General features: G+C 46.0%; 1 protein-coding gene across 2 annotated transcripts; it reads left to right on the top strand.

Moving 5' to 3' along the window:
- Positions 1-29,917: 29,917 nt before the first annotated feature.
- On the top strand, positions 29,918-57,958 carry SLC1A4 (solute carrier family 1 member 4; the record flags this gene model as incomplete). 2 transcript variants are annotated; one of them, XM_082481010.1, is made up of 8 exons in its annotated part: positions 29,918-30,438; positions 40,658-40,700; positions 42,231-42,293; positions 48,471-48,637; positions 52,032-52,265; positions 53,398-53,592; positions 55,075-55,209; positions 57,586-57,958. In XM_082481010.1, the coding sequence occupies 8 exons, from the start codon at positions 29,918-29,920 to the stop codon at positions 57,818-57,820; spliced, it is 1,593 nt and encodes a 530-aa protein (XP_082337136.1). In that variant the 3' UTR covers positions 57,821-57,958. The 2 variants fall into 2 exon arrangements, with proteins under 2 accessions (XP_082337136.1, XP_082337137.1); XM_082481011.1 differs by lacking the exons at positions 29,918-30,438; positions 40,658-40,700; positions 42,231-42,293; positions 52,032-52,265 and having other exon boundaries at positions 48,498-48,637.
- Between the last annotated feature and the right edge of the window lie 13,414 nt (positions 57,959-71,372).

Genomic DNA, 71,372 nt, shown 5'->3' with positions numbered 1-71,372 from the left:
CAGTTTTTGCTTAGGTCAAGACGTGCTCATCTACCATTTTCTGGTGATTCACAAGCCAGAAAAAGATCCTGGCTGCTTCAGAGGAGGGATGCACGAAGCCCTCAGTCACCGTGAGTCACTTCTCTGCCAAACGCTAATTTTGCAACAGAAGCATGTTTTACTTGGATTTTGAGAGGATCTTTTTTTTTTTTCTTTTTTTTTTTTTCTTCTCAGTTCTGTCATTTGAGGATGCACCTTGCCTGGGAGGTGCTGAGCACCCAAAAATCCTGTGAAACTTGTGGGTGCCAGAGCCTCTTATGGTGTGTTAACCTCATCTGGGGTGTTAATTAGTGTAGACCTCCTGATTTTAGAGGAGCAACTTAATCACGTTCGTAATCACAGTGGTCTAAGCAGAAAATAATCAGAAAAGCGAAGCTTCACATAGGCTGCTGCAAGGAGGAGGATTTCTTAGGGCGTCATTGAAACATCTTTTTTTTTTTTCCCTACTTTGGTCTATTTGCTGCCATTGTACTTAAAAATCCTCTTCCCCAGTGGCAGCAATAAGGAAGTCTGATAGGTTTTATGGCATTTTCAGGACTTTTCCTCTCTGGCAATCTGTATGCTTGATCTTGATCTTTAGCTGTGTTCTTCTTCCTTTCTCTTCCTCAATTTTATGAAGCAAAACTGTGTGATTACTAGCTTCCAGAATAAATAAATGTTGAGGATCCTGAGTTAAGAGGAAATGGAGCAGTTGGTACCATTGCAAGCTTCCCTTCTCTTTGTAGATAAAATTTGGTAGGTCTTGTTGGGTCCACACAGGCTGTCATGTTTGAAGGATTAAACATTGGCCCTCAGTGGCCAAAGCCACCAGCGAAAATGAAGCTTGCCAGAGGACGTCCCTCCTTAGTAACGAAGTCACGAAATCAGTGAGGATGCCAGAGATTTAAGTTCCTGTTCCCCAGCAAACATGGTACAGGCTGCACCACAAGCAACCGCATGGAAGTTTCTCTTCTTCCTTTTCCATCCAGTTGAAGGTTAGAGGTTTCCACCTAATTGAATGTTAGGGTGGAGGTTACAGAGGGATGACAGCCCGCAGAGCCATACTGTGAGATGGTCTTGTTTGGCAGGGTAGCTCTGCTGGGAAACTGAGGTCAAGGTGGGAAAGGAGGCAGACAAGGAAAAGAAGAAAGAGAGGAAGCAGAAGCTGGAAAATTTCTATTCACCCCCTTCCGTGCATGATCGCTGTACGCTCACAGGAACACTAAGTGCCAGTGAAACAGCCTGGAACACCACACAAAACACAGGCTGTAGTCCCAGGGGTGGTAGATAGAATGAAGGGAACCAAATGTTATCCCTCCTCCAGGAGATGCGAGACATAACCTGGCACAAGGAAACCTGCTCTGCTTCTTGCGTGAAATATGCCCGAGCAACACCGTCAGTGCTTGGTCCCTGAATGAGGGTTTAAAATTATTTATTTATATCTGCGATTGGCTCCGCTTGGTGCTCACATATCTTGTGTGTACTCTTGGAGCTCGCTCGAGGGATGGGAAAGCCCTATTAAATCATTAAGCCTCTCCCCTGAAGTGCAGGCTGCGTGCTCTCAATCTGATAGAAACCGATGCCGCAGTTTATCTCTGTCAGAAGCGCTGTGAACACTTAGCATCTGTCTCTTAATCTCATTGTTTTCTTAAAATATCACATCCTTGGGCTCTGCTGTTCCTTCAGCGGAAAAAGGGAAATGCAAAGGGGAGATTGTGCTTAACCAACCTGATCGCCTTCTGCAGTGAGGTAACTGGGTGGATGCAGGGGGAGCGGTGGGTCTTGTTTACCTCGACTTTAGTAAGGTTTTTGACTCTGTCTCACATAAGATCTTCATAGACCAGGTGGCAGAGTACAGGCTAGATGCGTGGATGGTGGGGTGGGTTGAAAACCAGCTGAACGGTTGGGTCCAGATGCCTGTGGTTAGTGGCGCGAAGTCCACTTGGGGGCAAGTGGTGCATCCCAGGGGTTGACACTGGGGCCAAAGCATCTTTGTTACTGACCTCAATGATGGAACAGTGTGCATCCACAGTGAATTAACAGACAATACAAAACTAGGAGGAGTGGCTGATACACCAGATGGTTGTGCTGCTATCCAGAAGGACCACAACAGGCTCAAGAACTGAGCTGTTGTAAAGTTCAACAAGGGGAAATGCAAAGTGCTGCCCCTGGGGAGGAATAACCCCAGGCACCAGTACTCACTGGGGGCTTGCTGGCTGGAAGGCATCTCTGTAGAGAAGAACCTGGGGGTCCTGGTGGACACCAGGTTGCACGTGAGACAGCAGTGTGTCTTTGTGCCAAAGGCGGCCAATAGATTGGGCTGGAGGAGGTGATCCTGCATCAGGAGGGGTGTTGCCAGCAGGTGGAGGGAGGCGATCCTTCCCTGCTGCTCAGCACTGGTGAGGCCACACTTGGAGTGCTGAGTCCAGCTGTGGAGTCCTCAGTATGAGAGAGACATGGACATATAGGATAGAGTCCAGCAAAGGGCCAATAAGATGATGAAGGGTCTGGAGTATCTTTTGCATGAGGAAGGGCTGAGAGAGCTGACTGTGCAGCCTGGAGAAAAGAACGCTCAGGAGGGATCTCATCGATGTGTATAAATACCTGAAGGGAGGGTGTAAAGAAGACAGAGCCAGGCTCTCCTCAGTGGTGCCCTGTGACAGGACCAGAGGCATTGGGCATAAACTGAAATATGGGAGGTCCTTCCTGAACGTCAGGAAATGCTTTTTCACTGTGAGGGTGACCAAGCACCGGCACAGGTTGCCCAGGGAGGTTGTGGAGTCTCCATTCTTGGGGATATTCAAAAGCTGACTCGTCATGGTCCTGGGCAACTGGCTCTAGGTGGCCCTGCTTGAGCAGAGGGGCTGGACCAGATGACCTCCAGAGGTCCCTTCCAACCTCAAACCCTCCGTGACTCTCCCATTCCCCTTTCTGCCTTTTTTTTTTTTCCAACGGAGAAAGCGTTCTCTGCCTTACATTGCCTATATTTTTCTAGGCATCATCAGCCAAGATATTTGGCATCATCACCCAAGATTTCCAGTGTGGGGAAACTGAGCCCTATTCTTGGAGCTTCAAAGACAGATATCCAGCAACAAGCGCTACCTTTCATCAGGTATTTCACCACTTTTCTCCAAAGGGATGGGATCGTAATCATAATCTTCAGTGGGTATCAGCAACTGGGGGATTTTTTTTAATCCAGTAAACCAGAGCTGTGTTACAGCACCATGATATTAGCAAGATCTTCCTCTCTTAGATCTTGCCTGTAAGTTATATTTCAATAGGGGAAACCATTTGTACCCTGCCATCTCCTGAGTTGGCCAAACATCCACAAGCCTATTGCTAATCTGCTTTCTCTAATGAAAGCATCAATTCCTAGCAGCGATAGTTGTCATTAAATCAATAAGACACATAACCCATTCTTCTGCTGCCTCACACGAACACTTGAGCAGCTTGTTAACAAGATTTGCTAACGCTGAAGTCCCACAGTCCAGAAGTTTCCCACTAATGCTACAAAACATAACAGTATTTGGCTTATGGAAGAACTTCCCTGGTTTGCTTTGTTCTCCTAAATATTTTAACTCTATTATCCCTCGGATTTTTCAGTGTTTGAAACTTGTGGAGCATCTTTGCTTGGGTGGAGGCAGTTCAGACTTGAACGAAGCACTGACAGCAAATGTCAGGCATCGTTTTCTGCAGGGGATCAAACACAGCCCCAGAGACAGTCAGTTCTTGGTTTGTCCAGCAATTAATTTTCCCCTCAGGTAAGCACTAAACTAACTCCTAGGCATCCCTATGGGGTTTCCTTCTTTCCATGGGATCTATTCCTGATGCTTTTTTAATCACTTGAAAGTAAAACTGTGGCCTCTTATAGTCCTCCAACACACTTCTGGCTGGTAAAAACCCTGTTCCTGGAAATCTGGAAGCCGGCTAATGTCTTAAGGGTGAGGAGATGACCCAAGGTTGGCAGCTTTGCCTCCAGAATATTTCTTGATGTTAAAGTGCAGCTGGTGTGGCTTTTTTCTCGAGCACCAAGAGCAGCCTGTGCTGACAAGGGAGTGCTCCTATGGTGTGAACCAGCCTTTTTTACTGGTTTTACAGGTTTTTGGTGGCTGGGTCTGACCATCTCCCTGAAAAACCTTCATAATTTTTCTGTGTGTGTTTGTGTGTACATTGACGTAGTGGGATCAAGGGCTGCAAAAATAAGGATCATACTGTTGACCTGCTGGCTTGTAGACCGTAATTAGTTTATGCCTGAAAAGCACGGCAATGGCGAAATGTCTCATGTGTGTCTGTTCAGAGCGACAAGCAGGGAGGAAGGAGGGTGACGATACTGCAGGAAGAAGAGAAATATAAAAGGAGTGAACAAACTGGCTAAGAGAAGGTGGCCAGAGGTGCTCAAGGACGGACACACAAGAAGTCAAAGTGATTATGGAGAAGAAGAGGCTGTGCTTCAAAACATAAATGTGAGCAGCACAGAGAGACGTGAAAGAGCAGCAATGACAGGGAGATGGATCGGATGGGCAAGCCGCGGATTGAAGGCGAAGGCACAAAAGGGCAAGGACAGATACATACAGCTTTGCAATTAGTGGCTGTGATTTATGCTTGCCTCTTTGTCGTATCATCCTTCCCTGGCAGATGTCCTGCAAGCAGCAGCAGTCAGGATTGTATTTGAGGAGGGGAGAGAGGGGATTTTAAATAGCCAGACTAACTCTGAGGTATGGAAGGGACTTTCTAGTAGTCTGTACAACCTACCCAGGCAATTCTTGTCAGAAATATATTCTACATTAAGTAGTAGCTTACGTTTTTTGATAATTTTGAGATCCTTTCTCCCTTTACCCCAACATTTGCACTTCTCCCAGCAAGTTTCTGTTCCCTTGGACAGAGCCTGAGCCCTCAAAGCTGTTGGTTTCAGCTTGTGGCTGGTGCAGGGCTGGGAGGAGGGAAGCAGGAATGAAGGTGGTGCAGAGGGAACAACTAACTTTGTTGGGACAAGTCTGCTGTGCTGCTCCCTGATCCTTTCTCCTCATCCTGACCATCCCCTTTCCTCTATGCATACACAGACACAAAAAAAGTTTCTATCCCATCTGTTGTGCCAAAGCTCGAAGCAACGTGATTGCATGGCCATCACTTGATTAGCCGGCAAGGCTGTGGGGTTAACGGGGAAGCTCGAAACTGGGGACTGCACTTAGATATTTAACTTTGATTGATTTTCAATGCATTTTTCCACCTCTGCTCCCATGCAAGATTAACACCATAAGTGGGGAGCCAGGGGCTTAACCCAGGGGCTGTCCTGGAAGGAGCTGCATCACCCCCAATTCCTGCCACGGAGGAAGGGGCACCCAAAGGAGGAACTGGGGCTGGGCAGGAGGAGAAGAAGGAGGCAAACAGGGTGAATTTGGGAAAGGAGGGGTGCGCTCCCTTGGGAGCAGAGGTCAGGGAGGCTCGGCTGTTCGGAGGGGACCAGCTGCAGCCACAGCAAAGGCGAGCGGTGGGGCAGGAGGCTTGTGCGGGTGACCGCGAGCTTCTCTGCTGGGTGTCCCTTGGGGAGTGAGTCAGGACTTGTGGGCTTGCCCTTTCCTATAATAGTTGGGGCCGAGGGTGTTTACCCTGTCTGCTCGGGCAGCCTGAGCACAGGCACCCTTTTGTGGTCCTTCAGCCCCTGCAGGAACCCACCCACAGCTCCAGGCTGACGGGCTTCGTGCCCGGGGCACCTCAGAACTCGTGTCCCTCTCAGGGCAATCAAGAAATAAAGGTCCTGGGATTGACTATGTTAATAATGACACTACAGACCCACATATAAATGCAACTACATGAATATATTGACTTTGCTTTGCTGTTCAATAGCTCCCGGAAAGCTTATGTTTGGAGTGAGCGCACCTCAGTAAATCACTCCCAAACACCTCATTTGTTGGCCCTGCACGCAAATGAGACCCTAAGTGCATTTTTTTCCCCTTCCTTGTTCTTGTTTTGGAATTTCTTTTGCTGTTTTTCTCTTATCCGCAGATGGTTTGGGTGAGCATCTAGTACCTGGTTGCACATCTTGGCTGCTTTTTCTTGATATCTTCCATGGAGGCTGTAGCAGCTCCCCTGCCCTTAGCAGAGCTCAGGAGGATCCTTGCTTGGGAAATGGGGTTGTGCTGCCTTTTCGGCCAAACAAGAGCACACGCTCGTGGTAGTAAAGCATTAAATCACCCCTGGTGTTACATGTAAGAGACGCAAACTCCTGGTTTTCCCTCTGGCCTGGGAAACGGGCATCCCTGGTTTTCCTCTAAGGGAATCTGTGAACAGCGATTGAGAAACACAGGCCAGCTAAAATACTGGGGTCTCCGTTTCCACTGGCAGCTTTTAAGGGAGTCTGTATACCCTAAAAAGGCTGAAAACAGCTGCAGGGAACAGTGTCCCCAGCTTGCTGCTGACCTGAGCACATCCCTGTGCTTGGAGATAACTTCTCCTCCCAGCTGTCTCCTGCTTCCCCCTGGAGCCAAGAGCCTGCAGCAGGCTCTTGTGAAAGATGTCTTGTTAAAGGTGGCTCAGACAAGCATCTGTGGATCCCAAATTATGAAATAAAGGGGAAAATTGAATGCTTGAAGAAGTAAATCCATTTTTATTCTGGAAAGCAAAGGTTATTGGCCCAGCTTGACTTGGTAGGGTGCTTCAGGTTCTCCAGAGGAGAACAGGAGGGTTCCCCCTTCCTTGGTCGGAGCAGCTTTGACAAGTTTGGGAGGGAGGGAAGTGGTGGGAAGGGATGGGAATGAATAAAATAAAGCCAGGGGAGAGAGAATTTCCTGATATTAATATTCACTGCCCAGTCGCAGATAGGGTAAAAAAAAAATACTTGGATGTTTGTTGCCCTTCCAAAACCACATTGAAACACATTGAAACAGAAGTTTATAAACTGTTTAAAAAAAAGTGTGTTAAATAATATTTACCTGCCAAAGCTCAAGCAAAAAAAAAAAAAAAGCAGAAGACATTAATTGGAGGGGGAATGGAAGGTATTTTGATTGAAAAATGTCAACAAGCTCTCCTAGAAGCAACAACAAGCAGCAGTGATTGTGCTTGCAGAAAACAAGGCCTTCTGCCCTATGTAGAAGATTGGTTTTATTTTTCCAGTTTCAGATCACCTACCTTTCCCGCAAGAAAGCCAAATAACCCACCTCCCCAGACATCCAGACTCCCCCCATTGAACTCTCCAGAAAGCTTTGGGTAACAGAGAGGAGGAAAGAAGAAAAAAACTCAGAAACAAGCTACAACAGCAAGGTCCAGATCCTCAAAGACCTAAAAATAGCTCTGCAGACTGGGCTCTGCGTTGCCACTGACATTTCAGTGAAGAAGCTCTTCCTGCACATCCTGGCTCCTAGCTCAAATCCAGGCATGGAAGGGGATTTTCTAGGTGTTTAGGTTGTTGCAGGTTTAGTGGCTCGCTGATGACTTCTAGGTTTTTTTATTCCCTAATCCTATGCGAGCGTTGTAGGCTGAGAGAGACATAATCCAGGCTCCTTGAGTGAATCTCGCCGAGTTTTGTTCTTAGACAGAAAATGAATTAGGTTAAGCGGGGATTAGAGGAGACACACCACATGCCCGCTTGGCCCCATGTAATAGCAATTGTTTGTGTGTGAGCTGGGAAAAAAAACCTGTTTGGGAAAAAACAGTCATCAAAATTAATGGGTTTTCCAAAGTGAACAAAAATAATAATAAAAAAGAACCTGAGAGGCTGGGGAGACTTTGTCAAAATGGCAATTCCACGGCACTAGACAGCTATGGTGGTCTGGGGGAAAATATATCTAGGGTGGAGCCAGCATCCATGGAAAGATGGAGGTTCAATGGCTGTAGATGGGTCTGAGAATAATGAAGCAATGCTTTGCTGAGCAAAGAATGGCTGACACAGAGAGGATACCTTAGACAGCAAAGACCACGAAGATTCGGGTGATGTTTTAAAAACTGCAGTTGTGGCAGGTGGGCGGTGATGGCCCACAGGTCATCCTCCTTAGCCCCAGTGTTTCTCTGGTCCCGAGAGGCCAGATCCTGCCCTGCCTGCTGTGCTGGAGCCGGGCTCGCTGAGCATGGAGCGCCATGCCCGCTTTCTGGATTTTCTATTTTAAGCAGCTTCCGTCAGAGGTGAGGAGTTGAAAGTTGCCATGCCAACAGGGAAATTTCAGGCCCTAAAATAGTCAAAACTTGCTCCTGCATCATGCGAGCGTGCATATGCTTCCTGCGAGGGAGGTGAGGACCAAGCTAGGAGGGCGCAGGGAGGCTGTAAGGATCCTTCCTATGCAGAGGGGGAAATGTCCCCCTCGAGAAAACATCTATAGGATGCTTTCAGACTCCTTCCCTATAGGTATCTGGGTAAATTGAGCAGAAGTGAGCAACAGACAGCAGCAGCAATGAGGGGATACTAATGATCACAGCATTAAAAAAACCCTGATTATTCCTTTTTTTACTATTATTGTCACTGCTAGATATCTTAGCCTGATCTAACCCTGATAAGGAATCCAGTCCTCAGTGTGAGACATGGAGGGCAGAGGAAAAGAAACCAGGTGGTTTAGGAAGGAATATGCATTTTTCGAGGAGGTCTTGCACTATGCTCGTGGGGCAGCAGTGGTCCATCACACTGTAGAAGATCCACAGCTGCATGCTGGAAATACCCAAGGGCTGCACCAAGCACCTGGCTGTGTTCTGCCGATCATGGACCTGAAGCCTCCTGCCACGCAAGGACTAAATGAGCTTGGCTTCGCATATTTCCCCGCTGTTGAATCCAATTTGACCAAAGATCCCAAAATGTGGATTTGTTTTTTTGTTTTTTGGTTTTTTTTTTTTTTATTCTTTAAAACTGGGGTAGCCCCTGCACGGATGCCTAAACCACTCAAGCCAGTGACACAGATCTGCCCGTGGTTAGGGGATGGTTTTGCCTCTTGTGTGTGCTTGGGTGAGGTTATTCTCCAGCCTCACAGAAGCATGAATGCAAATGCTGTTTAGCCATCCCTGAGCAAGGAGAAAATCAATTCACTTCATATGCTCAGAGCCAGCCATGCTCCCAAATCTAACGGGTGCTGGAGCATCTCTGTGGCCACCAGAAACCAACCCTGGCAGAGCCTCGTAGGCTCCTCGCCATGATTTAGACTCAATGTGCATTTTGGCAGGGGAAATCACAGCTCACCTTTCGTTTCCCGCGTTCTGCCTTTTTTTTCCTCTCTCCCTTGCTCCTACTGTTTTTTCCTGCTCACCCCTCCAGCCAGTTGTCTCTCTGCAGTCCACGCTTATAAATGTAATTTCTTCTGATGTATGAATATTTCACAAGCGCTCCCTCCCTGGGGACGGTGCCTGCCGAGGAGGAGGCAGCCTCTGCGGGGATGGAAATGGTAGCAAATGACAATCTTAATGAAAGATCTCTTCTCTGAGGGTGTTTCTGCAGAAAAGCACTCCATCCTGAAGGACCTCCCAGCTCATCAGAGTATTCCCTGTGCTCTGGCTGCTTGAGTTGCCTTTGGCCACAGGTGGTGGGTGTATAGAGAAATACAAGTTGGTCTTTTCCCAGGATACACTGTTTTGTAGGTTTGACGATGTGTTGGGATGCTCTGGACTGAGCTCCTCATAAGACTGATGGAAATATCTTCCCTTCCATAGATGTGAAATGGCATAACCCAGAGAGTGGCATGATGCTTCATGTGAATTTTTTTCCACCTGATGTCTGAACAGAGGAAATTCATCCCATAATTCCCTCCATCCTGATACATATAAGTAGCTGATAATCAAAGTGCATATTAAATCCAAACAACAAACTAAGCCTCTTCACCAAAGAAACGTGCACATGGGTCCATGTATCCCCATACCTCCATATCTCCATCCCTTCCCTATCTCCTTGCCCATCTCTTCTACATCTGCAGGCCACCAAGATGGGCTGGTGCACAAGTGACAAGTTTTCCCAGGTGCTTGTGACCCCCAGATCCACCCAGAGTTTTTCCAGTGAGGCCTCTGCCCTGCTGGATCTCCCTCACTGTGCAGGACCTCTCATTTCACATGGGCTTACCCTGCCCCATCTAGACTCAGGATGGTCATGTGCATAAATATTCACATCTGCCTGACCCCAGCAGTATGTACAGTCCAGTCTACTTGGACTTGTGCAAAGCATTTGACACTGTCCCACACCAAATCCTTGTCTCTAAATTGGAGAGAGATGGATTTGACAGATGGACCACTCGGTGGATAAGGAATTGACTGGATCAAAGACTTGTGGTCAATGGCTCCATGTCCAAGTGGCAACCAGTGATGAGTGGTGTTCCTCAGGGGTTGATACTGGGACCGATGCACTTTAACAGCTTTGTTGGTGACACGGACAGTGGGATCAAGTGCACCCTCAGCAAGTTTGCCAACGACACCAAGCTGTGTGGAGTGGTTGACACGCTGGAGGGAGGGGATGTCATCCAGAGAGACCTGGACAGGATTGAGAGGTGGGCCTGTGTGAACCTCGTGAAGTTGCAACAAGGCCAAGTTCAAGGTCCTGCATATGGGCCAGGGCAAACCCAAGCACAAATACAGGCTGGGTGGAGAATGGATGGAGAGCAGGATTTGGGGGTGTTGGTTGATGAGAAGCTTGACATGAGCCAGTAATGTGCGCTGGCAGTCCAGAAAGCCACCGACATCCTGGGCTGCAACTCCAGCAGTGTGGCCAGCCGGGGGAGGGAGGGGATTCTGCCCCTCTGCTCCGCTCTTGTGAGATTCCACCTGCAGTGCTGCCTCCAGCTTGGGGGGTCCCAACAGCAGAAGGACATGGAGCTGGTGGAGTGGGTCCAGAGGAGGCCACAAAGATGACCCGAGGACTGGAGCCCCTCTGCTGTGAGGACAGGCTGAGAGAGTTGGGGTTTTTCAACTTGGAGAAGAGAATACTCTGGGGAGACCTTAGAGCCCCTTCCAGTCCCTAAAGGGGCTCCAGAAAAGCTGGGGAGGGACTCTTGATCGGGGAGGGGAGCCATAGGATGAGGGGGAACAGTTTTAAATGGAAAGAGGGGAGACTTAGATGAGATATCAGGAAGACATTGTTTGCTGTGAGGGTGGTGAGGCACTGTCCCAGGTTGCCCAGCGAAGCTGTGGCTGCCCCATCCCTGGAGGTGTTCAAGGCCAGGTTGGACAGGGCTTGGAGCAACCTGATCTGGTGGGAGGTGTCCCTGCCCATGGCAGGGGGCTAAGAACTAGATGATCTTTAAGGTCCCTTCCAACTCTAACAGTTCTGTGATTCTATGATTCTGTGATATCCCACAGTATGTATAGAGCTGCCTTGTTTATATCCTAGCTGTCTTAGATATCTGAATGATATACCTTAGCTATATCTTAGTTGTTTATCCAAGCAGCAAATGCAGCCCATGCTGGAGCAGCGGCCACGGTGCTGTCTGTCTCTCCGACAGTGGGTGGCACTATGTAATCAAAATACCTTTGCTTCTCCTTTATTCCACTATCTTCATTTTTCAGCCTGGTGGGGTTCGAGCCATGGGGTTTCAGAGGGGCAGGGAGCATGGGTTTCACACCGACAGCATCTCCAAGCCGAGGCTGGTTGGAGGGGAACTGGTGCAGCAAACTGTGGGCTGCCTGGAGGATGCTTCCCTGGGGAAATCAGAAGTCACAAAGTTACTCTGAAGGCTGAGCCTGGTTTGAGTTGTGCACTTCATCACTTTATTTTTATTTATTTAAGGAGCAAGAAGTGTCTATTAGGAAAAATTGAATATGGTTGTTACTTTGTCACCCTTTTTTCTTGTAAAACATAAACAATAATTGCCAGTCCACTTTTTCAGGATGGTGTTAATTTGTGATGCTCTCTCGTACAAGTAACTTTAGAATATTGGGACTCAGTGTTGTGCTCACTCTTGATAACAAGAGATGTGGAACTTGATTTGCATCTGTTGCAATAATTTTTCTTTGCGTTGCTCTTCTGTTAGAGGTGCAAGGGAGATATTCAGGTCTGGCTTTCAGCTGCCCTAGGACTTTCTCATCACCAGGGTCTCCCTAATTAGCTCCCATTGCAAACCTTCTGCTAAATTGAACTGACCGCAAACAAACGACAGTGAGATGGTGCGGTCCATGTGTACAAGTGTTGTTTTCATACATGTGATGGTTCATCACTAGGGGAAGGGGCACAGAAACTTTTGCCCAGATTGTGAGGCTTGGCAGGACCACAGAGCGCTCGAACCTGTGTGAAAACCATGTTCAAAAGAAACTAATAATTTTTCTGTGATATTAGCAAACACTGAGCCGCATGGCAAACTGTATTTAAAAGCCGAATGGTATTTTTTACCTAAGGCACACCCTTGAAAGGGAAACAATGGGATGGTAAAGAAATAATGAAAAAAAAAACCAACCATATATTCATGATAAAAATGCAGAGTCTCCTGACATCTCAAAGGATGACCCAGTTTCACAGTGGTCCACGCACCAGAGCCAAAATCCAGTGTGTTGTGCTGGGTATATCCCAAACCAGAGTTTCTCAGGTGACGGCTGGTGGACCATTTCCAAGTGACAGGTTGTACCGGGAGGTGTCAGTGTCTCCTGCCTCTGCTCTGTGTGCTTGTGCGGGCTCTGAGGCAGGAGCTGCTCAGAGTTTGCATCTGGGACTTGCACTGATGCAAAGGATCTACTCGATGGAAAGTTGCTGCTGCTTTAAGCAGAGGAATGGGACCAGCTTTCGGCAGCAGCACGATCCGTGGAGCAAAGCAGCAGTGTTTAAAGAGGTCGGCAGGGGAATTACAACTCTGGCTCTTCAAATAGGACAGGGGTATATCCACATCCGTACAAGTACTGGTTTCATCCCAAATGAAAATGACCCCTAAATAGGATGCTAGGAGCAAAACACTGCGCTCACACTTAACTCAGGCAGCCCAAGTAATGTGGTAGGTACACTGCTGAAGTCAGGGTGATGGAAGGTTAGTAAAACAACAATACGTCGTCTCCCTGGAGGGCATTTTATCCAAGGGTCCTCCACTCCCTGTCACATCTTGGCCAGTTCCACTTTCCCTGAGGCAAATGAAGACCCAAGTGAGGAAACTGAAACACAAACGTCTTCAGAGCCAAAAGCGCTGTGTGACCCTGGGAGCTGCTGGTTGTGCCTGCAGCACCTCAGGCTCAGTTTAGAGGACAGGCTGTGCCCGGCCTGGGACACTGGCAACGTGGACATATCCATCAGCGAGGATACAAGTCATGCCTGGGAAATGAAACGCAAACAAAGCGAGTCTGGAAATGCTCAATGTCACAGCATGGGGTTTGTGCTGGCGCTGGCAACCAGGAGGGCTTGGGGTGGCCCTGCCTATGGTGGTGACGTGGGACCAAGCTTCCCTCCACAGAGACAGCATCCCCAGGACCTTGGAGTCATGCAGGAGCTAATTCTTCATTCTCTTAGAAGATGTTTTGAGGAGGTTTCTGGGAGAATAACTGTGCTTCTTTTGTGGGTCAGGACTAGAGAAAAAGAGACTTTCACAGCACTCAGAAACCTGGTGCCTACATGCAGGGAGAGCAGTGATGGACACCAAATCCCTCTGATGCGCAGTGAGAGGCTGGGCAAGCATAAAGAGGGTTCATGCAGCCTGGTGGACGCTCATTGCAGACCCCAAAAGAACACTACACCAGCAAAGGACATGAATGTGCAAACAGGAGTACTGCTTTTTCCTCTTCCACAGGAGATCTCCTTGACAATTACAAAGCACACTCCACTTCTGCAGACCAGAGCTGGTGTCTCCAAGTATCACTGTGTCCAGCTCAAGGGACAATGGCTCCTGCGACGCCAGTCCATGACTGATCCCAACCATCTTGTGCTAACAATGTGTGTCTGTGTGTGTGTCTTTCCATAGCACAATCCGCTCTTCTTTATTTTAAAGCAAATGATTCTGTGGACTTTATGCCAGCACTTTATATTCTCTAGTGTCTATACATCAGCCTAGCTTCAGTGACCGGTGGGTTTACATTAGCTCAGGCTAGCTAAGGACTGACTCCACCTGTTTGTTGACAGCAATGCCATATATTTTCATGTAGCTCCAGCAAGGTTCATCTTACTGGGACCAGATGGGAAAACAAGGGGCTCCTGTCCCAGGGGAGATGTCTGGGTGTGAGAAAACACCAGTTTCCCAGAGGCACGTTGCCATTGCGCACCTCGGCATCCAAACCAGCAAGACCTCAACACAATGTCAGCCTCCCTGCTACCTTTTGCAGAAGCCCTGAGGCTCAGATTACAAACAACATGGGCCAGACCTTCACCTAGACAGGCTCTGCTCCGATGGACGGCGCTCAATAGCAGAGGAGCACTGAGGGACAACATCCACCACTGCGGGAGTTGCTGTCGGTGTGTTGGGAGTTTTTCTGTTTGCTGGTGGAAAAGCCAAACTCTGCCCTCGCAGTGAAATCTGTGAGGTTTTATGGAAAATCAGGCAAGGCGTCCATGGTGCTGTCACCAATTCCAGAGCCTGGGGGGCCAGTTTCTCCTAAGATCAGCCCCACCAGTCCCCCATCTTTCTTCCTCCAACAGGAGCAGAAGCTCATGGCCCGAGGGCTGTCCCCACCATTCCCTTCCCATACAGCGTATTGCCCCAGTTCCTTGTCCTTTGGGTGGCAAAATTAAATTCTGCCTACGCAGCTAGGAAATGTCAAGCTTCGCCCAGGCTTGTGCCTCTCCAGTGCTCACGCAGGCTGCAACACTCAGAAAGCCCCAAGGTTGAAGCCCTTGGCTCAGACCTGCCCACCCAGCTTTGCTCTCCATCACTCCTCTTCACACCGAGTGTGGATATTATGGGCAATGTGGAGGGTTCACAGCCCTGGCCTGACGGACTTACCATCAACAAGATGCCCTTTATAAAACAGTTCATTTACAGGGTCATTTAATGAGAAACGTTTTACCATGTTTTATCTCGGTTGGATGCCCCAGCAGAACCAGTGGGAGGTTTGCTCCAGTGGGGCAGTGGGGATAGAGTCTCGCCCATAAGCCAGAGGTTCTCAGAAGTGGCTTTGGCTCTCCTCAGATTAGGCTGCTTGTGACTCACAAACTTGTGTCTTGCTTTCAGATGAGAGAGAGAGATAGAGGAAAGATGGGTAAAGAGGCAGACTGCTGCAGGTTTCATCCCAGGCTCTGCAAATTGCTTTAGCTAAATCAGAGATGTTGCTACCAGGCTTTTGACACGCAACTCCTTCCTGCTCCTCAATTAACCCTTCCCCGGGAGTAGAAAATGAGGGGATTTTATTTCCTCGCCAGGACCAAAGCATGGTGTGAGGAAAATGAAATGACCCCTCTCCTGCTTGTGTGCCGTGGGGACATGACCATGCGATGTGTACCAGGCTCCAACACGACTCTACAAGTGGCTGGGGGACCTTCAGCTTTGCCTAGAAACCCTTCACCCAAATCTGTAACCTTTCCCACTAGCCTTCCCATCTGCCTGAGATCTGGAGGTGGAAACTCTGTGTACAGTAACCAGCAACAGGGAGGGCTAAGGAAGAAGCCAGAAAAGAGAGTTTGGGTAAAACTGCCATGTCCCCTTCATGCTGGATACCTGCGTCACAAATGGTGGGCTATAAGTTCCCAGGAAATTATTTTTGAATATGCACAAGGCTAAAGGGGAATTACTGTATTCCTGCTGGCTACAAGAGAGCCAAGAGTACAGTTACATACCTGGTTGCAACAGTTTAGTTATTAGAAACTCAAATTTCACCAATTGTATTCAGAAATAAAAGCTGTATTTGCCAGTGAGGCTTCTGTTACAATTACAAGAGAAGCTCCTAAGATATTTGTGGGTTTTTCACTTTTGGAATCGGTTTATCTGGTGTTAATGAAAATCTAGGCGTACATTTAGGAGTTCTCCCATTACCACTCAGAATTGCTTTCCATAGACCTTAGGTCCTGGGAAAGGGCTCGGGGTTCTGAGTACAATATTTCCCTGTTTCAGAGTCGAAGCTGTGTACCCTAAGTCTGTGCATGTACCCTCACACAAACCAACACATCCCTTCTTATTTATCCAGTTCGGCCTCTTGTGAAATGCTTCTGCCAGTTTCTGTGCATTTTCAGCCCAATTGCTCTGAATGTAATTACCCAATCTTGCTAAAACTGTTTAAATTCGATTAGCCAATGCAATTATCCAATAATAGAGTTGGTCCAAAAATTAAAAGCAGCAGAAAGAAAAAAGAGGGGAGGAAAAAAGGAAAATAGAGACATTTGCATCAGATTTTTTTAGATTACTTTTCCTATTTGACAGTACAGAGGGAACAACATTCTGAAGCTAAAAAAAGATTGATTTCAAAGTGGAAAAAACCCAGTCCTGCCTTATCATCAGAATTCATTCCTTGAAAACACTTTTCTGTCTGAAAACGCTGACCCAGGGAAGATTATTTGCTGTCTTCCCTGTGGACCTCTTTCGTTGCTTGGAGGCACACAAGAGATGGTGTTGCCTCGTTCCACATGAGCAGGATCAACAGTGGTCAATATCCCGCAAAGAAAAATGCATCCAGAACCTGCTGGAGCCGGCTGGTGATGCTCTCCCGTGAAAGATGCTAAGCCTTGGTGATTTCCTTGTGTTGCTGGGGGAATCATTTGGGGATGAAGTGGGAACCTTGCTCCAGGTCTACTGGCAAGTGCTGTGTTGTGCACAGCAGCATCTCAAAGATTTGCATCCTTCTTCACCCAAAATAGTCCTTCCAAGAACATCATATGGCCACTGCCTCAGTCTTAGCTGAGAGGCCCTGAGTTTGAGGGCTATTGAATTGCTCAGCCCCTTTCTTTGCCGATTCTTCACCATTTTCTTCACCATGTGAGCAGGCACGTTAAACCTGCAGGCGCCAAATGAACACAACCTCCCAGCTCAGTAATGGAGGTTATAAGCCAGCTGAACAAGTTGAGGCTTACTTCTGTGCATTCATTTTTCATTCTTCATTTGACTAATTAAGCAAGAAACGTGGGTCATAAATTAATACAATTAAAACAAATGAAGCAGTGTAGAGTACACCCTTAACTGTGCAGATCATAGGTCACTCCATCTGTACTTGTTTGCTAGCCCACTCCGGGCAAAGTCCTAGCAGATTTTGAGCATTTAATTGTCAACTCTTCATTTTTCATGGTTCACTGCTTGCAAGCCCATGGATTGTGCAGACACGGAGAAACAAAAGGCCAAATCCTGCCCCATCCTGCCCCACTGGGAATGAACTGAACCAACAAGATGGGCGAGGGTGCCACCGAGGGTGGGACACGGGACCGCTTGCACTGCACTTTGGATTGAGCAGAAGTCAGAGGCAGCAATGTTTTGTCACAGAGGAATTTCCTACCTTGCAAGACCCATGGTACTGACCTACTGTCCCCATCAGCTTCATGTTTTCAGCTCAAGCTGGATCTCGCAATGTGCCCTGAACCCTTTCGCTGGCTGTTTCCAGCTGGGGACAAGGGGCAGCTGGTCTCCGGTCATGGGGCTCATGGACGTAGCTCACCCTTGCGCAGGTCCTGGGATACCCTGGCTGCTCCCCTTCCTTTCTGTTCAGCACCAAATCATTAGGGGACTGAGTACCACCCGGCCACCACTTGCATAAATGTGGCAGCACACGTGCTCCCCTGAAGGAGTATTGATAAGAACCCAATCACTTAAATTTAGGGAGGGAAAACAGGGAGATCAAAGGGACCTGCACTCCCGTCCCAGTGACGTGTCTCCTGGCCATGCTGGGATGAAAATGCCACAAAGCTTTTGCAGGCAGATCTCAGACTTCTTTGTTAGCTGGGCCCAGGTGAACATCTCCTTTCCTGCTTCATTTGGAGCTGTGGCCCCTGCACAGGTAAGTCAGGGTTGGGGATGGATGCAGGGAAGGGCAAACTCCAAACACCAGTATTTTTCTATGCCCCAAGGGTGTAGGTGAGACGGTGCATCTGTTGGCTCGAAGTGGATATTGTTACTGGAATTTGGGATTCCTTTCGGATTAAGCATCATGCAGTGCTCACAAGGCTCCACTTAGCCTACATGTCTGAGCTCTGCCTGAAAATCTGATTTCCCTGTCATTACTTCTAAAGCTGCGTTTGCCTCTCCTGCTCTCTTTTTTGATTCTTTTCATCCCGGCCAGTTGTAACATGCACCTCTCCCTGTTATGTTCTTCAGGTGTCCTACTCTGTTTTTACTTGAACTAAATTCTCTGTGCTCTTTTCTCCCCCTTTCCCAGTATTGGCCCTTTCCCCAAATTCCTGGTGCAGGCAGTTTGTTTTCTATGGTTTTGCTTCAGCTGAGCTTGGTTATTGAATGCACTTGCTTCTTTCCAGAGAGACTCCTGGTCCAGCCTTTGGGCTATTTTTCCAACACATTAAGTGTTTCCACGTCTTTCCTCTCCTCCACTCTGAGAAGATCTAGTTTTATCCTTTAAAAAAGCAGCAGTAGCCTTTTACATCTCTACTTCTGGCCCATTTTCCAAGGACACAAGGTGTATTTAATGGTGCTATGCATGGGTATGTATCTGTCTACCTGTTGATTCCCTCATAACTCGAACCCGTTGGCCAAACTTAATGAAGGTGGACAGAGAGTTTAGGGGGCTCAAAGACTTCAGGTTCTGAAAAGCCTCCTGAATATGTGTGAGTGAGTAGACAAGGAAGATGCTCTGTGTTCCCTAACCAAAGAGCAGAATACATACTTTAGGGGGAAAAGCTCAAAAATATGACCCAGGGGCTCCAGATCCAAGAGCAAATGAAGAACATGCACTTATTTTTCTTTTAAGCCCCATGTTTTTTAAACCGTAAAGTCTTTTGATTTTGGAGGGACCAGACTCATGACTTTTAAACCCTTGGGCATGAAAGCAGTGATGTTCGAGTCTCCTTGCAGCCAAAAGTGGTCAATAGACCATCACAACCCCATGAGGGTACTGCCTCACCTCCTCCTTCCTGCTGGTTCCCTGCCAAGCTGTTCCTAGAGGCAGGAAAGCAATGCTTCCAGCCTGGAGATACGCTATTGCCTCCAAATATGTGGTCCAGGTCCAGGGAGGGGACACCGTGGGACAAAGCAGATCAAAGAGATGGATGTACTGGGTAACCTTAGGCAAGTTGCTTTACTTCCCTGTGCCTCCACTTCACCTTGCAGAAACCATTGATGGTAGGACTTTTCCCTGCCATGTCTGTACAGCACCTACCACTACAGGGTTCCCATCAGGTTGTGCCCTACAGGGAGGGACTGCATTGGGTCCTAAAAAGTAATAGTTATGGGCACAGAAATCTCATTCAAGAGCCACAGGATCAGCATCACCATAGAGAGCAAAGGGCCTGGCTTGTAGGAGGCATTTCTTGGGGGTTTTGTTCCTTGGACAGGTGCCCCTTGGCTAGGGTTTGTCTCGCAGGCACTCTTCCCAAACAGCTCCAAGGAGATAAAAAGCTGAGGTGGGGAAAAGGAAAGAAATGGAAGAGTAGGAGGGAAAGGAAGGCAGAAATTGGGAGACAGAAAGCAGGAGACAGCTCACTTGTCTGTCAGAACAGGTAACTGCTGACTTGCAGCTAAATATTCCCATCTGAAGACTGAAAAGTTTCCCTATCCCCAGCCTCCTGAGTGCACAGACCCTACAAAAGCAGCCAGCGTGGAGAAGGTTGGCATTGCTCCCCGCTGAGGAGCATGGCTGAAAACAGCCACATTTGCTTCCTTTAGGAGTTCAAGTCACTCCCTGTAAGGTCCAATAATTCAAGGAGAACTTCTCCAGGGTGTGCCTTCGCCTTCCTTACCAACTGTATTTTGTCGCAATATGGGTGTTTTACCTACAGTTCCCACATGAAGAAACCCCCTTGGCTGTATCCCAGCTTCTCCCTCCCTGCAGACAGCTATTTACAGGATTTCAATGGGTAGGTCTGAAACGACTCCATGTCCAGAATCGCCACGGCCAAAGGAAGGAGACGGGGGTCTTTGCAAAGGGCTTTAATAATCTTCCTGTCACTCTGGCTGGCAGCTTTCGGCATGCATCCCACATTCTTCAGCAGCCCTTTCCTTAGCAATGAATAGGCTTTTAGCACGCTCCCATAATGGTTTCTTTTCCTGTGGCACTCAGAAAAAGCTTTCAGCCTGCTCCAGCTGCCGCCTCTGCTGCCTCTCCTTACCCACCAGAAGGATGCAGCGGCTCTGCTCAGCATATCCTCTGCTGCTAATAGAGCCACTCTTTCACCTCTGAAAAGAGGTGGCGTGTGAGCAAGGGGTGGAGGGTGGCTTGGCCTCTGTTTATTTTTCTTAAAGCTCCTTTGCAAAGCTGGGGGTTACGAGGCTGAGTGAGGACCTCTTCACACCCACCCCCTCCCCAAAGAAGCACAACGTGCCCTGTGGGTCAGCAGCCCCAATGCAGGATCAGGGGGGGGCTTCAGCCTGGGGCTGCCACACTGCTTCGGTGGCTGCACCGAGCTGGAGACTGAACTCGCCCTCCCTGATGCAGGAGGTCTTGGTGCTGATTTAAGGCAGGTGGAAAGTGCACGCTCCTCCTGCCTTGTTTTCCTCGTCTTAATTCCCAGCAGGGCTGTTACTCCAAATCCTGCGGTGACAGGACTTTTACACAGCCGTGGCGATGCGTAATCTACTCTGCGCCAGTATGTTGTTGTTTGGGTTTTGTTGTGTTTTTTTTTCCTCCTGGATTTGATAATGATGCTACTTCATTAGGGAGCCAAAATCACTTTAGTTCAGGCTAATAAAAGGGCCTTTGGAGCTCCCAGCAGTTTTCTTAGATACCTACATTAGCAGGTACCCTAGACAGCTTTGAAAATTGTACGATAGATAACGCAAACTCAGATTCTCAAAGGCTTTGAGATCAATGAGAATTACAACCCCCAGAAAAACATTATGTACCTATGTACTTTCCTAGGTCTGGCTGAGAAACGCATTTGAAACTGTGAACTTCAGCAGCAAAAGCTCATTTTCCATGATGCAAACATGATGGGAGGAAAGGAAGAGAGTGGCAATGCAACATGCTGACTTCTCAAGAATTTGAGGTTATTTTCATACTAACCTGCCGTCTCATTACACGTGATTCTGTGTTTCCCCTTTCTCTTAACTTTGTTTGGTTTTTTGTTTGGTTGGTTGTTTTTTTTTTTATTTTGCTGCCCAGGAAAGCGGAGTACGTGTTTACCATTTTCCTTATGTATATGTGTCTCCCCCCCATTTCCACATATTTCTATGTATCTTTTCAGGATTAAAGAGAAAATTTACATCCCCCCTTTCTCCAATATTGGGACAACTACGTTGTGTTTCACACAGAGACTTGGGACAACAGTAGGCACAAGATAAGTTTTACCCTGGTTCCCAAAGAAATTGTACATTGGCATGTGCACTGGGAGATGTGTCTCTATGCGACTCCATCCCTCATTAATAGTTCTTGATTGCATGCAATTTCACCGAAATGTCACCAAAGGGTGGAGATCTCACAGGAAGTGTATTTCTGCAAGTTTTATGAAAATAGGCAGGTTGGCTGAAGAGAAACCTCCACTGGGGAGCTGTCTGAGATTACCTCTGAGCAGAAATCTGAGGATTCACAGACTCGGAAACCCACAGCCTCGTTAGACAGGTTGGTCTTGGGCATCTCCTGGGCCTGAATGCCAAATTCCCTTCATCACAGAGGAGGGAATTGCACTTGGTGGCTGAACGGCAGCCTCGGAGGACAGAAGCAAAGAAGCTGTAACACTTTCCTAGATCTGTATTTCACCAATGTAGCAAACACAGCAAGTTTTCAGTGGTTTTACGTTATGCAGGTGGTTAATACACCCAATCAACCAAGTTAAAACACATCGCTGGCCAGACGCCAATCTTCTGCAGTAGGTCAGATGTAGTCCTGGTAGCTACCTGCCTCTCACTGCCCTAAAAGAGATTTATACGGTCCCGGGGTCTTGGCATCAATGACCAAGTACTTCTTTTCTTCAGCAGTCTCCACTTATACCAATCAGGTATAAATTAAATTTTTCAAGGAGGAGTGGAGGGCTCTACACTCACCCCTGACATAAATATTATTTCAGATACCCCTGATGGTGAAGTATAGCTGTTATAGTAATGCCACATCTGACAATCTCAGGCAAAGTGATGGGGTGCCAAAATAGCAGGCTGAAAATGGAAGTACCCGCTTTCTCCTCAGCACTTTTACTCCTGTTACAGCATCACAGACACATGCACGGAGGCACACGGAGCTATTGGTCTTTGCTCCAGGCTGGTTGCTTTTCTGCCTAATCCATGCACAAGCTGTCAGGGGCCTTGTAACTACTGGCCGGGCTTGAATCTGTGGGCATGGACCTTGGCAGCAGTGTTACTGCTGAAGGGCAGCGTCAAGTAAGGGGACAACTTCTCTGCTCGTAACACGCTGCCTTCATCAGCTGCTGCCGTCTGTCTCTGCCACCTTGGCTGTAGCTGGGAGGGGAGAGGGAAGTTTCCACCTATCATCAATCCATGCCACGCTCTCGTGCTCTGATCTCAAGGGGTATGGAAGAACTGGAAATGGCGCAGAGGGTGATAAAAGCATGCAGTGAGCTCTGGACGGGACTAATAACATCTCTGGGAAAGGGACGATGGGGTTCAAAAAACTAGTGGACCTATTTGCAGGAGGAAAACTCACAGAAGGCTTTTAAATCCAAAGGACTGTCCCTGGAAACATCTGAGCTACCAATTGTTGGACACTTGGAAATTATTCTCAGAAAATACCACATGTTCTTGCTTTGCTTATTCTTATGTTCTTCCTTTCCAGTGTGACTGTTCGTATGACATGTTGCTGCTCTTTTTTGCACAGCCCGGGGGATCTCTAAAGCTGCAGTTACTTCTGAGAGACCTGTTAGGTCCACGCATTTGCTCCTGCAGCCCCTTGGTGTAGGCACTGTCACACCCCTGCAGCGAGCTGGGGGCACAGGAAGATATCCTCACGGGCCAGCGGGCAAAGGGCACGGTTCCCTACATCCCCTGGCAGAAGCTTCACCACTCCTGTTTGCTGTCATCCCGGTTTACTGTCACCCATAATCAGGGATACAGCACTCATTGTCATACCGTAATCAGGGATAAAGTGGGTAAGGATAGAGATTCCCCTTGCTGCTTCTAGCCGCTGAATCACAACCAATGTTCAGAAATTGCTCATGCTTTTTTTTCTCTTCCCTAACGGAGCTTTTTACAGCGTATTCCATACAGCTGATGTAAATCAAGGCATGCTCTGCTTGTGTATTAATCCTTGAACACTGGGAAAATCCTCAGCTGTCTAATTTACCCACCTCCTGCCACCGGTGAAGGGCTTTATCAACCCACGACCACGGGGGAAATGAGCAGGCACTTCTCTTGGGAGCACTCGCAAGTTCTTCATTCAAGCGTGTTTCCCATAGTTGAAACCCTCCGGTCGTTTCCTTTGCTTCTTCGGTAGCAAAGCTTCACCGCAAGAGGAGATCACACAGCTTTGTTTTCAGATCAGCCCAGCTTGTTTTGAAAAGCCTGACCCTGCTTTTCCCCTGCCAGCTAGAGGCAACGTTCCCCGCTAGGACAGGATGTCACACATCCAAGATCTTGAACATCTGTGCTCATTCTTGCCCTTTATTCCTGCTTTTCCCCACTTTACCCTCAAACAAAAATCTCAAGGAGACCCTATGAAGGAGAAAATGCCATTATTCTTGGGAGGCGGGTCGGGGCCCTTATTTTCCAGCAGGCACCGATTTGTTTTTCTTCGTGTTTGTGCATTATTATGGTTTTGAAAAAGGGGACAACACACCCAGTTTTAAATTTACTTCCTGTCTCAATTTGACTTTGTTTCCAGAGCTGTTCAAAGGAGCTTAGAGTAAACAAGGTATGTGTGTGGGGGGGGGGGTATTATTCTATATTTTTCATCTTCTTGCTGGTAAAACTGCATGTGCCTTTGGAAGTTAAAGTTAAATATTTACCCTAGGTCAACCATCCCTGTCTGCAGAGTTTATATTTTGTTGGAGTTTGGGCAAGCAAGTGGTATTTGCAAAATTCCTTGCCTGCCTCTGCTATTAGAAAATGTACTCACAAAGGCCCTTTCTTTTTTTTTTTTTCATCCTCAGAATATTTTCAAGCAGGCGTGAGAACTTATTTAGCCTGGAGAGACGGTGAATCCGTGTGTGAAACTGTGGTAGGATTATGTTTGGGACTGGGTTATTTCAGTTGCTAGCCGGGAACCTCCGTGCAGAAGGACCTGAGGAATATTCTTGGCATCTGGCATCATGGAGGGCCTGGGGTTTTTTCTTTTCGTGGTTTCGGATGTCTTGAAATCAGGCTTGTTCCTGTAAGTCCAGGTGGCTGCAAGTGGGTGGGCTGGTCCTGCATCCAGCTTGCGATGGGGTGAGCAGGTCGGTGGCACTGAGAGGAGCCGAGGAGCATGCTTCATGTTCCTCCCAGAGGCAGGAGGAGAGGCTTTCTGCGATGGGGCTGGGATCTGTCCAAATCACTTGGCATCCCGGGCCCCAACAAAGTCTCCTTGCCAAGCTAAAGTCTGCATACCAAGGAAGTGCTCTAGGCCTTCCTGCCTCAGCCAGCATGTGGTGGCTCTTCTGAGGACTTCATTTTGCCTGGTGGAGAACAAGCTGTCTTCCCACATGCTTTTCATGTATTCTCCTCAGAAAAAAGGCCACTCTGTAATACAGCCCCTTGGGACACTGCAGGCTGCCCAGAACATCTCCGTTGGGATGTTTGGGAGCACCTTTATTCAAGCTTCTCTTGAGAAAAACACAAATATCAAACCCAAACCCTTCCTGCCCTCTTCCTTTTCATCTTGCGCCCTCCTCCTCCCACTGTGACTTTTAGGCGTCAGTCTCCAAACTACTTCAAATCAAAGCAGTCACAGGAGATGGGTTGATTAATGATATCTTTCTAAGCCTACAGAGGTTTCTCTTAGGTCTCCCAAGAGCAGAGGGTAAACAGCAGCCAGACCCAAGGAAACTCCTGGAAGCTGCAGATGACCTTGCTGGCCTTAGGAAGAGGGCGATAGTGGCAGGAGGACAGAGGGAAGTGGAGGTGGCAGGATGAGTGTTCAGTGCAACCACTGGTATGCAATTTTGTAGGAAACGTGGCCCAAGGGCTACTCCAACCTGTGCCAAGAGGGCATGTGTCAGGTATGAGACCCAAAGAGCTGCAAACAGCTCTTTCAAAGCCTTCCTCTCCTCCCCTAGCAAGGAAACTCCAGTCTGATTTCTTTCAGATGTTGTGTTGACCTTCCTCAGGTGTGGAAAACCTTCCCCTCTGTTTCTTAGGGGCTTTTCCACCCTCCGAAACCAATGTCAGTGGAGCACTTTCATGCCAGCAACTTAATATGTGTTGATGTGACCCTATGAGTGACACAGAAAACACCCGGCAGGTGGTTTATTATCATCATAGAGGATCAAAAGCTAAGCGTGTAGCCATCGCTACTTTATTTCATGGGCTTTGCTCTTTCAGAAGTATTTGTTCCCTATAGTCTATGACACTTGTGCTTTGTGATAGTACATAATAATACGCAACATATGCAGTAGGACAGATGTAAGACAGATAGCAGTAGGACAGATAGATACTATGTAGTAATGCAGAGTGGATTCCACTTTTTTCCTTCCCCAAAACCAAAAATCACAAGGCAGAAGCTGTCTTTAATACTTTCATTTCTGTCTGAGATGAGCAGCGCTGTGCAGTTAACGGTCAAATCTGACTTTCTCCAGAGATCACAGCTGTTGCTATCCAGAGGTTTGGTTTTATTACAGAGGCCACTGTGAAGTTCAGAGTTCTAGCTCCAGATGTGGATGTCCTCAGGGCCAGGGTACATTTATATTTTGGAGGTCAGGGCAGAAAAAAAGTAGGACACAGCTCAGATGCCAGGTTAAATCTCTTCTGAGGAACAAAAAATCATCTTGCGTCTGTAACGTTGGGTGAGTATAACATACACAGAAGTCACAGAGGGAGGAAAATAATGATTTTCTACGATATTGAGGCACAGTCTGGTTTTGGTGAAACCTGCATTGTAAGGGAGTCACATGACAGAAATTATGTGAAACCTTGGTATCCTAAACCAATTGTCTGGGTCTCCTCCATACTCAGAGGAGCACAGTAGATACCCCCATGGGAATTTCATCTCATCTGCTTCAGAAACATCTTTTAGAAGGGGGTGACCTTCCCTGTATCTCTACTGACTATGGAAAAAGCAAGAATCGGACAGTAAATTTCTAGATGGCAACTGCTAGATTACATAGATCCCATCCTAAGTGTCCATCGCACTGAACTGCAGCAAGATTGTGGTAAAGGTTAACGATGGGGATGGATGAGCAGTAGGAAACAGGCATTGTAAGCCTTTCCTCAGAGAGGTCTTGATATCAACTTCCCTCAACAAAGCATGACCTTTTCAGAGGGAAACGACTCAAAATTAATTCTGTACTCTGCTTGCTTGGTGCTGGAACATAGAGGGTTAGGACCTGGTTCCCTTACAGCCGTCGAGATTTTTCCGTTCCTTTCACTGAGGCTCAGATTTCAAATACCCACCATCAAAAAATTATATCAAGCAGAATTTGACTGGGAATAAGCAGGACCTCTTCCTTCCTGGGCCAGTGGTGAAAAGCATGTTGGCTGCCACCTCAATGAAAGCAAAAGGATTTTTTTTTTATTTTATATTAATGGAACTTGATTTTTTTTCTGGGGTTTTGTTTGTTTATTGTTGCCTGTTTATGATCCCTCTGCTGATTTCTGGATGAAGCATTCTAGCCCTGTGCAGGTGAAAGCCATCTAGGGCAAAAAATATGCTTCAGCTTGCAATAGGGAAACTCAAACCCCCCAATTTAGAAGCACCAGCAGGGTGGACATTAGAAACACGCAGACTCACTCACTGGAAAGCGCCCAAGATCTACAAGCACTGAAATAAAAACATGACACAATGGATCAGTCAATGGTTACTACTGAATAAGACAGCGGGCTTCAGAGTTAATCACTTCAGCCATCCATGAACACTCACAGGGTGCGGAAAAACAGTTAGCTTCGCCTAGTATGTCTTTGGGATGATGTCCGTTCATGTGGTGGGAGGTTCACATGCTCTGTTTTCATCTTCTTGGCAAAAGCCTTGTCATCTCAACATGTGTTAAGAGAATCATAGAATCAAAGAATTGTCTGGATTGGAAGGGACCTTGAAGATCATCTAGTTCCTACCCCCCTGCCATGGGCAGGGACACCTCCCACCAGATCAGGTTGCTCCAAGCCCTGTCTAACCTGGCCTTGAACACCTCCAGGGATGGGGCAGCCACAGCTTCTCTGGGCAACCTGGACCAGTGCCACACCACCCTCTGGGGTCTCCCCAGAGCGCAGCAGAGGGGCAGAATCCCCTCCCTCGCCCTGCTGGCCATGCTGCTGGGGATGCAGGCCAGGATGAGGTTGGCTTTCTGGGCTGCCAGCGCACATTGCCGGCTCCTGGTGAGCTTCTCATCCACCAACACCCCCAAGTCCTTCTCCTCAGGGCTGCTCTTCACCCATTTTCCACCCAGCCTGTATTTATGCTTGAAGAGCACAAATATCCTTCTTGAAGAGAAGAAGGATAATTGTTTGGATCAGTTCTGTTCTGTTTTAACTCTTGAACTGGTGTCATATATGTGCTGCTGTGGATGAGTTTTCTAATGGCATATGTTCTTCTTGTTTATACTTCCCTGAATTTCTCCCCTTGCTTTTCAGTTTGCACATGGGAACAGCATTTCTGCTCATTGTTTGGTTTTAGAATCTTTTCTTAGCTGAAACAGAATAAAAACTTCAGTATTTTTGTGTTTATTTTGTAATTTTCTGTTGTCCTTTCTTTCCCCCTTTTCTCTTCCCTTTTTCATGCGTAAGTGGAAAAGAAAAAAGGGTGAGACCAGGAGAGGAGAGTGGGGAAAAATGCAATGGAAAAATGAAGCATGATGTTTTCAGGACGAATACTCTCAAAATATTAATTAAAAATCCATTTTAGAAACGCTTCTGATGGGGAAAGAAACAATTATTTTGGAGGGTTGTTTATTATTCACAAACGTATTTGCAAAAAAAATGTCAAAACCGATTTTAAAATACCTGTGTAGCTTTTTGTTCCTTTCAGGGTTGGTGGAATTGAATGTTTTTGAAAGTGTTTGCAGCTACTTGCTTTCCTATTTAGGTTAGTCTCTGTCTTCTCTCTCTGCTTATCCTAATTTGGTGGAACGTTCATTCCCAGACTTCCACGCACCAAGTGTTCCTCAAAGGGAAAGTTATCAGGAGCAATATATAAGAGGAATAAGAATACGCCTGGTATCTTGAGTCAAATTTCAGTGCAAGAGCAAGCTGCGGGTCAAGACTTTGCATTGAGCTCTGAGGTGGGTGGTGGTGGACGCAATTGCTCATCAGTGGAGACGGAGACAATTCCCAAGAGCTCCAGCCATGGTGTAGGGATCTTCAGGTCTATGCACGAGGCTGGAAAGTGGAAAAGAGTCTTAATAAATCGGGGTTATTGCCCCATCACGCCCCGTCAGTCTCTTTATTTAGTCCAGTCTACTCGAAAAGCTAATGTGTGGCTGGTTGTTTTCACAGCATGTTTTCTGCTAGGCTGTGCTTTGCTGATGTCAAGGGAATGAACTGAAACGAAGCCCCTTCTAAAATCCAAACATCAGCTGAAGCTGTGCAACTGGATCCGTGGGCAAACATGACAGCGCGGTACCTCCAAGGCCCTTGCAGATTTGAAAGCCCCAGGTGTCCTTTATCAGCACCTCGGACCATCAGAGACATTGTCTGCTCCTCAGACAACCTGCTCATGTGATCAGATGTGGGTTTAAGCCCGGTTCCTCAAGGAAGCATGCTTGTAGCCCATGTGTCCCTGTCACCCTGCCACCAATGAGCCTGCGGATGCACTGGATGGCCTTGGCCATGGGGACGAGGGGCACAGCTGCAACTTGTCATGGTGCAGAGGATGACTCCTGCCTCTCCAAGAGGTTCCTGGAGAGAGAAGGGGGGCACTGAGGGGACGTGTGTGAACCATGGGACACTGAGGAGACGTATGTGAGCTGTGGGGACACTGATGGGGATGTGTGTAAACAATGGGGACACTAAGGGGACATGTGTGAGCCATGGGACACTGAGGGAACGTGTGTGAACCATGGGACACTGAGGGGACGTGTATGAAACACTGAGAGCACATGTGTGAGGGGCACTGAGGGGACATGTGTGAGGGGCACTGAGTGGACATGTGTGAGCTGTGGGGACACTGATGGGGATGTGTGTGAACTCTGGGACACTGAGGGGGATACTGAGGGGACCACTGTGGGGACATGTGTGAGCTCTGAGACAGTGAAGGGACATGTGCAGCTCTGGGACACTGAGAGGAACATGTGTGAACCATGGAGACACTGAGGGGGATGTGTGTAAACCATGGTGACACTAAGGGGACGTGTGCCAGCCATGGGGACACTGAGTGGGACACCGAGGAGACATGTGTGAGGTTGAGGACACTGAGGGGACATGTGTGAGCTCCTGGACACTGAGGGGGACATGTGTGAACATGGGGACACTGAGGGGGGGACACTGAGGGGACCACTGAGAGGACATATGTGATCTCCAGGACACTGAGGGGGACACATGTGAACCACGGGGACACTGAGGGAGACACTGAGGGTACGTGTATGAACCATGGGGACCCTGCGGGGACGTTTGTGAGCTCGGGGACGCCGAAGGGACCGCTGCGGGGATGTGTGTGAACCCCGGGGATCCGGAGGGGCCCGCGGGGCAGAAGAAGGGGCGCGGACAGGAGGTGCGCCACCCCCGGGCGGCCATGGCACTGAGAAAAACCGGCGCCGGCAGGCACGCGCGGCGCCGCGCGGCGGGGGCCGCCTTCACCCCCCTCCCTCCTCCCGGCGGGCGGGGCCGGGCCGGACCGGACCTGGCTCCGCCCACAATCGGGGGCGCGCGGTGGGGGCGGGGCCGGCCGGTCGGCCAGTCAGTCAGTCAGTGAGTGAGTGGCGCGGCAGGCGGCAGCCGTGCCGGGCGGGATGGAGACGGTAGCGGCGGGGGATGAGGGGAAGGCGGGTAACGGTCACGCCGAGGGCCCGGCGGCGGCGGCGGCGAGGGGCGGCGGCGGCGGGCTGCGGGGCTGCCGGGGCTTCCTACGGCGCAACGCGCTGGTGCTGCTGACGGTGTCGGGGGTGGTGGCCGGCGTGGCGCTGGGCGCCGCCGTGCGGGGTGCGGCGCTGCGGCCGGCGCAGGTGGCCTACCTGGCCTTCCCGGGGGAGCTGCTGCTGCGGATGCTGCGGATGGTGATCCTGCCGCTGGTGGTGTGCAGCCTGGTGTCGGGAGCCGCCAGCCTGGACACCCGTTCGCTCGGCCGCCTGGGAGGCATTGCCCTCGCCTATTTCCTCGGCACCACGCTGCTGGCCTCCGGCCTCGCCGTCGCCCTCGGCTTCATCATCCGACCCGGCGCCGGCGCCTCCGCCCTCAACGCCCCCGGGCTGGGGCTGGCGGGCGCCGTGCCCACCAGCAAGGAGACGGTGGACTCCTTCCTCGACCTCGTCAGGTAAGGCCGCCCCGCTTCACGCCCCCCCCCCCCCGCGGCCTCCTCCTTCCTTCCCGCCCTCCCCGCCGCCGCCGGAGGATGATGACAGACCCGGCGGTGTTGCGCGCTGCAGCCGGCGGCTGGGGAAACCCCCCCCCTTCCCTCTCCTCCTCCTCCTTTTTCTCCTCCTCCTCCTCTTTCTCTTCATCTTCTTCCTTCTCATCCTCCTCCTGACTTCTCCAGAGGCACTGCTTTCTGCCCAGGTACCCGCAAGCCCGGTCAAGGTGTAGGGCTGTGTGGTGCTTTACCTCTTACCCCCCCCCCCCTTTATTTTTAATGTTGGCTGGGTGTCCACGAAGATGAGTCGAGGCTTGCTGGGAGCTCTGGGTGTCTGGGCCCGTTTTTGGCCCTGGCTGGAGGGAGAGCAGCTCCTGGGTGCTCGCTGCAGGGTATGCATGGCCTTGCTTGGCACCCCTGCACCGCTGCCTGTCGTTGCCCGTCTCCCACAGGTAGGCACGGCAGGGCAGGTCTCCCCATCCCTCACACGCACCTTTTTCTTTTATTCCCTTACTCTTGACTCAGTCTCCTCACGCAAATGCCAGCCTGCCTCTTATAGTGCCCTCCTGTAGATGCAGACACGGAGATGCATATTTCCATCGAGGATATGCCCTGAACATAGTCTGGCGTGAGGACACCCTGCATGCTTGTGAGCTTCCCATCCCACCTCTGCACCTTGCAAAGACAATACTCGCATTCCCCAAAACTGCCTGCCGGCAAGGCTTTCACTTCTAACCAGATCACAGTCTTTTTGGTTTGTCCTTATTTCTCCTTGCAAAGTTGCAGACTTTGCCTTTTTTTTTTTTTTTCCCCTCAGACCTCATGTCTTGTTGAGATCTGTCCAGCTCTTTAAATAAGAGAGGAACGCTTACACAAATGAGGCAAACATCCAGCCAGCTTTTTGAGTCTCAGACTTCCGACTGCAGTCTCTTGTGCTTTTATGAGTCCTGGTGCAGAATCCCAGACATGAACAGCTGATGTGTTTTGTTATCCCAGGTCTGGCTCTGACACTTATTCACACCTGCGTAGTATCTGGGTGGTCATGGAAAAGTGTATTACAGGTGCCTGAGAAAAGTGGTGGAATAAAGGAAAACTGGGGAGCGGCAGATGGGTCTCTCCCGGCGAGCGTAGCTGAGGGGGGGATGGGAAGTGATAGCACACCAATAGGGAGTGTGGAGGTTTGCTTGAACCCTGGAAGATGAATGGCTTTGGAGGTGGTAGATGTTGTTAACACAATGCAAACAGAAGAGTAAGGGAGGTGACCTGCGTACCAGCGAACTGGTGTGAGAGTTATGCTTAGCGGATATCTTGGTAATTAGAAAGCTTTTATAAGTGCGGTTTTTCAGCTGAGACACTTTTGCTGTGTCTGGGTAAACAGATATGGCAACAAAGATAAAAAACAGTTTCTGAAAAAAAAAACAACCCAACCCCAAAACTGTATTTACAAATCCATGTTAATGTCCATTTCTCCCTCAGAGAGAAGTATGTTCCCTTGGGACAGAAAGTAAGTCCAGTTTGTCCCACTGGCAACCACGTATTTCATGTCCTCAGCTCACCTCTCTTAAGGACCAACAATTAAGGACCGGTAATTCCTGACAGAGCATGTTAAGAATTAAAAACAGAACGGTGGGAGTCGGTGGGCTGGCTGTGAAGGTGACATGGAGTTGAATGGAAGTATCGGTAGGTGAAGGAAAATTACAAAAAAAAAAAAAAAAAAAAAAAAAAAGGAGTCAGCACAACCAGGAGAGTTGGGAAGACAACTGTAGCAGTGGGGCTGCCCCAGATGTGTCCTGGCATGGCTGCTGTAGCTGGTGTTTTGTTCCTGTGTTGTCACGCAGCACAGAGTAGGATGTAGCTGAGAAACAGGGTAGGGATGCTCCAGCGAGCGTCAGGCTGTGGGTAACATTTGTTCAGCTGGGAGCAGAAAGCTGCTTCGTGCTCTGGTCTGTAAATGCAGGTGGAGAGTTTGTCTTTGAAGGGGTTGTAACAGTGGTGGGATTGAGCCCTTAACTCCAAAATAACGCTCATAATGATGAGACTTGGGTAAAAGCATGGGGGATTGTTGAGGGGTTTCCTTCTGGGATATGAGGGGCCAGGGCTTTCCCCCAGTGCATGTACAGTGGGCTGTGAATTCGGCTTTTTCTTGGAAGGGCTGTTGCAGCTACATTGTTGTCACAGCAGTGACAGCAAAATCCAGTCCAGAAAAGATGCGTTTAGACACAGCCATCACTAAAACTCCCAGTCTTAGCACAAATCCCCGACAGACCCAGGGATGGAGTGAGTTATGTGATTTTTCTGGAAATAGTATCTCTCTCCCCCTGCCTTTTAGTTTTTTTTAATTTTTTTTTTCCAACCTGTTCTTGAAAATGTGGGTGTTCTGGTTTGAGCATCAGTCTTGGTCCCTGCTGTGGCAGAAGGTACCAGTCTTCAGTTAATGAGGCCTTGAGGCAACAGTTGCCTTCAGCGTGGGTAGGTCTTGCAGCATCCTGCTCTTTACTTTTCCTTTTCTCTCCTTTGTCCACGAAACTTTCCATTAGATGCAAACAAACTTTGTTTTCAATTGTGTCACTAGTCTGGCTGTGTCCTTCAAGACTTCACTGCTCAGTAAAAAATGAGGCACAAATGGGTAAACTGAGTCCCCCTACAGCACTGCACGCAGATGTAAAACTGTGGCCCAAGGAGGAAACAGCTACGAAGAAATCACAGCTGTAAGTCAGTATTTGCCATGGCTTCTGCAGGGATGACACAGGGTGTCCTTTCCCAGGATGCAAATCCCTTCTGCTTTTAGGAAGTGTATTAGTTAATGACCAAAGATGTTGCTTTCCATTGTCACAGCAATGTTTGGAGGCCAGCTTAATTCTTCACCGTGGTTTTCCATTATGAAGTCTAAAGCTTCCACACAAATATGCACCTATGTACGCAGACGCGATCTCTGGAAAAGAGATTTATCTTGGACTTTGGTAGCAAACGAATGGTGACTCACTGGTGAACCAAAAGGCTGTCTCTGTTTTGGTTTGTCTGTTGACCATAACCTCCAGGTCTAATTTGTCTGCCTTCCTCTGGCTGGAGGTGATGGAGTACCCTCCTGCTTTCCCTTCTGGGCCTCCAGTGTGCCTGGCCAGGGCTTAGGCACACTGTCCTCTGCCCCAGGAGGCAGGGTGGGGACAGCAGAACTGTCTGAAGGTGCCTTTGTGCCCCACAGCAGGGATGCTGATGGCTCATCTCATCTTGAGTCTGTCATGAGGGCAGCTCTTTGGAGCTCCCTAAAAGATGAGCATGGCCAAAGGCAGGGAGAGGCTGCAGCTCAGTGATCATGGGAGGAATCCAACAAGAGTTCAGAGGTACTTCCACAAGGCTGATGGCTCAAAAACCAAAACAAACCCCAAACAAAAAATGGGGTGTGCTCTGAACCCAAGGGGGGATCTTGGATTTCCTTAACTCTTGCCTTTATTCATTGACATGGGACAGGTTTCTCCAGAGCATCCAGTTCAGGCTCTTACATTAAGCCAGGCTCTGGAGCACTCTTATTCCATGTGGTCTTAGCTGAAGGTGGACCTTGTGAACATCTCCAGAGCATCTGGTATGGAGAGCAGCTCAGTTGTACCAAATGGGTGAGTGCTGAGTGCCAGCAGAAGATGAGGAGACAGAAGGGAAATTTTAGACTTTCTGGTTTCATCCCTTACTCGTTTGTGTGGTGGAGAAAGCAAAGCAGTGGAGAATAAAGAGGGCTGGTCAGCTTGGCTATGAAGTGGGTAGCAAGTGGAGGAAGCAGCTAGCTGTGATACAGTGGGCTCTGGGGCTCAGCACCCACCTGGGTAGGTGACATTGCAGAGAGCCAGCTTGGCTCTGATCGCACGGGGCATTTAATGAGGGAAAAACAGGTGAGGAGGAGAGAGGTGCTGACAAAGAGGTGACTGCAGCCACTAGCTAATGCAGCCCACCTGTAGCTTCTTGGAGAGTGATTGAAACAGTACCATCAAGTGTTTTCCAAGAATCTATTGATTTGTTAACACTTTTGAGGGGCAATTGTGAAGACTGCGTGTTTCGATAAGGTCAGAGTTTTGTTTTAGCTCTGATTTATATTTGCCGATTCAGCAAAATTAAACAGTTTCATGGGAACCTATTGATCCCATCAAAATTTCCAACAGCGGGTAATCCTGGCATTTCATTTCAGTGAGGTCAATGTTTTGCTGTAATTTTATACAAAAGATTTAAGTAGAAAATCTCACTCATCAAAAAGGAATACTTCAACAAAATATTTTACAATTTTTTTTAGTGGAAAAAAAAGGTCTGGAACAGGCTTTCCTTGCCCAATTTTGGGATGAAAACATGTTTTGAAACCGTGGAATTTGCTTTGGGAAGGGAATTGTTGTTTTTAATCCAGCTCTAGCTGTAACGGTCTGGAGAGGGAAGGAGGTAGTAGCATCATCTGCTTTTTATAGGAAGGGTACACAGAGGTCCAGGTGTCTGCCCCGAGCAGTAAGGTCAGGTTTTCTCAGGCTGCCAGGCAAGTCTGCAAAAGCAATTTAAATTTTATTGCTCCTCACCGCCCTTTCTGTCTCCCTGCCAGAGGTTACCAGCTGTGCTGCCAAAGGGAGTACCCACGGCGCCATCAGCAAGCCCGTGCATTGGCTCGGAGTGCCTTCGAAGCCCCGAGGGAAGGCAGGCACGAGCTTGAGGGCAGGGAGAAGCATCAGTCGTGTTTTGCTGGCTGGGCTGCAGAGCAGAGGGCCATGATGGACCTTGGGGCGCAGAGCGCTCATGCGGTGACCCTCGCTCGGCCACCAGTCGTTCCAGTAGCAGTTGCCTCTTACAGCCTCGGTCTTCCCGGTGAGTGACCCAAAAGCAGCAACTGTGAAAGCTGTCTCTGAAGTCCCAGTGTGGAAGGAGAGCAAAACTGGACTTTTAGGAGAGGGAGATGCCACCTTTGTAGTGATAAATAGAACAAGAAGTGGGCAGGGAACAGCTGCAGCTACACCAACAGCAGGTCCCCGAGATAGGCTAACCACTGGGTTTCGTGGCTGGATGGCTAGCTCTTAACTCTGGGGTACTCTCAGAAAAACAGGGAAGTAGTAAATGTTACTGTCCCCCTTTGCTTGTTTAGTTTCCTGAGCCTGGATCCTCTCGAAGTGCAGGGATTGATGACTGACTCTTGTAGGAAGAACTCCAGGTTTTTGTTCATGTGCCTGCACTGTCTGGTGTGACTTTTTTTTTTTTGGGAAGCCTCTGAACACTTCTGCTCCTTTCTTTTTTTCTTTATATTGATTACCTTTTACTACTGACTACTCCCAGTTATATTCTATTTTCCAAGCAACAAAGATGCAGTTTGGACCGTTAAGGCAAAAAAGTAACAATGCCATAAGTAAATGCATCTTCAAGTTTCTTTGTGTTAAAGCAAATGCACACACTCAAAACTATGTATATGTCCGGGGCATATATTGTGCATCCACATACATATCAAAAAGCAGATGAGAAAAATTGTTGTGTGATATTGAATGAAAATCTTGGGACAGAAAGAAAAATAAAGTACTGGAGCAATCCAAACTGGGGTCTGGCAGGTTGCCACAGATGGCAATAAAGTTGCTGTCAGTGAACTCCTACCATTGAAAACACTTCATTGAAGGAAAAAAAAAAAAAAAACCAAACAAACAAACCCAGGAGATAACGCAACAGAGTATTTTTTTCTAGACTACCTCACAAAAATATGTTTTCCAACAGCAAGGGTTTTGGCCTCGAAAGTGGAACCTTTTTGTAAGAACCAATGCAAGAGGAATGCGTAGTATTTTCGGGTTTTGTTCTGCTTGCCTGCATTTCCCTTCATAGTTTTGCTGCCAGAGCAAAGTTGTTTGTAGAGCTCTAGCAAAAGAATCGTTCAGAAACTATTAGTAATAATCCCTTATCACTCTGAGTGAACAGTGTCTGGACTGTTAATTTCTGTCTGCGGTTAATTTCTGAGAGTTCAGTTAGTTAGAAGAGGCTCAGCTGCAAAGTAAAGTTACTGAACGGAAAATTGGTTCTGTTTTACCTCAAACCAGGACACACGTGCGATGAAGGAGTTCCTGTGCCATTCTTATCCTGCTGATGGAAAGATATGGGATAAGGAAGAGAGGAGTTTGCCTGTAATATCAAAATTGAGAAGAATGGGAGCTACAGCCCTTTTTTGCTCCTTTTACAGCTCTGGGTTTCCTCAGTCATCTGGCATTTGCAGTAGTGGACGCTGCAGCTGAACTAAGATTTCTGTTACGGCAAAAATACAGTGAGACCTTCCTGCTAAATTAAGTTAGGGGAGTGATGGTGCTTCTCATCTGGTAGGAGCAGCTTTTCACTGGAGAAAAGGAAAAAGCTGTATTTATCCAGGTGTGCACAGGGAGATGGTGTGATGAGTACAGTATTCAGACCCCGAAACTCCCACCCCTGGTGCTGCTGCTTTCTTGTTCCTATTTTAAGATGATCTGAGACGGGTGCTTTCTCGCACTGTGTTGCGCAGGTATGTGGAGGTTTCCTGGCTCAGCCCAGCTGCCGCTCCAGCCCTGGGACACAGCTGTCACCCGGGACAGCTGTCCAATGGATTTCTGATTTTTTTTTTTTCTTTTTTTTTGAGCCTGTCTGTATGACTTGTAACAGGCAGAGAGAGACTTTCCAGGTGCTTGGCGAGGGGGGTAAAGTCTCCCTGTACCACTGACTTTGCTCTTATGCCACGAAGGCTGTTGGGTCTGTGCGTGGGTAATTCACTGCTGTGAGGTCCCGGCAGCAATGGAGCACGTGGGCTGTGTGTCTGTGCCCCTGCTGTAATTTCATGCATCGCTGGCTTGTCTCCTTCTTGCCACGTACAGCAAGTTTTGTCTTTCTGCATCACAGAGCCAAGGCTGCCTGATCCCAGTCCCCTGTGACGAGCTCCTTATCACCCAGGGTCAGGGTTTCTTCAGCAGCGTGCTCTTGCGATAGCCCACATCTACTTCAAAAAGGCAACCATGTTCTGTAGCACGGGGCATAGCAGTGGCAGGGATGGGGCCATTAGAAACAGCGGCAGTAGTCAGGAATCCTGTGATATAACTATGGTGGTTTCTTTAAACTCCACGTTCGCATCTGATATGGGCTTTCAAAGCTAAAAAAAAAAAAAAACCTTCTCAAGATTCGTTCCGTGTGGAAAAAGTGACTGGCAGACACCCACATTTAATTTGCACACCCAATTACCCAACTCATCAGCTTACCTGTTTGCTAGTCCACCTGGACAGGAAGGACGTTTGCGCTTTCCTATGTGACTCCTCCGCTTGGGCTTGGGGATGAGGTGAATGCCGTACCTCGCGGGGACAGAGCTGGGTCTGGATTTCTGTGGTGGGTGAACTTTGCCTCGCCGTGCATGATGAGCAAAGCCTGCGGGCACAAGCACATGATGAGCCCAGGCAGGTCACCAGCCGGCTTTTGCCTCTCCCTGGCGCAAGCAGCATCCCGACCTGGTTTTTTTTTCAGGTGCTGCTGCGGTGTTCTTGCACAAATCCATCTTAAGGTAAAAACATGTGGTCTGACCCACCCGTAATTAAAGCTTAATTTAATTTGCATGCTGACTGATGTTAGGTGAGCAATGAGTGTAGCCTGTGCAGAACTCGTCTGTGCCTCTAAGATAAGCCATTTATTTGTTGGTTGCTTTTTATGACCTGACACATTTTTGTTCTTAAACTTAAGGATTTGAAACAAAAAGGAGCAAAACATTATTTTAGGTGGTGTTGGGACTTCTCAGTCAGGTGTACTTAAAAGTCGGATTGAACAAAACACACAGCTCCTTCTGAGCTGCTGAATTAAGATGCAATTTTTTTTTTTTTTTTTACTTGGTAAGTTGTCAGAAATGCTCTTTGCTGTCCTCAGATTCGAGTTCTGTGGCTGGTGCTTCAGGAATAAAGGAGAGGAACTGCTATATGCTTGTATTTGAATAGCTTTAGTGCTATTCACACTTGAAGCTAGAACCTGCCCCTTGCTGTAGCAGGGCTGCTGGCATCGCTCAAGTATGTGCTTTAAGTATATGCTTGGAGTTAAGTTAGTGTTTAATTACTGAGGCCCATGCCCAACATACTGTGTAAATTCTGGAGGGTTTGATTTTTTTGGCCACATTTAAACATTGGAATACTATATTGTTTAGGCTTTAGGATTGCTTCCTTTGGCTTCGTTTCATCAGGATGGAAAAGCTGATTTAAAAAAACCAAAAAGTAACTTGATTTCTGGTTGGTTTTCAGCCTCTTTGCATCTCTTTGCTTCTTCAAAATCCAGTCAATTCTTTTTTTAAAAAAAGTAATCAACCTGCTATGAAAAGCTGAAAAGAAATATCCATATTTTCCCAACAGCATGTTTTCTGGGTTTTTTTTTGTTGTTGTTGTTAAAACTGTGCACTGAGCTGGGCCCGTTTGTATACGTGATGTTTTACTCCTGATAAAAGTACTTTACATGAGGTTTTTATCCACCAGAGAGTTCCGGCTGTCCAAGAATTGATGCACGTTAGCTATTCTGTTGATCTTATTTGACCAATTCCTACACATCTTTGCAGAGTTGGAGCTTGTTCTCTTACTTTCAGGCAGACAGCTGTGTTGTCAAATTTTAAGGAGAAAAAGTTGCTGTTTCTTTCATGCTCGGTGGAAGCCATAAGCCAAATTATTCTTACAGCTATTTGGCTTTTGCAACTGCCTGCTAATACACTTGTAACACAACTGAGAGAGAGACTGAGGTAGTTCACAGCACCCACTTGTTTGATGAAGGTCCGTGTACTTTACATTGCTTTCAAGGCTGCGGGAAAACCTTCACTGTGCGGCAGGATAAAGGAGCTATGCAATGGAAAAGACCAAAGTCTTTATCTGTGCCATATCTTAATCTCCCTCTTGCTTTCTAAGATTTGACTCTGGTGCTCTGTTTCTTGCTGTGGTTCAGATTTGTGCTTTCCATGTTGTCTGTGGAACAATCACAAGCAGAAGCCTGGTGTAAAATTGTGTTTGCCACGGTAACTATGGCAAAAACTTGGAGGCAGGTTAGCAGGGCACAGCCTGTAGGTAGCTGGGGCTTTCATGGAGCAGTGCAGGGAGCAAAGGTTGGGGAGCAGCTACCCAAATGTTTTTTGCCACAGTTAACTGGCTCTGGCTAAGGTTTGGTTGGTTGTTGTTTTGTTTTGTTGTTGTTTTTTTTTTTTTTTTTACCATAAGTGTTCTTGTGCCTCTTTGATGCATTCAGCTGGCAGTATTTTCAGTTCATACCCCTAACCTTCCTGCCCTCTCCAGCTAGGGTCCTGCTCTGACCCCAGAGATCAGCTTTCATTCTTGTTTTGCTTTCTGACACAGGAAAAAAAAAAGCTGCTAGGGGGACACATGCTCTTTGCCCACCATAACAGGAGAAAGGAAGTATAGCATTAACAACTATAAAATACAAGAATCAGCTTTTTCTTTACATGGTCCAGTTAACCATTTTTCCTGTCCTTGTTGTTTCACAGATGCACATATATACTGGATGCCCAATAGAAGCGTATGTCACTTTGCATGCTGTCCTCTCTGCACAACCCACAAATGCTCAATTTGCATTTCTGTATGAAGGCACTACCAAATTCAGCTGTTGCAACTTTCCACATGAGTTGCCCCTACTGTGCTGTTTAACCACTTAGAGCCCTCCTCGCAGACAACTCTGGCCTGTGACGTTGTTCTGCGTTACCTTGGTGTTCAGGCAAGCTGACCTTGTATCGGAGGGTTAAGCCGTTCTCTTAAGTGGATTTTGCTGATTGGATTGTCATTCGTGTTGATGCTGTGAGCAAAGTGTAATCACATGAGTGATGTTAAAAATCTGCCCGACGCTGGAGGCCATAAGCTGTTGCTGCAGCTGGTGTGGCTAAGCCTGTTTCTGTAGCCACTGGCTGATGGGTGTGTGTGACTAGCATCGTGTCTGATTGCCTCTGGTGTACCTGCCCAAATGGTTGGGTGTGGCAGACAAGCAGGGACCTTTTTATGTGAGCAAAAGAAGATGGCATTCATGCCTGTGGAGACGTAGCAAGACATCTGCTCTGTGCTGCCAGAGTATCTTGTGTAGCGCGTACCTCACTAAGGCCAACACGCTTGCCTTTGCAAAAGGAAGTCTGTTTCTGAGAGTAAAACACCTTGGTGCCTTTGTTTTAGAAGTTCTACAAGAAATATTTCATTTTGTTGTTTATATTTTACAGAAACATGTTTCCTGCAAATCTTGTTGCTGCAGCTTTCCAAACGGTAAGATATGCGTGGACTTTGGACACGAGTACAGCGCACAGACGGACAAAGTGACTGCTCTTTTTTGAAAGAGGACTAGAAAGATGGTGTAGAAAATACCAAGAGTTAATTTACTTATAGCGGGTGGGTTTTTTAAAAGCACCTCAGGTAATCAGACATACAATGTCCATGGCAAATGGTTTGATTTTGTAAAATACTCCTCAAACAAAAGCATATTCGTAGCCTATGTTTTGTACTTCCACCAAAAATGTTCTTTAAACTTTTATACTTTGCTGTAGGTGACCCTGCTCTGGTGGGGGGGTTGGACTAGATGATCTCCAGAGGTCCCTTCCAACCCTGACCATTCTGTGTGCCGTGTTGGACAGCAGTGGCAACTCTGCTTTGTGCCAGCCTGCTTATCGCTTTGCAGGAGTTAGCTGGGAGACCCTTGGGTACATAGTTTGGAGCGAGGCTCAGAACACACGAGGCTAAAGACTTTTAGGCTCCCATGTGTGTAAGCATTAGCTGTTGCCTGATGCTTTTATTCAGTATTTTCCATTATATCCTGTGCTGGATTAATTGCTCAGCCTGGCTTCTCTGCCAACAAAGGACTGTGTGGCAGGGTGATAACTGGGACCAGAATGTAGTGTGGTTTAAACTGATGGACAGGAGCTGTGGGACTCCAAGAAGATTTTGATTTAGTTCTTATTGCTAATTTTAGATGTCTGGATAGACACTGTTGAGAATATTGCTACGAGGCATAGTGATTCTCTATGATACAGGAGCAGAATAATGCTTTTTGCCTTTGTGGTATTCTGTGGGTTTGCTTTTGTATCAAAACCAAGGTAAAACTCTTAAAATCAAGTTCTGTTTTGAGTGTATATATAATATAGTATAAGTCAATATGCCATAAATAAAAATAGGAGCAGTATAAAAATATCATTTAGAAAAAGATATTCTGTGATACCTCATGTGTCAGGGTTCTGTATGTTCAGGGATGAAATAAAGAAGTCCTCTTTTCCTCTGTGCTGCTGTTGTCAGAGGTACTTGGCAAGTACATAAGATTTTCTTTCCCCTATTTTGTATCTAAAGAAAGCAAGCCCAAAGTAGTGCCCTGCTTTTGCAACGTGTCTAGCTTATTTATCAAAGTAAAATGTTGCCCTAGATTTTAGATGTTTTACTGACAATTTTAATGCCTGCCTCACTATTTCTAACAGTGAAACAGCACACAGGAGCCAGTGTGACAGCATGGTATATGAGCAACAGCAGGGTGGAGGAAAGGGGAATTCCTCAGCTGCTGCCCAAACCTGGCAGCTCAGAGGGTCACAGAGCACTTCTCTGTTGCCACATGGGGAAGGAGCTGCAAATGCTGTCGCTCCCTTCTCTTGTACAGGACAGGCTCGTAAGCCTCCACAGTATGGTGTCCAGAAAAAGTCTTCCTACCAGTAGTCTCCTCCTTGTGAAATGCTAGATGATATGGTCAGATTGATGATCTGATTGGCGAACACTGTAATTTTGTTTGTTTGCTTTTTTTTTTTTTCTTACCTGCAGTATGCGACAGAATATAAGATGCTGCTCAGAAACACTACCTCTGGAAATGTCACGTGGGAAAAGGTAAGGTCGCTTCTTAGTTTTTTTTTTATACAAACCCTTTTCAACTGTAATATTTGGCTACTTCACAGTCTTTAATCCCTTCCAGCAGTTATTGGAAAGAAACAAGTATTTTTCTTTGCCTGGAAGTGAGACACGCACAAGCCAGATGAGTTACCCACAGATACACCAGAAAGCTACGATGGATAGGAGAATTGGTCTTAACTGTTCTGACCCTTAAGACCTTATTTTTAGGCTGTGCTTTCTTAGACCTGGTCTCAATCTAAATATTGATTAGTCACTGTGCCTAATGTTTCCAAAGAACTTTCTGTAAACTTGGAATTAAATAGCAATCAGGTTGGCTGAGTATGTCCTTTAAATGTTACTCTTCATTAACAGTTTGGAGAGAATCTCTGAAGTTTTTTTCCATTACCCCCAAAGCTCTTTTAAAAAAGGGTTAGTTGAGAATTTTTTCTTGTTGCTATGTTGCTGAAATTTTGTTTAAAGCAGTAAGTAGTGGTCTGAAGGAGTGAACATTACAGACAGAAGATTACAAATAGGCTGCTATGGCAATGGTGTCAAAAGGGAAACTAATTTGCAGGTGTATCTGAGGTAGAAAGTGTTATCTTCCATATGTAGCTTGTAGGACTTCCTGAGATGTTCTAAAACCCATTGAGTGGCATCTCTCCTGCAGCATGGGGCTATCAAACATCTTTACTATTGGCCAGAGCCAACATATTACAGGTGTAGCAATAGTTACCATTGTCTTACAGGCAGCATGCTATGAAACAGATCCAGTATCCTGGCCTGCAATGTGTCACCTCACTCCAAATGAAGTATCTTGTGCTTTCACGGGATTTTGGGGAGACAGGTCTGAGACTGGAAATTACTTTCAGGGTTATTTTTTATTTCTTGGGCTCATTCTGACTATCTGAGATCAGAGAGTCAGAGGTCGGATGTCAGGTTACTATATTTGTGATATGATTTGAGCATCCCTAGGGCAAGAGACTTGTAAGGTTTGTATTTGTCATGGAAGGGCTCAGCTGGGGCTTGCCCACAAGTTTGTAAAACTGTCAAGGAAAAAGCAGTTTATGCTCATCCAGATGGACTCTGAAGTGTATCCCTGAGCACGGGAAGTACTGGCCTCATTACCTTCTCCTCGCCATGCATGGTGTGTGAGCAGGTGATGCAGAACAGCGTGTTTCCGAACTCTGCTTTCGGCTGACGGGGCTGAACTTTCACCAGCCCCAGAGGTGGGGTGACAGGTGACTTGGATGGCACAAGAACTGAGTAGGGAAAAAGTCAGCCCTTGCCTAGAAGCCCGCTATCACATGGTGAGTGGTTTCACTGGGGAAGAAGGCAGCCCCCATATGCACAGGCTCTGCCCGTGCCTGCAAGATTGCATCAGCCCAGATCTGTGCTCACCCCATCCGACATGTTTGTGTGGCAATGACTGCAGAAGGGATGTGTGATCTCAAAAGAGCACTTTCTATTCTCATGCCGTTATATCCTCGGGCAGTACATGCCCGTGCAGCCTTGTGCTGCTAAAAACTAAGTCCAATATGAAAGGCTTTAACAATGTGCGCTTAGACATGTGTGTTTGCTTACAGAGTGTAGAGTTATTCTTTGTTTAAGCAGGGGTAAATGAAAGGTAAGACTCTTCTTATTCATCTTCAGTGTCAAGTTTGATAGGGGCTCCTTGGCAGCCATGCACAGATCGGGGCCAACTGTATCAAGTACTACTTTAATGCTTGTTCAAAGCCATCACTCTTCCTCGAGAGATAAGAGTGCATCTTTTGGCAATTTAAAACGTGAGATTCTTTTCCAGCTTTCCTTTTCCTGCTTATCAGACTCCTATGTAATAACAGTAAAAATATTCTGAATTTGTCACTGGTGCCTGTTTTTGCCAGCGGTTATGATGTAAAGGTTATTTCTGCTATTATTTTTCCAAAACTTTTCTTCAGTTGTTGGAGTAAAACCAGAGCTGAGCTTCCTTAATTCTAGAAGACGCCCTACTGTCTGTAGGGAAGACCGGACCAAATAAATAGAAAGTGTTCGCTCAGTTTCAGTACTGGTCTAACCATATTATTTATGGATAGATAAGGATTAAGTTTGGAAAGAAAGAGTATGATTTTTGGATAATATATAATATAAAGATCAGCGATAGAAGTTGGGTTCCAGGGAAACAAGATGATATTCCTATCTAATGTTTTCTTTCATTAGCAGAATATTTGAAGAGGAGAAATGTTTTCCTTCTACTTCACATATGAATAGTGTAGAGCAAAATTTTCCATTGATTGTTTTCTCCCCCACTGGTTAATAGGCCCTGTCTTCTCTTGCTGATGATATGAATAGTGGGGCATGTAGAAGTCTGCTCAGCCACGTCTTTTTTTGTTGTTTCACATGCTCCCCTCGTGTTTACCTAGCTTTTATGGCTACATCCTCTCTGTCTCTTCGGTAGCAAGGCTTCCTGGGGCACACACTATCTCAGTTCCCCATCTGCAGCGCAGGGAGGCCGTGGGGGACTACGAGTTCCTCTTGTGGCAGAAGTAAAAATACACAAATCGGTGATTGCTCTTCTTCCTCACATCACATGGCTGCATTTTCTTTTCAGCCACCTACTACTGGGACAGCTCAATGTTGGCAGTTGTTTCCTTGATAAGCATTTTGTTTCAAGGGCTAAGAAACAATTGGATCTTCAGAGAGATTCAAGGACCAGAAGAAGTCTGTGAATCTTCCTACCAGAACACATAATTTCAAGCAAACAATAACATGTACCATAGTTTATCCAGGAACAAAGCTCTCATTAAAGCTGTTTTTGTTTGGTGTCCACAATGCTGCTTGGTTTGGCAGCTCCTTTGGGGTGATGCACTCTTCTGTTAGAGTACAAAAAGGCCGTTCAGCATCTGCCAGTTTTAGAGGCCGGGATTGAAAGGTTCTTCTGCTGAGGATTTACTGCTGGACTCTTTCCATATTGTGCTACAGGGAGGTGAAATTCCCTGAATGCTGAAGATTGTCCTTTTGATTTGCAGGGAGCAATTTCTTGCAGTAAGTTACTGCTCCGTGCAGATGGTGCACCTTCTGCCTACATCTGCAGTGATGGGAGGCGATGGTAAATGTTGTGTGTCGTAAAGAAATTGGCTCAAGAGGGAGAAAAGGAGAGCAAGACCCGAAAAGTTTGGCAAGATGACAGTGAATAGAGGGAAACAGCTAAGAAGTTTTTGGTGGCTGTGCACAGAGTCCTCCCTCCCATCACCAAGAATTCAGGGGTCCTCAGGTCGCTAGAGCTAGGTTTGAAGGACTAGTAAGTGTGAGCACTTGGAGAACAGCAGCAGCAGTGATCGCAGTGCCGGGAGCAAGGTGGAGAGAGACATCTCCAAGGGCGAGACTATACTCCGTGTATTGTCATTCTGGAAAGGTACAGGGGAGTTCAAGGGGAATCGGCCAGTTCATGCAGAGTAGGCCACTGTGAAGGTTAAGATAAAAGGTGAGAAGCCACCTGTGTCCTGGCTATAACTAACTGGAGATGCTACTATCTCTTGCCCTCCTCTAGCTTCCCAAGAACAAAATTTGGCAAGCCTTTGGCACCCATGACTCTGAAGAAGGTGGACTTGCTGATGCTTATGGGGATTGAATGACCTAGAAGATCTTGTCTTAGGGAAGTGACCTTCCAAATTAAGGTCTAGGAGCTCTGGCCTGGTTCTCCTGTGTGCCTCCCAAACTCTGTCCTGCTCCGTGACCCTGTGTGCCCTACACAGCTGGTGGGAAGCTGAGCAATCCTCTTGCAGATTCAGTACACTTCTGTCTCGTTCCTTAGACTAGATCTTTGAGAAGCCCAAATGGTAAGGGGCTACAGGGCTTCAGGCTCACGCCGCTGCATTTAATGAGTTGAGAAGCAAATCTCTGGTAGAAGGAGTTTAAAGGGTGGAGATGCTTTGCAAAACATCAGTATAAAGTAGTGTAATGAAATTCCCTTCTGGTAACGTCCAGGACAGGATGCTGGGCACTTTCAGCAGCGTGAAACACTGAATTTCTGTTCCATAGCAAAGTTTCTGGTTTTTGTTTGGTGTGGTTGTTTTTTTGGTTTGTTTTTTTTTTTTTTTTTTTTTTGTTCTGAATGAGAACTGGGACAAAAGAGGACTCGGTGTTTTTAGGTTTATTTTTTTGTGTGTGTGGAAAAAGTTTGGACCCACTATGGTAAAATTGTGTTCCAAGATGAACTTTTCATATTAGCCTTGTATCAAATGAACCCGCTATAAGATGCTATATTATAAAATAATGAGTTGGGAAAAAACCCAAAACCCAATAAGGTGAAAAGTTGTGTCAAAATGAAAAAGTGTTGCATTGCCTCCATGTGAATGAAGTGTGTTTTTTCTGATGTAAAAATGTTCAAATTTTGCCCAAGTTGACATTTCCCAGAGAATTCTTTGGTTTTGAGGAAATGATGTGGCAGCGTTATGTTACTACAAATTTACTTTCTTCCTGCTCATAAATCAGTCATAAAATTTGAGACTTGTACATCGATTTGTACATCGTTACTGATAAATTGTCACTGAAATTTTGTTAGATCCTCTTCAGCCTTATGGTAAACCTCATCTCCTACCCTGGAGTTATGTTTTCCAACAGAAGTGAAACTAGAAAAACATGTACGTGCCATATACACAGACAGTTTATTCAATTAATAGGAGGGTGTCATTTCTTTGTCTAACTTTTCTAACCACAGAACAGTTTAGGGCTTTCAGGCATACAAAACAGAATATAGACAAAACTATCCAGACAGAAAAGTGTTACTGTGTGTGGAGAGAACAGCACATTTCTTCAGACATCTCTGGAGATACACTGCGCCCCATTCTTAATATCCTGTCCATGTTTTCAATTCTTTCAATCAGAAATCGAATAAATACTGGCAACTTAGCCCTGAACAAGCAACTGCCATAAAAAATTGCAGATCCTATATCTAATTATTTTGTATCTAGTACATTAAAAAAAAAAAGCTAGAAACGTCATTGTTTGTAAACGCTTTTGTTAACAGCAGTTTAGCCTTCATGCTTTTGTGGATAATTGGTTTTATCCCCTTCCCTGCAGTACTTTGTTTCCACCTGCCACTAAGAGACAGTCCAGTTCAGGAGTATACTTCCAACAAAAATATCATCTCAAGCAGGCTGGTTTTATCAGATTTAACAGATCAGTATCCTGAGTTCTTTAGTCAATATTCATTTCAAGTTTTTAGCTCAGAATATATTTTTCTTTCCTAGTGTTGAGCTAGTGTCTACTTAAACTAGCCAGAAGAACTTGTACGCAAACCTGATCTGTTTTAGAAGCTCTTCCAAATAAAACAACAATTTGACATGTTGAGCTTGTACTGCCAAGTTGGGGTGGGGGGAACCCAGTTTATCAAAACAATTATATTTTTATGTAGCCACAAGTACACTCATTCAGTTTGTATGACACTACATTGCCAAATAAGCTCTAGCTCTATTTGAGAAACAAACCGTGAAGGACCAGCAGAGCAGACTAGTTTTTGTCAATAGGTGGATCCTGGTTTTATCCTCCTATTTTTACCGTGCAGACATATGATTTCTGAGAAGGGCAACAGGTATTTCTTCTGTTCTCTCTATATTTTCCACAGCTGCTATGGACAGATGAATGAGTATGTTTCCACGGTTTGCTACCTTTCTCTGCCCCCTCCCCTCTTTCTGCTTCATAACATTGGTTGTTTTCTTGTGGTTTTCACTTTGGTGTAAGTATTGCACTAAAGCCATGGAGCTGGCAGTTTTGGAGAGCAGTTTCCCATCAGAGGTGTCAGGAAATAAGAGCAAGTTTGGGGCCAGACCGCTGCAAGCCTCGTGCAGGTATGATTTGTTTAGGCGGTAGAATATTATAGCGCCAACAGTGGATGATGCTTGGTGGAATAAGCAGAGCTAGGAAGTCAATATCCCCAGTATCTGCCATAATACCTGCAATCTCGCCAACACCCTTTCCTTCTCCAGTGTACCCATGCCAGCTCATAACTAGGGAGGTTTGTATCTGGACTGCATCCAGATCTTGTTAGGTTCCCTTCAACAAAGCAGCTTCTTCCTTCCCAAAATAGGTTCTACTCATTGATTTCAGATGGATCAGCCAGCAACAAAATGCGGTGACCCTTTCATTGGGTTTATGTTGGTCTTGCATCTAATGAGCTTTCTTTTCTTGCCTCTACAGATCCCTGTCGGTACTGAGGTAGAAGGGATGAATATCCTGGGACTGGTGCTGTTCGCTCTGGTTTTAGGAGTGGCGCTGAAAAAGCTTGGCCAGGAAGGGGAAGATCTGATTCGCTTCTTTAATTCATTCAATGAGGCAACTATGGTCTTGGTTTCCTGGATTATGTGGTAAGTGTGTGACTGCAGATACATCTGCAGCACAATATTATGCTCAGTTCAGGAATTTCCCTATTTATCCATCTCTTCAGCTTTTTCCTACCAGATCCCTCATCACAGCAAAAGTGGATGTCATGTTATCACATGATGGGATCTTTTCTTCTTGCTTGTGCCCTGTAATTAAAGTCACGCATAGCTTAAGGTATCAGTCTAGAACACTTCAGAGGGTTGCTTAAAAATCGTCTCCAGGACTCCTTTTTGATTAATTAGAGGAAAGAGGGCTTCCTGTTTCAAAGTAGCATAAGCCCATGGCTAGCTGTCATCATGTGCCTAAAGGCACTGGCCTTGAGTGAGTAAAGGAGATGTGAGGAATGTGGTCATGTGAAGGCCAGGGATGTTTGTGCTTGGGGTGTGCTTGCAAATGCAGTGTGTAACTAAAATCATCCTTGTAGCTTCTTGCCTTGATTTTTTTGTTGGTCAAAAGGTTACTTGTACTGACCTGAAAGACATCTGAGGAGATCAGAAGATAGCCCGCTCGCTGGTATTGGTTTGAGAAAAACCCCATTGAGTGCCTGAGTACAGAGCTCCATCTGTTAGCTTGCACCAAAGGGTGATGGAGAACCTATGATCTGTTGTGTAGAAGGGAGGAACAGTCTCCAGGGCTATGCTCGCCATCCTACCGAAACAGTAGTGCTGGGTATTGATTTTTTTTTTTTTGTCATTTTTATCAGCAGAGCCTGAGTTACACAGTGGATCTTTAAATCTCTGCACCTCTTCTAAGATCTCTTTCATTTTCTTGGGTGAAGCAGGAACTAATGTTACTAGCAGAGCAAGCAACTGTTTGTTTCTTGTTTGTGCTTTTTAGAGGTGCTTCTCTTCTCCATTTTATATCCCCGAGAGCAGGTATTTCCTAAGGCTGATTGTTTATTTGGTCTCCTGCCCGTTAATGAGCAAATCCATTATTTCACTTATTTCCCTGGACTCCAGATGTGTTTGTGGAGTGACTGTTGCTCTGACCAATCTCGCAAAGCTTTTGCCTCCAAAAAAAAAGTCTGTATGCTATCAACTGGAGTGCACTGAACTTTCTCACTAGTTCTCACTGAACTTTCTCACTGAACCACTCTCTCGAGTGGTTAAGGCCACCTAAGCTGGGGTAGGACTGGCCTCCTGAACGGAGGTAGGATGAACCTGGGCCTCAGAGCAGCATTGTGGCTCTTCTTGTGCAGCTGGATGGGCCTAGACTGCTTCTGTGAAACCAACAGTACTAATACCTCACAGGCAAAAATAAAAATACTCATAAGGACAGATAACAGTGGGACATTTCTCACTCCCTTTCCAATGCTGTTGGAGAAGCTATAAGCTTACCTTAGCATAGGTATTCTTTCTCCCTTCATTCTGCATTTTTCATTCTTACTATTTTTCTCCCTCTAAGAAGTAGAAAGGTTTTAACAAAACACCTGATTTTACACAGGCAGATCTCTGTTAGTTGCTGTCATAAGGGATTGAAAAATTCAAAGTCTCAAAGCAGCTTAAGTCTTTTACTCTTGAGTGTAATTCCTTGGACACTGAATACTGATAAGAACAGTTCTTGTATTCAGCTGATTACAGTGCTAACACTTCAAGCCAATCAGTTGGTATATAATCCTTTACTTTGTGGATTATTGGGACCACAGCTGACTCTTAACACTGCAGTGCACTGCAACGCTTACTTGTTCTCTTTCCTCCCTTAAGACTCTTGAGTCATCCTGATATTTATTCAAAATCTGTCAAGCTGCACATACTTCCCATGGGTGAAATCATACTACCAAGAAAAAAGGCAGCTTGAGCTTGTGTCTGATCCCATTCAACAGCCACTCTTGTGTTTAGCAGCACTTTGGTCTCAACTTTCAGTTCCTTCCTCTCCAGCCTCCCTCTTCAAGGGGCGGGATCCAGTCTCAGCTCTGAATCCAGTGTTTGTGTTTGCAGAGCTTGTTCAGGATCAGGGCTCGGCTAGATCTGGCTAATCAGGCAGTATGTTGCAGTGTTGGCAGAGGTGAAGTGGGGAAGGTTCAACAGGCTCCCCTCGCGATTTGGCCAAGGGAGGACTGAGAGAGGATGCTCACATTGATCTGGGACATAAGGAGGTGCTTTCTCCAGAGAACACAGGAGCTGCAGAACCAGAGGGAGAGGCAGGCTAGGATGAAGTGAGTGATCGCCTTCCCAAACCTTTCTGTGCTTGCTAAACCTTCCGAAGTTTGTCCTGACTCCACAGATCAGCTTTGCTGAACACAGGCATTGGATTGGAGCAGAGACTGGGAGAAAAAACATTCTTTATTCCGGAGATGTACAGGCACATCTTTTGTAGTCAGAAGTGTGCCTGGGGCAGGGTTTTGGAGAGCTGAGATATCTTCTAGTATTTCTTAATCTTAGAAGCAGAAATGGATGGAGCATGCATGCACAGCATCAGCAGAGGTACTCAGACACAGACATCCCAAGTAGAGCTTCAGAGGAACTGACTCTGGCCTGAAGTGATTCCTGCAGTTGATTTAGTAGCTGTTGTGCTGTAGGTGCAAAGGCAATTCTGTCTTTTCAGGGCTGTTTCCACCTGCACTGGGACCAGAGGTGTGGCTGTGGCCCGCAGGTGGCCCTGCCCCTGGAGCAGCTCCAAGTATTGCTGACAAAGGAAACCTCAAACAAATGCTGACGTCCTAAGACATGGCACGTTTCTAGATAGGGGGCACGGGAATGTATGCCTACGTGGCTGTTGGCTTGAGGGAAGCTCTGGAAGCCTGATCATTTAACTTAGTCTTTTGTAGGCAAATAGCAGAGCTAATTGCTGTCTTTGTCATGTGCATCAGCAGCCTTTAGCTGAGCTCTTGGGTATGGGCATAGCTTTTTCTTTCCTACACTGAATATGTTGGCACTCGGTATGTCTGCCATTTTAATGACTTAACTTCATACTTTTGCTGGTAGTCACCACATGTGTAAGATCCTACTCTTCCAGCCCTTTCTCTGCTCCAGTGACGTGATACTGCTTCTTTTTCTTCCCTACCAGCTGCCGTCCCTTCAGCAGTGACTTTAGCTTAAGGTCTTTGCCTGCCTTCCTCCCCGAGGGACTAAAACTCCACACCGGTGTCTTGTCCTGATAGCTTCTGCCATCATTTCTGCTTCCCTCTGGCACTTTCCTAGCTGTACTTTTGAGGACCTGGGTGAACAGAGCTTTTTCAGTTTGACTGCTTGCCTTCTACCAAGCGAGAGTTAGAGAGGCCTTCCAAATTTGCTAAACCTGAGTGTGCAATGAATAAGGCACTACCCTTCAGTCAAAGCAGCATATTCTTTAGAAGACTGTTATCTCCAAGATGGAAAATGGCATATTTTTCAAGGCTTTTTGTTTGTACTTAATGACAGGCAATGTTTCTTTACACAGGTATGTACCTATTGGTATTATGTTCCTTGTTGGGAGCAAGATTGTGGAAATGGAAGATATTGTGCTTCTGGTGACAAGTCTGGGAAAATACATCTTTGCCTCTATTCTGGGCCACTTCATCCATGGAGCAATCATTCTGCCGCTTATTTATTTTGCATCCACGCGTCAAAATCCATATCGTTTTCTCTTAGGACTTATCACACCTTTTGCCACTGCTTTTGCAACTTGCTCCAGGTGGGTTTCTGTGCTTCTTTTGGGAGTATAGCCTGGCTATATTTGTCACTGTAAACTGGTTGTATCCCAGCACCAAGCTGTGTTGAGTTTTAGGTGTGAATATTGTTCCTGAGATTGCAGAAAGAGACTTCTGAGCATAGAGAGTCTCACTGCTGTCAGCAGCCTGCCATACAGCACATAGTAATAATCAGCTGGTGAAAACAATTCCTCAAAATATTGGGACTGTAGCATGATGCTGAGTTGAAATTTTTTTGAGGAAAAGGTGAAAGTGTTTACCTTAAAAAGATCCCGTTAGGTGTCCTTTGAACTTTAAGTAAAGTGAGGGTCAGTAGTGAGGTACTTCGTCCTGAGAAGTCTCGTTCTCCAAGTTCAGAAGGATCTGGAACAAGTTTAGACTAATTTTGCAGGAGCAAAGCAGACTGACTAGCTAGCGTAAAGGGACATAACATTATTGATTTCAAAGATCTGGCTTGATCAGCTTTTATTTGTCATAACCAAACTATCAAGCATGTCATTTACACTCTCTCAAGGGGCAAACACCTGATCAAATATCGTAACTATATAAAATAATTTCAGATCATCTCCAAATGTAGATGCATATCTGTCACAGGAGCTGAAGTACACAAAGTAGGAGAGGGTTTATGAATAAAATCAGTGTAATTTATAATGCAAGAAATAAATCCAACAGTGATTTTATTTATTATTTGTCTGTTCATTTGAGAAGGTACTAGTACAATGTTAACAGAGATTGCTGTTGCATCAGTTGTGTTTATATTGACCTCTATTGGTGTGGTTTTGTGGTTTGAGACTTGATTATTTCGCAACCCTGTTAGGCCGCATACTGTGTTAAGTCCTGAGTTCTTGCTTCTGGGAGATTAGTGTCTTTACCAGCTGTTTCTGGAATTGAAGCAGAACATTAAATACTGCTGCTCGCGACCAACAAGTAGGGTCCCTCATTTTTATTGTGACAGAGAGGAGCTATAAAATGGCATCGTCTTGACAGTCCCCTGTGCAGCACATTAGAAATATGAAAGCATGAGACATTGACTTTCCATTCAGTGCACCCTGATGCTTTGTGTTTGATTTTTTTGTTTGTTTGTTTGGTTTTTTTTCCCCTGTTCTGTGTTTCTAGCTCAGCTACTCTCCCATCGATGATCAAGTGTATTGAGGAGAACAATGGAGTCGACAAGAGGATCAGCAGGTTTATCCTTCCTATTGGGGCGACTGTAAACATGGATGGAGCTGCTATTTTTCAGTGCATGGCAGCTGTGTTTATTGCTCAGCTGAACAATGTCGACCTTAACCCTGGGCAAATCTTCACAATTCTGTAAGTTGCTTGCTATTGCAACCACATCCTTCTGGCCCCCTGACACATTCAAGCCTGTGGTCTCTCTGTTAATAGCTAGCAGTTTGCATTCCACATCTCTGACCTAAAGCTTGCAAACTGCTATGAAACATAATTATAGGGTGATTAAAGGATGGAGTCTTTCAAGCTTTATAAGATTTGCCAGAATCTCGTTTTAAGAAAAGGTGGGACCTGGGAGGGGTAATTGAATTCTGAAACAGACTTTGAGCTGTTTAAAGCTGTTTTTCACATGAAATTTCTCTCCTTCCTTAAGCATCTTACTCCCCCACCTTCCACTTACCATTAAGCTGGGTAATTGAGGCATGCTGCTCTACCCAGAAAGCTACCCCTGATTCCCTCTCCGGATGTCTTAGAAAATCCTCCTGCCAGATCCTCGGTCCCTTATGTATCAGTTTCATACTAAAAACTCTACTCCTGCTTACCTTTTCCCTTCCTACCATCGCATCACTGGTTTCCCAGGTCAGACTCATTATCATTCTCCTCCTAACTGCTTTGCTCCATTATCCCTTCCACCACCTCCGTCCTGCCTCCTTCTCTAGGACTCTCTCCCCTCCGTGCTTGGAATATTCTTCCACTTCGCATATCCCATGAAATGTCAGTTTCTTCATTTGCCTCCTCAAAAGCCCTTAAGTGAGGATCCTGCAACGAGTTCTAGCCCCTCACTGTGCCAAGAACCCATAGCTGTATCCACCAGATGCCTCCTAGGGCTGGTTCCTAGCCCATTTACCCTCCCTGGCCAGGTTTTATTTCCTTCCTTATTGCATTTCCCAGTATATTGTTTGTTTATTTAAGGCAGGGCTGGGGCATTATTTTCTTTGTGGATGGCCAAATTAGCCTTTCAGGTACTCTTAGTGAATCAGATGTTAACACAGGCCCGAGGATTATGTCATGATAGCCCAAGGAAAACTCAGTTGTAGATGTCTGCATGCAAAAAGGTGTGTGGTCCGTGTCTATAGCACATGCACAGCAGGTTTCCGGCTCCTGATTTAGTCCGTGTTTGAATGCAAAGGAGATGGCAGAGAAGGGACGGTACCCTGCATGGCAGGGTTTACCTTTATACATTTGGGGCCAGGAAGTGTAATGCACTCTCGGCATATTTGAACTGATACATGACTTGGAAATAACTATATCCTGCTGCCTTACTAATATATATGTGTTGGTTGTTGGGTTTTTTGTTGTTTTTTTTTTTCTGAAAAGGCAATCATGATATTAAACACAGCCGTTGCCTTGGTAGCTGCTGTGGATGCCTGCTGAGCAGCTGTGCGCTGTACTCATTACTTTACGTCAGCAGGCGGGAAAGAGTTTTCTTGGGAAACAAATGATCTGTGTCTCCCATGCTGTAGAGTTTGTTTACAATTCCCATAGCGGGGAAATATGTGACCTAAGTGTAGAAGAGGAGTGCTGCGGAGCTCCTGCTAACCGGGTACACAAATTGATTTGCAGCGTAACAGCTACCGCATCCAGTGTGGGTGCAGCCGGGATCCCAGCCGGAGGAGTCCTCACCATTGCTATCATCTTGGAGGCCATCGGACTTCCAACCAATGATCTCTCCTTGATACTAGCGGTGGACTGGATTGTGTAAGTACTTTAGGCCACACGTATCTGCCGTTGCATGACAGGTGGCATGTTCAGCTGGAAACATGGGACAGGGTAGTCAAAGTAGCACAGTATAAAATAAAACCCTACAAGATAAAGCTGCCTACAGGACAGGTAACTCTTGACAGATAATGGAAAAGGTGGTCCCTTCTCAATTAAAGCAGTTAGTATGCTAAAATCCCTCTTCAGCTTTTTTACTCAGCCTTTATTGAAACATATTTCTTCCTGTTTTCAATACTCTTTAGAAGGATTATTAAAAGTTTGTTCAGAAGGTTTTGATATTGCTGGAAGTTAGTTGGATGCTAGGAGGGAAGGGGAGAAAAGGAAATTGAGTCTGAATAGTGGTGGAAAGCTTTCTTGGTCACATGTGGGAAGCGGTCTCCATCAGAAGTTGTTGTCAGATATTGTTTGAGCTATTTTTATAGTTCAGGACTGGTCAAAGCATCAACACAAGCATCACAGGTGCCATCCGGTGGCAGGGCAGAGACACAGAGGGTTTGGGGCACTCATCACAGCTGTGGGCAGTGTCATGGCTGGAACGTGCCGCTGGGAGTCACAAGTTTAGTACATGGTATTACCATCTTTTCTTTCCATCTTTTGGGAAAGAGATAAGAGATCAGACCTTTGCTCAACTCCTCCTCTTCTCTCCAAGAGCCATTCTCCTCCTTGAAACATGAGAGATTATCTCCTTGCCAAGCTCCGTTTGGAAGAGCTTATCTCACTGCTTAGTGTAGTTATGTTAAGGCCTAAATTTACCTTCTGTACCACCTAAATTAGATTAAGGAAAGCCTAGAAAATTTGTTTTGCTTAAAGTATTGGGGACCCAGCCACAAGTGTGTGACAAGTGTAAATACCAAGTGCAGGTGGTTTCTTATAGCTTAGATGATCCTCATGGAAAAGGGTATCTCTGCTTTTCCTTGAACAAGCCTGGCTGGCTGCTCTTCTTCAAATACTAGAAAATCAAACTTAATCAAACTTAGGATTTAAATGCTAGTGAAGTAAGCATGATCTGATAATTTAAAAGCATAATCTGCTTCCAAGCCATCTGGTTGAAGTCGGGTAGTGGGCTGAAAGAACCAGTCAGTATGTGTCAAACGATCTGAATGCCATTGCGGATTTTTTTCCAGTAGGTGGGTTTCTGGGCAGTTCCTGGTTTAGACTGTGCATAAACCCTCTGCATTGCTTTTTGGAAACACCAGCCTCTCTGTATAGATGGTGTACTTCCACAGCAGATACGGAAATTAGGATGCCTGAGGACTCTCTTGAATTCCAGAGGCTGGGGAAGGCGGCAGCTGTATTACCTCCTTCCCTTCCCACATCACGTGTGTCTGTGGAGCATAATCATATTTCTACTGCTTCATTAGGGCCTTTGAACTCTTCCTTGCTGTCACCTCTTGGGGATCAGCCATCTCCAAAGGACAGGAGAGACAGGCAAAGCAGCAGCTAGCTCTTTGTATCTCATCTTCCTCAGGGATTACAGTAGTAGCTGTGCTTTCTATAAGCTGTACTTACAAGTGCCTGGAGGCAAGAGTGAAAAAGCCTGTGTTGTGCTGGCTGCCTTCGTTTCAAAATATGTAGCATCCCTCTGTGGTCAACACTGTTGTTCTAGTCAAGGAACTCAGCCTTGTGGTAACAAAAGGGGAAAGGCGGGAGGGAAGAATCCCATGTCTTGTTTTAATGCCAGCTGTTTAATTACCAGAGAGGACCACAGTTACAAGTGGAGCATGTGTTGAAGTTAGGCTGCAGAATGTCTAACAGAAGTCTCCAAAGGCACATGAAGAAATTGTTCTTTTTTATTGACCCATAAACCTCCTCCGTTAGATCCTAGGACATAGTAGTGTTGTGTTGTAGTAGTGTTGTGTTGTGTTGTGTTGTAGGACCAACACAACACAATGAGTCATTCTGCCTACTTTTGAAAGGACCCCTTAATTAGGTGTCTGGGTTAAGGTATGAGTCTCTATAGTTAAAAAAAGAGAGCTGGCTGAATAAGCCCAATTAAGTTCTTGCTCTGAACTCGCATTTGAAAAATGCTGATTTGGGGAAGGGGAAGAGGAAGGAGGTGGGCTGCAAAAAGAAGGATGCCTGAGAAAGAGTGGTACCACTGTTGCAACCCACTGAGAGACCAGAACCAGTTGATAGTAATGTTTGGGCTGACCTTAAACTAGCTCCAGTGCACATTTTTAGTTCCGAAATGGTGATGATAGTTCTGTGGAAAATTCCTATGGTAACAACATCTCCCTTGTCTAGCTCCACTGATGTTAGTGGATGAGCAGGGGTGAATCAGATCCCCTTATTGTGTTGTAACTCTCTTAAGCTAAAAGCCTGCTGCTTTTTTTTTTTGTTTTTGATCTTAACCAGGGACCGAACCACCACAGTTGTGAATGTGGAAGGGGATGCCCTTGGAGCGGGCATCCTTAATTACCTGAATGAAAAAGAAAAGAAAGAAAAAGAGCAGGAGCTAAAGGAAGTCAACGTAGAAGCAGTTGCTAACAGCAAGTCTGAAGAGGAAACATCGCCTTTGGTAACCCACAAAAACCAAGTCTCCAACACAAGCAGTACAGCAGACCCTGAATCCAAGGAATCAGTATTGTGAACTAGAGGCCGTTCGTCAACACATGTCCTAGAGGTGCACCAGGGACTTTTTAAAGCACCTAGACATTTGCAGTGCTAACAAGGGCTGTGGATGGCTCTTGAAAGTTTTCAGTTCCAATCTGTTTTGAAATACGCTGGCCTGGGGAAGGGGAGGGAGGTGGGGTGGGCAGAGAAGGGGTGTTGAGAAAGAACACTCTCTTTATAATAGTATTTTGATAATTCGTATGTGTACATGTATATGTGTTGCACGTGCATGCACATATACATGTATGTGAAAACAATGCCATTGAGACTTCTGGTTTTAACAAGACTTCTGTTAGTAAAGGCTCATGGGTTGGAGACTGGGAAGTAGAGAAACCCAGTATGTGCTTATTGTAGGGAAAAATTAGTAAGCTTATTGTGCTGCTGTTCAAATGGAGGTGCAGTCTAGAAACTCCAGAGTGGGTGAAAATGTTGCTTAAATTTAGTTTCTGGCCTGGAAACACTTACCAACCATTACCGACATGATACGAAGCAACATTTTTCTCCCACTCCCCTTCCCTCAAAATCCCTCAAAAACGTCAAATATATCCTGGAAACTAGCTTTTTCTTTTTTTTATTATTTTTTGTTTCATATCTGAATTAATAGCTTATAGGGGTACAACCCTTGTTCCATTGCCCCACTGCATTGCAGCTCATAGCAGCTTTCCTACCTTTTGGTGAGTAACTTCCAAACTTTGGGACCAAACATAGGAGATCTTGGTGCAGATCAAGGACTCTTTTTCTCCTTTTCTCTAACCAATTTGTTCAGGAAAAAATCCAGAGGAAATAGAAATTTCGTTAAAGTAATACCTCTGGGACTGAAAAAAAGAGTAGAGTCTGTTCCAGCATAAATATGTCTGAAAGAGGCTTGCCTGTGACAACATCAAGAGATCAAGAAGTCAGTTCCCTTCATGAAAACACGCATGCTCCTTTGCTAGCATGCCATGTCCTCCTCATGTTTATTTAATGGGTCAGTCCGAACAAGTTAAGTCATATCCCTCTTCCAGCAAAATTCAACAGGGGAGGAAAAAATCTGAACACGCATCATGTGAGAACTGATGACAGGCAAGTCTGAGTGTTGGTTTGAAAGGGGAAGAGGTGAGTTTATAACCCAGTGCAGTTCCGTGATCTCTGTGTTGGGACAGCTGCTTACCTGTTCCTGCTAAGAAGTTTGGTCCTGTTACAAATGTCCTGCTGGCAGCAGCTTACATTTAGCAATTCTGGGTGGTGCTGTGCCAGGGTAATGCTTAGTGGCAGATGGTAACCATTGCTTGAGGCTGAGCCAAACGCATCTGGATTCTGACTCCACCTTTTTTCCTTTACAACATACTTCCTGAATTTGCACCCCAAACCCGAACAAAGTCTGGCAAAGTCATTGCAAAGATCCTGTTGATCTGTCTCGGCTTTTTGGACAGCAAATAGTTCCAAAATTATGGCTGTGCTTATGCCAAGATTTGCCTGGACTTGTGACACTTTCCCTTGGCTACTTTAGCAAGATGATTGCATATGGTCAGTCTCCACACTGTTAATTCAGCAATATATATTTACACTTAGCTTTGATATAAAGTAACACTAAGTCTCCCTTTTCTTTCTCCTCTCTTGCTTCAGAGGAAGCTATCTTGGAAAGATATCCAGTTGCTGATATTTATGTTCACGGCACTAGGAAGAGGCAGCTCCAATTTCATAGCAGCAGCCGCCTTCATTTGCAAAGCATCCTTCCTGGTAAAGGGGACACAATGGCTTTTGCAAAGAGACGCTCAGAATGAGATGTGGCTACCTCTGAGGGAAAACACAGTGAGTGCGTCACTACTGGCTGTTTAATCACGTGCAGCAGAGCTATACAAACAATCGAGGTAGGAAAGGATTAGTCAGCCCACTGAGAAACTGCAGGTGGAGTTTCTTTTTAACCAGTTTATTTATAACCGTGTCCACAAAATTTGGTTGTTCCTTGGCTTATCTTCAAAATGGAAGGAGACAAATACAATTCTCCAGGGATATCCTTTGCCCAGTATTTATTATTGCATTTTTAGCAGATCAAGACCCACTGAAACTTTGCATTTCCTCCCATTAGAATCATCCCGACTCCTTTCAACTCAGGAAACCAAAAGCGCACTTTGTAGCTGACAATGAAAGTCAACAAATAAGAGTTGTTTTGAAAAATGTTGGAGGTTTGAAAAAATGGTTCTCAGCAAAACCTTTTTTTTTTTTTTTTTTTTTTTTTTTTTTTTTAAGGTTTCAATATTTCTTTGAAAAATCTGAATGCACCAGAACCCTAAATACTTTGATTTTAAAGCAGTATATAGATGTCTCGAGGAAGCTGAAAATCATGACTGTTCCCTGTGAGTTGGGGTTTTGTAGTTGCATTTTATTTCCCATCATTTAGCTCCTCTGATGCTTTTCCTCACCATGATATGTGCAGCTGGGATCAGGACATGAGAGCAGGCAGCACTCAAATGATAGTTCCTATGAAGCATCACAGCACCATTCTGGACTAGAACAGTTCTCAATTTTTATTTTTGTTTCACCCCAAACCTGTTGTTGCCCACAGGTAAAAGTGCTCACCTGGACAAATCCAAAGGCTGGGCTTCCTCGCCATGGCACCTTGCTGTGTTGATCTTTCTTCCCTGTGGTGCTGCAGCTTGATTGCGCCTCATCCTTGTAGCAGCGTGCCATAGGCTGTGGCATATTCCTTCTGACAGTAGATCTCTGGAAATGGTAAATTAAAGCAAATACCTCAGAGTCTTCTTAGTATTTTCCAGTAGCAATGCAGAAGCTCAGTGTCTTTGCTGAAGAATGCCTCTCCCAGTCCCCACTGGTGGATTGCCACGTTTTGCATCAATGTGATTGTCTAGTCCCTTGTGCAGCTTGTTAGAGCAGTCAGATTTAAAGAGGTCAAATCATTCTTGTAGCAGGAATTTAAGCAAGGAAATATTACACTCCTCCTGGAAACAGGTGCCATAGGATTTACATGAACCATGAGTATTCAGGTCTTAACCTGCCAGAAATCTATAATCTTACAGCAGCCCTACTTCAGACTTACAAAGGTGCTAGTTCTTTTGTTGTTTGTATACAGCAAGAGGGATCACAGTGTTTTCCATGGAAGCGGGAACGCTGGGTAACTACTCCTCGTCAGAACATCTGCTTGGTCTTCTCTCTATAATCCATGTCAGAAATTACATTTCTTGTTTTTCTGTGATGTTCTCATTCCTCACGATGGCCATGCCACCTCTTCTAGGGCTCTCCACCTGGCTTCAGATTTTTTTTTTTCTTAAGGTACAAATGTAAAAGATCCAATATTACACTCTTCTTGGAGCGTAAAAAAATCTGACACACTCCAACAACTGCCCTTGTAACAATGTGAATCCTGATCGAAAGCCCGATGAGATAGAAGACTATCTCAGGGTCTTCAGGTAAGGCCACTGGGAGAAAAATGAAAGGGCTGTTGAAGGATGTGCATTTTAGATGCTGTCCTTGACCTGCACTGTAATGTGTTACACTGGGAGCTTCCTATTTCAGGTCCCCATGCAGCCTCACCTCAAGAGGCTGTGAGCTGAGAAGGTGCTCAGCAGCAGTGCAGGTGCAGCCAGTAGTACCTGCTCCACTCTCACCCAGGCACTCCATGAATCTGGTGCCGGTGTGATACTTACCTCCAATGTCTCTTGACCAGACGTATGTTTATGTTCTCCCAACACGACTGTAAATTGGAAACCTTTAGTCAGTTGCTTTTTCTTTCAAGAGGAAATAAATTCCATCTAGAAAACACCATTTTTCTTTCTGGTTTTGGTTTTGTTTTGTTTTTTTTTGGGGGGGGAGGGGGGAAGGTACGAATTCTCTCCTTAGAAAAGCAGGCTACAAGCAGCTCATGTGCTACGCTCTAGTACAGCGATTGCTTTTTGGGAGACAGACAGAGGAATATGGAAGAGAAGAGTCTGCAAGCCTTTGGCATACACAATCCCGTTTTGTCTCTGATGCCATTTATTCTTCCACTTTTAACTTCTCTTTTTCAGTGAAGTTTCTTTGACTGTTTTGGACCATCTTTTATTTCTTCTTCTCCAGGACTGGCTTTCCACTCCATGCTTTGTCCGTCACTGCCTGATCTCATCCTATTTCCTGGAATGCCCTATGCTGGTTTTGTATATCGGTGGTTCAGGTATTAATGGGAGAACGGACAAAGTTGGTGAGGGCTCCAGCTGGTCCTTAGGAAAGTAGTTTGCATTTTGCCTTGTTCCTGTCCTTAAGTCACCAGAGGTTTGTGAGACTTTGCAATTTGAAGAGTATCTGTGAGAGCGTGGAGCAGTATCTGTTTGTCACCCTGAGAAAGGTGCATGTTCTGTGCTGTGAGACGTAGCTACAGATGCATTAAAAGCTGTAGTGAGCGATGGAGGGTGCCAGTACTTGGCTGCTATTAGGATATTTTCGGTAAAGACCCATTATTCCCAGGAACTGAGCTTTAGCTGAGTCTAGGCTGGTGTGTTGGTAGTTGCAGTACAAGACTCAGTAATTGCAAAGGACTTAAAACCCTTCTGGGGATGGCTCTTGCAATCAGGATGGCTTTTGTGTTGAAAACAGACTAGGGTCAAACCCAGGGCTTCCCCTGCAGGGATGTGACAAACAGAACTGTGTCCTTCGGACATAACAGAAACGTGGAGCCAGCCAAAGTACCAAATCAGTTGGTGAAACAACTCTTGGCAGTATGGGCAAAAAGGTGGGGAAAAAAGGAAGAGCTGGAGGGTTGCAGGGAGAGCATGACAGGACAGGGTAAGCAGATGGATAACGAAGCTAAGCCACAAGGAAGCATCTTTTTCTTTGGCCTTTTGATACAGATAGCATCAAAAAGGCCACAGGCATTTGTCTGGCGTGTAGCAGAGAGGATGCAAATCCCTGCCCGCTGACTGGCCAGGATTGGCAGGGAGAGGCAGACACCAAGTGATGATATTTCTGAAGCGCACCCTCACTGCACAACAGTGCAGCATGCCAGTGTGGAGCTCTTGATAAGCTGCTCCTGGCTGCCAGCCATGACCAGAGAGAAATAACGGTGCAGTTCTGGATCAGGGATTGACCCACATTCCTCCTTGCAGGATAGCTGGGACAAATGCTCCTCAGATAAATGGTGTGGTAGTCATTATTCTCTGAGGACAAAGACAACCTTGTTATCTATGCGAGCATGTTGATGAAAGCCATGTTCACTTGCTGCTGCGGCGTCAGGGAGGAGGGAAAAGGGTACGACAAATGATCTGAAACTTTTTCCAGACATTGGGCAACATGTTGAGTCAGTTGCCACTGAATATTTTAAGTCTGACAAGAAGTGATCGAGAGCCTTATTTGGCTCACGTAGCTGTCTGTCTTCACATCTGAGCACTGGCATGGGAAGTTAATGTTAATGTGACATTCATTCTCCCCATGGGGTCTTTATAGACATTTGTGACCAGCGGGCACCACTTCACAGCTGCAGAAGTGCAGAAAAAGGTGAAGGAACACTTTCTTGGGTCACGCAAAGGATCATCAAGCGGGCTTGGAGCAGACCTCAAATTCTGAAGCCAAGTTCATCGTTAGCTAACAACTATTGCCTACCTAAAAAAATTAACATCTGGGGGTTTATAAATATATGTTGAGTATTGATACCAGAGTACCAATAGCATGTTAGTGCAGGATGATCACTTCTCTTTTTGAAGGAATTGAAGGGGAGAAGTATACAGGTAGGAGAATTATCTTCCCTCTAGGATCAATTTTTTTAATAGAAAAGGAAAAAGAAAATCTCTTTTTCATTGAAGAGTTAACTGCATGGTTACTTATTTAATTCTTTCTCAGTATCAGCAGATGTGTCGTCCTCAGCAGCTATGAAATCTCATTTGGATTTAACCACTGATCTCAGTGCCAGCAGGAGGCGAGGACTGTGGACATTTCAGCAGGCTGACTGCTTTTACTTGAAGTTCTGCTCAAGAAACATTTATACTTGTCTTTCCCCAGGCCACAGATACTGTTTGCAAGGCAAGCGGGCCTACCAACAGGAACCAGCGTGAGGAAATGAATTTCAAGCCAACCCTGTTGTAATGCAAAGTTAACGGCATGGTTTTAAGCCACAGAAACCAAGAAATTCAGTATTAGATATTCCTTAGGATAACTTTCACTTTCTTCTAATGATAACAATGCTGAGAAAGTAACACGTTGCTTTTGCAAGCATGTATTTAGTAACTCAAGCTAAGCTGCATATGGCAAGTCAATGCAACTTAAGTTAATTGCAGTTATGCGTTGCAGAAAGACATTACCAAGGGAAATCTTCTCCGAAGGAAACTGTTTACACATGCCTGAATCCCCCTGGATTACACTCGCACAGAAAGAATTGTGCTTAACCGTAAAAAATACTCCAAATACTAACTGGTTTGGATTGTAGCTTTTTTAAGAACCGGAAGGAATGCCACAAAAGACACGGGCCAAGGCCTTCGCTGGTGTGCAATAATGTAATTTCCTGAGCTTTCAGTGGCCTCTGGACTTCTGATGGAGATGATACCTCCTTAGCAGCATAGGGGTTTGTTCCGTTCCTCTTAAGATGATCATGTTCAGTAAAGAAATACTCTTAAATCTTGTTGGCTGTAACTAGAGGCATTTTACATGCTCACACTATTCTTATGACATGGTGCCTCCCACAAGAAAAATGTGTTTTCTAGATGATCAGTGTTGATGCAGAAGCAAAGCTTCCTCATTTTTTGATCGGTTTTCTTTCTCTGTATCCTTCTTGCAGAGTCTGCTGTGCTCCCTGGTGTCTGCCCAGACCCCAGCAGGACCAGGTTCCTGTAGTACACAGATTAAACTTAAAAGATATTCTAGTCCCACGTGAGAACATAGACTGTCTCACGTCCTGTTACGAAGGCATGAAGCCATTGCTTCAACTTTAGAGGAGCGGCTGGGCTGAAGAAACCGCTACTTCATTAAGGCAATACTTTAATGACAATTTACACTTAAGTCAAATAATTGTGACTGAGCTAGCCCAGCCCTGGCTGCCTCCCTGCTCTGCCCCACAATAGATGCTTTGTTGACATTACTTCCCTGAGGACCAGCGTGGAGGTAATTTGTTTGCCATCCCTGAACATCGCAGTCTTTTAAGAATATAGTCTTATTTAGACTTTCTCTGTCACTACCCTGGCTATGCTTTTGTAAGGTCATCCACAAAGCACGTGCGGTACAGGATGGAGACCATGTGTCACACTACAAATAGCTGAGTGTACCTCTGCTAATGGGAGATGAGCCTCTTTTTCTGAATTACTTCTTGTTTATGGCAAACTGAGATTGACTCGCTCACTGCTTTGTGAGGGTGAAGATTTTGATTAGACTTTGGTTAATCCCTCTAGGTTCAGGGACAGCAGGACCACCCCTGAGACACAAGGAGTCTCTGCAGCAGAGGTACGCGATCTGCCTTATTATCCTTAAAGGTGCCTTGTCCTGGTTCCCTTCAGGACAACTTCCAAGTTGCTGTTTGGCTTTCAAATATAACTATGCACCAAAGGCAAGAGACTCCGTTATCCCTGGAATCAGGAGGGAGAACGTGATGTCCTGGTGTGGGATGGGGAAAGTGAGTTTCTTTATCCTGTAAACTTTCAGTCAGCAATCCTGCCTCTGATGTGCGTATGCGTGTGTGTGCTTTTATTTCTACATGAACACAAATTGCTCTAATTAGGAGGGAGGGTTCTTGTATTTTTATATGTTAAGCCACTTGATTAATTACTTTAATAAAATGACAGACAGATGAACTCTGAAATTCACTGCCGTCTGGTCCAATACAATCCAGTATCACCGATACAAAGGTATCTGCCTTCACATAAAACCTAGTGCTTAGAGCAATCTATTGAGGAAGTACTTGTGCCATGTGGGTGTGTTGATCCTTGTGAACATCTGTAACTGTTCATTTTTTAAAGCTATGGGTTTGATCTGTCTGACTCTGTATCAACCTTTTTATTATCTACCAAGAACAGATGTACGTGCACATATGCAAAAAAAGGAAAAAAAAAATAAAGACCATATTGCTGTGTCTGGGGATGTGTGACCCTGGAGGAGATATTACAGATGTTTACTGTGTAGTGCACCCTTCGGCGTCAAAACTCTCCCAGCCTTCCTGTGGAGAAAACTGTCCTGTGTCTCAGGTTGAGATGGTTTGTTGTATTTGGAGGGTGACACAACAGAATGCTCTCTCTCTTTTTCTTTTTTTTTTCCGCCCTTCTCTCATGGCAATGTATATTTGTTTTCTCTTTGTGTAGCTTCTCAATCCAAAATAAAAATCACCCCGAATAGAATTCACGTTTCCATCTTTGTTTGGAGAAGCCTTAGCCTTTTAGCTGGATCAGCCTTGCCTAAGCAGCTGGCAAGCTCTCTGTGACTCCTTTGGAAATCCCCCTGAATGAGAATTGTTTAATTTGGTTTTCGGGTCCACTTTCCCAGATCATGCCCTTTGCCAGCATACCGGTGCCACTCATTATTGGTGTATTACTCCAATAATAAGCAGGGCAAGCCTACACAGCGTTGCCTTTCCCAGGGCAAGCCTACACAGCGTAGCATTTCTCTAAGCCCTCTGCACAGGTACTCGGCTCTAAAGGGGCTTTGGGAGAGCCCAAATTAGTAGGTATTTTTTATTGATGTGTGCCATAGTGGAGTACCCGGGCTGACAGACAGACCTGCTGCTGAGCAAACAGGCTTTTTGCCCTGGAGGAAGATTTGAGGAGTGGGAGAAACCATCCAGCAAATCCTTTGCAGTAGGCAACGGGGCTTGTAAGTTCAGGGTAATTTTGCGTTTGACACACACAGTCTGCTGGTTCCAGAACTGTGCTTTGCTGGTTTTGCTATCAAAGTGGTTTTGATACAGCTTTTCCATTAAAAGCTCATATGTCTCCATTGGGTAGATTTTATCCTGAGATCCACAATGCAGAATATCACAAATCGTGAAAAAAGATCTACTACATATGTGTAGTTTGGTTAGTTTCAAGCATTAAATTCTACTTCCAGAACTAATGAACAAGGGTGCAAAATTTGCAAGAATGGCAAGCACCAAAAGAAAGAAGTATCATTTGAAGGACCTGCCCACGTATGACTTACAAATTATGACTGGTACTGTATCTTGGTATGTGAAATCTACAAAACCATCGATGTGGTGGTTTCCAAAAAACCTACCTGACCCCACGGTTGTGTCTTTGTCTTCTCGCTTTGTAGCTGTCAACCCCGAGATACCTGGAGGAACGTGAGACCAGCGAGCTAATAGAGAGGTTCTCTTGAACTGTTGCCTCTAGCCATTAAAACGTCAGTTTTGGATCCAGAGATGGCTGTTGTCTTAAAAACAAATGGGTTTTCTGAAGCCTTCTAGGGTAAGTGGTGGTTGTCAGAGCTGTAGCACCTTGCCGTTTAAAACACGTGAAGCTTTGAGATCTGTGGAAAAACGTGGAATAATGACTTTTCTTTAATGAGAACTGAGTCAAGCCTTAGACTGAGTCCCAGCTGACTCAAGCCAGACGTTATTAGAGCTTGCTAGGCATTGTTATAGATAAATAAATAAAGTTTCTTACAATATTTCAACAAAGAGATAAAAGATGTTTTTCTGCCACCACCTACCAATCTGGCCACGTGCTTTCCAATTTCTTAATAATTTAATCTCTTTTTAAGAGGAAGAGAGTTTTGGGAAAATGCTCCCCAATTCTTCCTTCTAAAAAGCTCTAGGCAGGCGACACACGTTTGTCTACTTCACATAAAGAAATGCATTTTAAAAATACATTTATAACAAAAGCCGCTGCTATTGTTGTAACTTAATATTTGCAGAGGAAATCCAATTATGGCCAAGGAGCAGATTAGTCCATCCTTTTTTTTTCTTTAATCCCCAGTTTGTCTGATTAAGATAGATATAATTCTAGGCAAGTGCTTTGTGAGTTAGTTAAACGTGAGACACCACCATTTTGTTCTGCTGTGAAATGAACGGTTTGAGTTGAACAAGTTGTGTGGTACAGCTGTGCTAACAGGTCATCTTTAAAATACATAGATTGATGTTAGCTCGTTGAAAATCAAATCTCTGCTATCTCCCCATTATGAGCATTCCAGCGAATGTACAAGTGTGTTGTACCTCTCGGGAGTCTCGTGAGTGGTGATGTGTGTGAAAATAACTTTGCGAGCTTACGGCTAACTTGCTATTCTTGCACGTTCTTGCATTTCGGATGTCAGAGTTGAGCTGTCACACTACGGAAGATACCTGTGTTTTTAACCGGGGCAGGCAGGGTAACAGCTGGAATTTATTTCCACATTTTGAAAGTTATCCTCATGATCATAAGGGTTGAGTTTGTCAAAATATATGCCAGGGTCCAGACAAATTACAAACTGGCTCTGAATCCTGGGACCAGAGATGCAACGCAAAGCTACTCCACAGGCTTGGGTAACGACTTCACCCTCTCTGCAGGATACTGATCAGCAACGTGATGTAAATTACTGTAATTACGGTGTCACCAAAACATGTACGCAATCAGGCAGATCTGGATTCTCTTCATCGTGGTGTGCTAGAGTATAATTAGATGGTGATGCCTACAGCTGCTAGAGTTTGAGAGAGGCTTACAAATATTTGCAACTCGAGTCTCACAGACTGAGTAGGTTCCAACCAACAGCAGCCAGATCTTCAAGATTAAACTTCCCTGGTACTGCATTGTTAATCAGCTTGAATAATTTGACTCACTGAGCACCCTGAAGGCACAGGGCTTTGTCCTTATAGCAGTGCCATCTTTGCTGAGGTAGGAAACCAGTGAGGCCAAACTCAGTATAGATCTTACAGAAGGGGACTATGGCCAGCAGGGCGAGGGAGGGGATTCTGCCCCTCTGCTCCACTCTGGTGGGACCCCACCTGGAGTATGGTGTCCAGCGCTGGGCCTCCAATATAAGAAGGACATGGACCTGTTGGAGTCGGGACAGAGGAGGCCACAAAGATGATCCAAGGGCTGGAGAACCTCTGCTGGGAGGACAGGCTGAGAGAGTTGGGGTTGTTCAGCCTGGAGAAGAGAAGACTCCGGGGAGACCGTAGAGGCCCTTGCAGTCCCTAAAGGGCCTCCAGGAAAGCTGGGGAGGGACTCTTGATCAGGGAGTGGAGCCATAGGATGAGGGGGAACAGTTTTAAGATGGAAGAGGGGAGATTTAGATTAGATATCAGGAAGAAATTCTTTGCTGTGAGGGTGGTGAGGCACCGGCCCAGGTTGCCCAGAGAAGCTGTGGCTGCCCCATCCCTGGAGGTGTTCAAGGCCAGGTTGGACAGGGCTTGGAGCAACCTGGTCTGGTGGGAGGTGTCCCTGCCCATGGCAGGGGGTTGGAACAAGATGATCTTTAAGGTACTTCCAACCCAAACCATTCTATGATTCTATTTATTTACATTTTAAGCTGATTTTACCCTCCTGCACTCGTTCTCTTATAGTTTTCATTCACTCACTCTCACAAGCGATGAGACATGGTTGTTCAAGCGGTCTGGCCCCAATCACTTGCACGCAACATATACAACAAGGAATGACAGCTGTCAAATCTTCACTAAACCTCCTGGTTTTGGGACAGTTCTTTAATAATCTTTAAGAATTAATAATTTTTTTTTTATGGTGGTCCTTTGCTGCAGTGCCTCTTCCTGCTTGGCTGCCAGGAGAAAGAATGGGAGATGTGATAGGCTGCCATCCTCCTCTTATCAGTGAGGAGGGTCTTTCACGAATTAGTTGTGCGTGCTGTGGTCTTATCGGTGCACAGACCTTCTGGGCTTGACAAAAACAACACAGTCTCAATTTTTTTTTCTGGGAATGGTGTGTTATGTTATGAATACAAGCTGTTCTTAAACCCTGCCCCACTCTGCTATTTCTTCTGATGCTTACATAACCAGATTTTCATTCATACCAGTACCAATATCTCTTTTACAAATCCCTGCGCTGATGACTGGTTCCTGCAGATCCCCGGTCTGGTTTTGAAGAGCCTCTGCGTTCTGCTCAGGACAGTATACAAATGACAAAAGGCCAAGATATTCGAGCAATTAGAATGAAAAAGAAATCCCTCACATTCCCCACCGAAAACAGCAGTAAAATCACACCTTTAAAAAGTAAAATTAATCCAAATTATTCATTGCCCATTATAATTCACATTGATTGAAAGCTGCCACCACCTCTTGACCAGCTGGCTCCTGTTTTGATTTCACAGCAATGTGTCACCTTCATCCAACAAGAGGAAAAGCGAAGCGTCTGGACCACACCAACTCCATCCCATTCACCCCTCCTCTGCACCACGGGACCAAACCCTGATCTGCTGCTGTGGAGGTGTTTTAGAGAGCCTGGAGAGAGGTAAGGAAGTGCTTTGGGGGAATATGGAAACGTGAAACACCTGCCTTTGTGTCCGGCCAGGCTGTTCCTGGTGTGATGGGTACATCGTGTGGCCGGAAAGGAGAAGTGCAAGTTCTAGATGACCTTATTCTTGGGCTAAATCCTACCACTCTGTCCAGCTGAGCAACCAAGTGGTGAAGAACTGAAATTGCCCAGCTGCTAGCTAGCACTGGGGTTCGTTGCTCTGCACTTCAATGTTGACACTAAAATAGATGTCACTCTAGTTTTTTCTCTGTTCTTCATTAATCCTGCCTTTCATCTTTCATCTGTCAGCTGCCTTGGGTGTGCTTAAGTCATATTTTCAGGTGCTTCTCCAAAATTAGGGAGAAAAAGCAGTAGCTACCTTTTTTAGCAAATATTTAGTAAGAGTGAAGTAGTCGCTATGATGATCCAGAAGGCTGAAGGAAAGTTTGTGGGCTTTCGACAAGTCTTCTCATGACTTTATAAAGAAGCTACTGCAAAACAGATGAGTTTGAACCTGCTTATTTAGATATTACTAGAGCGACTGCCCATCTGCACAACTGGATTCCTCAGGGGCCTACCGCAGGTCCAGGACCATGAGGAGTTGATTAGTGACACAAATGTTGGAACAGAGAAAATCTGCAGGTCCCACCTGGATGAGAAGGTCTGGGAAGATGGGAAAAGGCAGGGCTGAAATTCACAGCAACATCGGAAAAACTGAGAGAAGGTCTGGGTGACAAAGGCTGCAAAGAATTAATCTAGATGAGAGTAATTAACTGCACTAATACTGGTGGGAAAGGGTAAATTAAGGAGCAGGATCAGGAAGTTACAGGCAGTCAGAAGCATGAGTCAAATGCCCTGCACTGTGAATAAGGCAGATGCTATACCAGGGTGTGTAAACAAGAATGCAGCCTGGACTACCATACCAGTTTTGCCTGATCATAGCCAAGCCCACGCTGGAGTTTTGGTCCAGGTTTAGGTGTTGATCTTCAAAGAAACCTGGTCCAAAGAATGAGAATCAAGAGGAGAACAAGGGCAATGGTCCAAGATGTGGAAATCCTGACCTCCGGGAAAGGAAAACTTCAAGCTTCAAGAAGAGAAGGACCTCTCCCTGCAAACACCTTTCAGAGAGAGTTTAGGCAGAGCGAGTGCATGGTGAACAGAGTCCTGAGCAGTTTGTACAAAGATGGCTCCTGCCCAGAACCTCAGGTGAGC

The sequence above is a fragment of the Vanellus vanellus genome, assembly GCF_965231255.1.
Source record: "Vanellus vanellus genome assembly, chromosome: 3".
NCBI lineage: Eukaryota > Metazoa > Chordata > Aves > Charadriiformes > Charadriidae > Vanellus > Vanellus vanellus.
Note: the sequence above shows the minus strand (reverse complement) of the source record. Positions and strands in the feature narration are given on the sequence as shown.